The sequence below is a fragment of the Crocodylus siamensis genome, chromosome 1, assembly GCF_052110815.1.
Source record: "Crocodylus siamensis isolate JL-2025a chromosome 1, ASM5211081v1, whole genome shotgun sequence".
NCBI lineage: Eukaryota > Metazoa > Chordata > Crocodylia > Crocodylidae > Crocodylus > Crocodylus siamensis.
In genome coordinates this window covers 6343140-6415228 of record NC_143395.1, presented here as the reverse complement: position 1 = coordinate 6415228, position 72089 = coordinate 6343140, and the positions used below count along the sequence as shown (strand labels likewise).

General features: G+C 43.3%; 2 protein-coding genes across 2 annotated transcripts in view; both read right to left on the bottom strand.

The window, feature by feature from the left end:
• Window positions 1–22421: 22421 nt before the first annotated feature.
• LOC149872523 (cysteine-rich venom protein-like) lies at window positions 22422–41298 on the bottom strand. Its single transcript, XM_090030748.1, has 8 exons — window positions 41238–41298; window positions 35147–35208; window positions 29667–29789; window positions 28801–28888; window positions 27902–28047; window positions 26817–26911; window positions 25657–25745; window positions 22422–24536 (listed from the first exon to the last, which is right to left on the bottom strand). The coding sequence occupies exons 1-8, from the start codon at window positions 41242–41244 to the stop codon at window positions 24406–24408; spliced, it is 741 nt and encodes a 246-aa protein (XP_089886874.1). The 5' UTR covers window positions 41245–41298; the 3' UTR covers window positions 22422–24405.
• A 16596-nt stretch (window positions 41299–57894) lies between these two features.
• Window positions 57895–72089, bottom strand: part of LOC149872522 (serotriflin-like) — a 20994-nt gene continuing 6799 nt past the window's right edge. Inside the window, exons 3-8 of the mRNA XM_090030734.1 lie at window positions 67468–67590; window positions 66833–66920; window positions 65859–66004; window positions 63327–63421; window positions 62174–62262; window positions 57895–59760 (exon numbers count right to left, since the gene is read on the bottom strand). Of these exons, the coding sequence (XP_089886860.1) occupies window positions 59633–59760; window positions 62174–62262; window positions 63327–63421; window positions 65859–66004; window positions 66833–66920; window positions 67468–67590 (669 nt within the window). The 3' untranslated portion in view covers window positions 57895–59632. The remainder of the gene's footprint in view (window positions 59761–62173; window positions 62263–63326; window positions 63422–65858; window positions 66005–66832; window positions 66921–67467; window positions 67591–72089) is intronic.

Below are 72089 nucleotides of genomic sequence, written 5' to 3'. Positions count from 1 at the left end.
CCCATTCCCCCCCCTGCATTCAGGCCTGGGCCCACTCCTCCCCTTCCCTTCCTTGGGCCTGGGACCACTCCTTCCCAGCCCCCTCTCCCCCACGTCATCCCCAACCCCACTCCTCCCATCCTCCTGCTGCCATCAGGTTGGCCTGGGTCATTGCTCCTCCCCGCCATGGAGGCCTGGCTTCTCCCCACCCCTGGGTCCAGTCCTCCACTGCATTGGCTCAGACCCCCTCCTCCCTTCCCCCCACCACTGTAGTGGAGAGAGGGGGAATGGGCCCAGACCCCAAGCAGCAGGAGGGAAGGGGGCACTGGGCCAAGATGGGGAGGGGCCACGGTGCTCCACCCCTGCCTGCTCCCCCTTCATTCTTGACCAGCAGTTGGCTAGTATATGACTGTTGAATTAGCAGAGGTGCCTGAATGTACCTCTTACATACCCTGTGGAAAAATAACCAGAGAATGAGGGTCTGATTCTGTCTCACGCCACAGGTAAGGAAGTTATGATGTTGTGCACATGGAAAGAAGGGTGGTGCACAAGAGACTTTTTTTATGCAGATTAGGAGATAAGGCTCATAGAGCGATTTGCTAGGGGTGATTGTGTTATCATGAAATGCCATCTCCCAATATGCTTCTTGTGCAGAACCTGGTTAATGCTGATGCAGTTTATTTCATTGGCCCATATCTTTTATCATCACAGATAATTTCACACAGTGTAACTGGCAGTATATGGCATTTGCCAAAGATCTGTGGTGCTCATTAGGTTCAGGTATTTATTTACAAGGTCCATCAGGGATTTAAATCTAATTAATATTGTGTTTGCAGCCAGTGCTAGTACACATGAGCAGTGCTGGTTCAAGGAGCACAGAAGACATGTTTTTATCACCAATGGAATGGCTTAACTGCTGTTTACCATTTTTTCTAACGCAGTGACTTGAAAAATTGTTGTATTTCAGCATCCAAGATATATTCCCCAGGTAGGTAAACTTTAGTAATAATGAGTCCCAGTCTGTTTGGCTAACCAGTATGTCATTATAATTTGCTTTTTATTTCATTAGGTATTATCCCAACAATAGCACTTGGCTTATATTTATAATAGTAATAGTCATTTAGTAAATTCTCCACATTCTTGTGCCTTGTGAAGTTATCTGCATCCAATCAAAGTAGGTTCAGCTGCTACTAGGTTGAAAAAAGGTAGAGAATACAGTGAAGTCAAGTAGATTCAGTTATTCAGATTGTATTGTATGAAAAGAAAGATCTCTAATTCAGCTAATAGTTAAACTAGGTTCTTGAAGCTGATATAGAAGTAACACTTAATGAATATTTTGCAAGACCAACATATAATGCAGAGTTTTAAGCAGAGAACAAAATTTGTTCCAGCTTAACCTAAAATCACATATATGAAACATGTATAGAGCTCACAAAGCCTATTTCTCAGTCCTTCCTTATGCAAGCTTTCTTATTCATTATTTGTGTTGTGGTAGCTCATGGTGCTATGTCTATACAAACACTTAAGAAACTGCCCCTGGCTTGAAGAATTTACAAGCTAAGTAGAGAACGTGAAGGTGGGATAGAAACATAAAATTATTTTTAGTACAGTATCATATGGATGGCCCAACTGAGACTGACGCCCCATTGTGCTAGATATTGTACAAACACAAAGGAAATAGAAGAAGGTCAACAGTACATTTAAGGGTACGGGAACAAGTTCTGTAGATATACCCAAACTAGGTAGGAAGTAACTTTACATTGAGGATTGCTTTGAACTTGCCTGTTGAAGCACTGATAACAGCATAGCTATGGGAGCATGGTATTCACCTTAGGCTGCAAAACCTGCCTGAACCCCTCAGTAAATACCATCTCCAGTTGCATTCATGCTGCCACAGCTATGGTATGCTACTAGCAGTATCCAAGCTAAGTAGTTAAAAGCTAGCTCAGGTTTATCTACATGATCTGCAGTCATTTCAGTGACTACAGTGCAGGGGCCACTGAAAGTGCTTTCCTTTGACAAAGAGAATTTACAGAATACCTTTCACAGACAAACCTATGAACTTCACTTCATCAATCTGCTGGATAGAAAAAACCATGGACTAAATATAGACATTGGATTTATGACACATTATAACCTGCCTAACATCTGACTCCCCAGGTAAACCCTCCGATTTTTACTAGCTGGTCTCATTCCCTCCCCCACCCTTCCCTCACCCCTCTGTCTCCCATCCTTTGACTACAGCTACATTCATTCCCCTTCCCCACTTCACCTCAATTTCAATTTTAACTGATTGGCTTTCCTGCGTATGTACTGGCCTCTGGGTGCTTTACTACTCCATCCAGGAAGATCACAGACCATCTGCAGACACTTTCTCAGCCTGATGAAGGGTGTTTGGGCCTGAAAGCTTACTAAGAAGAATTTTTCCAACTATGTGAGTTGGTCTAATAAAAGATATTGGATTTACCCAAAGAACCTTGCCTTCCTTTGACAATGTATAACACTCTAAATAGGCAAAACAGACAAAAAAATTAGGGGGAGAGTATAGAGCACAGAGAGGTAAAGTGACTCAGCCCAAGATGTGGACACACAACCTGTTTAACTTGAAGTAATTTACTGGGAAATTTTCACCAGAGTGGATTTATTCTAGACTACAGAGAAGGCACGTGGCCAGCTCTCCTCAACTAGCAGCTCAAAGTAGGCACTATTATAATGTTTGACCACTACATGGCAGGGGAGCTGGTTAGCATTGAGCAAAGGGCTATTAAGGAGTGAAATTGGTAGTGATGGTAGATACACCATAGGTACACTGGGGATGTGTCTACACAAGACGTTTACTGCAGAGTGCCTCTACATGTGTGGCCCTATTAGGCCTCAGTAAATTAATTAACTCCACAGCACCATGTGTGTAGATGCTGATGGGGTGGCTGGGACACTGGGATGCTTCAGTGCTAGCCCTGCACGGGATCACCCTCATGCCCCAGCCAGCCTTTCTGCAGCACATTGAGCTGGGTTGGAGTAGCCCTGGGTTGGTAGGCCAACTTCCTGGGCTCCCTGGCAGCTGGGGCTGCTCTGACCCAGTGCCCAGGAGAAACTCTGGGGTTTACTGCTTTGCATTAATTGCATGTGTAGGTGCGCCCTGGATTAGCTTTTTACTTCTTCAGATGTAACCTTACAATGGAGTAAATGCTGTGTGTTGTGGGTCCTCTGTGCTTTTCCTGCAAACCAACTAAAGACTACCCCTGAGTTAACAGGTTGTGTGTGTGCACCCATAGGCATATAGCAGATTCTTGGGAACGAGAGGGTGCAGCTGCTTGCCCACTACTCTATTCACACCCTTTACATAGGTGGATGAGTTGTTTAATTAAGAGTTGCAAAATGGGGAATGAATTATAAATACTTCACGTACCAGGTATAAGCACTATTCCAGGCATTGTAAATTAAAGAAGTCTGCAGCAGGTTTTATTTCCGTAGGGAATCTGCAGGAAGCATAGCAATGCTGCCTGACAATGTTGTGATAACATGAAAGCCTCCTTTTAAAATCAGGACAGTTTGAAGAGGTGTCTGTGTACTTGCTGGAATTGGCTGAAATATAATGAAGCATCAGGTTAGAGATAGAAAGTGTGCTGTGGTGGGTCCACTTGCTTTAAGACCCATCTAGATAGTGTAGTTTGATATGAGATTTACACGTGACCTGTTCTGTATTAGTCTTTTCTATTCGGATTCTTAAATATTGTTTTCTAATATGATGAAAAAACGACTTAAAATGACTTTAATTGTAATTTGTTCTACAAGGGGGATGGAGGGAGCTTATGCCAGTGAAAGTCAGATCATAATTTTATTTTAAACATTCTTATCAAAACGGCATTTCCCTCTATTTTCTTCCATTTCTAATTTGCCAAGCATCTTTGAATTTAAGATGCACTGAGGTCTCCTGGCTCTCCATTTAAAAACAAAACAAAACATAAAATAAAGACGTATTTCCATGAATATAACTTTTGTGGTCCATATAAGAGCTTTTTATTTTTATTTTTTTTAAACGTATTTAAGACTCAGCTTAAATGGAAGAAATACTTGCACTTGAAAAATGCATTCGAAATATGTGTTTGACCCCAAAGTCACACTCACAAAAAGTAGCTTACATAATCGGTGTGCTTAATAGCTGCCCTGTGTGCATCATTGCACATTTCCCTTCTACTGTTACAAAGAGGTCTGTGAAATAAAGTTATCCTATGTGTACATAAAATGCATTTATATAACTGCAATGAGAAGACAGGTATGCAGGTGAGGTGGCAGAGTAGCTAAGGTATCTTATTTTGTTTCTCAAGCATGAGTTCAAGCCTTGTTATAGTCAGACGCCAAATGCCGTCCAGAACTGATTCAACCGTAAATGGGAAAGTAGACATTTGAACTGGGGAATCAAAGACAGAGGGATATGTTACTAGTCACATTACTCCTCTGTGTGTTGCTGGTTACAGAAACTGGTGACCATGCTAATCTAACTGGCTGTTAGTCTGGAAGAGCTCTGGGCATGAGAGGTATGTAAATGTTAGAGTTTCTTCTGGTATTTTAAACACAAACCGCGAGATCTTGTATTTAATGACTTATTTTTCCTTTCATGCATTAGCTGATGAAGTCATGTGATCAAGCAAGAATGACACTTTTTATTCAATGAAATAAAATAACTTTGGTTGGAAAGGATGGTTTGAAAATGTGAGCCCTTAGGTGTCCAATCTCAGAAGACAAAGAAAAAACCCACAAACATTATTATTGCCTTTTAAAGTCATTTTAGTCAATCTCCTTGGTTTTTAGTTTTAACATTGGTGTAATGTAAACAGGCTGTTGTCCTTATTAGTGTGGTAACCTCACAAGCACATTAGGCAAGAGAGCTCAACCAGAATAAAAATTAGGGCTTGAGCTTCCTTTGCTCTGTGCCCTGTGTGATCATTTATGCAAGTGTAACATGGGTGTAGAACTGTACTGTTCAGGCTTGGGAGCATTACGCACACACTTTCCCACTGGTTTCAAATGACTAGAAAAGTATAGGCAGCAGGAAGGTAGGTCTACAAGTTCCCCAGTGGCAATGCTGTGTTAACTTACTGCCCAGTCCTTTGTCGCAATTTCTAGGACAATCACCACATGGTTGTCCCTTTTTGTAAGGTCTGGTGTTTCAGTATTGGTAATTTTCTCTGAAAAAATTAAAAGACAAAACAGAAAGGAAAGTGAAAATAAACTTTGGTTTGCTATTCTCAAACGTTATTTGATCAAAATGACTACACATGCAAATGAAGATTAATAAAGAAACACTAGTATTGTTAGTAGATGAATTCTCTTTAGAAACAATGGGTGGTGCAGCTTTTCTTCCCTCTCCTATTGAGTCAAAAACTCGCGTAATATGAATACGCAAGAGTGAGGAAGGAAGACAGGGCAAAAGTTAAGTCCCTGGCATTTCCATTTATTAGTAGTATTAGGCCAGTCTTTAAATGGCCTACTCAGGACCCCACTATACTAGGTGTTGCATGCACATCTTGGATTGGCCTCATCATGGACTTACCCATGAATTCCTTGTTTCCTGGAAGACTGTCATCTTCATACTGAGGGCTGCTGACAATGACAGTACATGATCAGAGGCTGAAAACCAGCCCTGTCCCTGAAAGCTTATGCTCTGCAAGAGAATACAATTGAAAAATAAAGCTGACATGAGAATAGTAAAGACAAGGAAGAATAAATTTATCTAGAGTCTGCCACATCTGGAGACGGGCATTACTGCCCTTACAGAAGGCAGTATTGGCAGACATAATAGTACTTGAATTTCTACCTAGGATAAAAAGCAATTGCACATCCAGTTTGACAAGACCTATGCCAGGCTACCTGTTGAGACACAAACATACAAATGTGGGTTTGCTGTGATACGTATTTAAAAGAAAAGTACTCACCATTACTAGAAGCAGAAGACAGGGCAGGGTGCCACATTAGGCTGCCTATACAAGTGCTCACGGGGTGGGGGCGGGGCATTTTAACTAGAGCAGTTCCCAGACAGTTGCTGTAGTTAAAATAGCTCACCTTCATGTATATTAAACCCTGCATGTTGAAAAAGGGCAGCAGGATGCTTTATCTAAAGGTCATTTGATGAGGTTTAGATAAAGCGACCATGTGGCCATTTAAAATGCATGGCGGCTTAATACATGTGACGGTGAGATGTTAGAGCAATAAATGAGAATGCAGTCTGCTCCAACATGCCCTAATTAGAAACTGAACGAGCAGGTGTGGAGCCCAGAATTGGATGCAGTACTCCAGCTGCGGCCTCACCAAGGCCGAGTACAGTGGGAGGATGATATCCTGGGATTTGCTTGAGAAGCATCTATGGATGCAAGCCAGAGTTTTGTTCACTTTGCAAGCTGCAACATCACACTGGTGGCTCCTGTTCATTTTGTGGTCAGTCATGACCCCCATGTCCCTTTTAGCCATCATGCTAGTGAGTGTAGCACTGCCGAGCCTATAAGCATGATGTGGGTCTTTTTTCCCCAAGGTGGAGTACCTTGCATTTTTCCATATTGAATGTCATCAGGATTTTATCCACACATTTTCTAAGCCTGTCAAGGTCAGCCTGGATCACCAGCCTATCTTTGGGTGTGGATCCTCTACCCCTACGTTTAATGTCATCAGCAAACTTGGCCAGTCCACTTTTGATGCCAATGTCCATATTGTTAATAAAGACGTTACAGTGTACAGGTCCAAGGACAGAGCCTTGAGGGACCATGGTGCACCATGATGATTGATTTCTGTTGACTACCACTCTCTGAGTCTGACCTTGAAGCCAATTCCCCAGCCATCGTACTGTGAGGTAGCCAAGACCGCAGTTGGCCAATTTTTCCATGGGGAGATTGTGGGACACCAGATCAAAGGCTTTTTAAAAGTCCAGATATATGACATAAATCTCTTTTCCCTTGTCCAGGTGATATGTCATGACACACCCCACTCTAAGACATAGGCCGTGTGTAGACAAAACGAGAGGCATGTGCTCAAGACACTTTGAAGTGAACTAAATGCTTTTGCACTGCTTTAATGGTGTAGGTGTTAGCATGCTTCAGCAGTGTATGGTGTTTGCATGCCTCGGTGGTGTATTGCACATTAATTCCAGCCGCTGTAGGAAATTCAGTGGCATACTGTGCCTTAAATGACTTGGCATGTTCCCCCCCAAACTCCTTGAAGGAGTTTTCGTTTGCTGCCCCTACAGCTGTGGAGTGAAGCACCGGGCTCCGTGCAGCTCCATGGCTCTACATGAAGCCTGTGTAGGCAGCCTGGCATCAGCCTGGGAAAGCAGCTCTGCCATGAATAGTGGCAAGTCTGATTTTTTTTTTCCTCCTGGAGCCTGCCTGACTGCTTGAGCTGTGTGTGGGCCCAGTGCTTCCCTCGTAACTGCGGTGCTCCCCGGGACAGGTGCCTGTGAGAGGGTGCCACTTTTGGGGGGTGCTGCTGCTGCAGAGGGAAGCACCATCCCCACTGCCACAGCCCAAAGACCAATCTGTCCACCAGCAGCTTGCCCTCCCCTCTCGGCTGAAGCGGCAGGTAATTCAGTGGGATGTGTGTATGACACAAGGGTTTAATCAGCCCTAAATTGAAGCGGTGGTTTTAAAACCCACTGGTTCAATTTAGGGCCCCTGTTTCATCTACACATGCCCATATGCCTTAAGCTGAGGATGGTCATACCCAGGGGAAACAAATTAAGAATTTCTAAAATTTGCCATTTTCAGCCATTTCCTTAGGACTTTATTAAATTAAAAAGAGCAGCTGATCAGGACTTGAATGTATCATCTGGCTTCTGTTCTTTTTGTTGTTTTGTTTTGGTTTTGCCCCAATCCTAGTTTTGAAGCGCTCGACGTTGACTATGGCTGGAAGTGGGAGTTTGGCTTGAGTGTGCTGGTGCTCCTGATGTTTCCAAAAAACCTCTTAGGCCATGTCCACATGTGCAGCCATGTGAGGTTTTTGGAGCCACAAACCACATGTGTTGCATGTTAAACTGTGCACGAAACTGCTAATTTGCAGCACAGAAGCAAAATTTTGCTACCAGGATTTCCCAGTAAGAAGAAAAAAAAAACCCTGAAAAAAGTGGCACAAAGCAAGCCAAAATAGCATGCACCAGGACAAACATGCAGGCAGTGCAGGAGGTGGCCCAGGGATGCTTGCTCCCCCATAGTTGGTAGGGTAGGGTCAGAAGGGACCTGAGCAGATCATCAAGTCTGACTCCCTGCCATGGTCAGGAAAGAGTACTGGGGTCAAACGACCCTGACTAGGTGATTGTCTAGCCTCCTTTTGAAGACCCCCCAGGGTAGGAGTAAGCACTACTTCCCTTGGAAGTTGCTTCCAGATCCTAGCCACCCTGACCGTGAAATAGTGCCTCCTGATATCTAGTCTGAATATACTCTCTGTCAACTTATGGCCATTATTCCTTGTTACTCCCAGTAATGCTCGGAGGAACAGGGACTCTCCTATTGCCTGCTGGTCTCTCTTGGCCAGTTTATAAATGGTCACCAGATCCCCTCTCAGCCTTCTCTTGTGGAGGCTGAACAGGTTCAGGTCCCATCACCTCTCCTCGTAGGGCCTGCCCTGCTGCCCCCTGGCCATGCGAGTGGCCTCCTCTGGACCCTCTCCATGTTGTCCACATCCCTCCTGAAGTGCAGCACCCAGAACTGGACACAGTACTCGAGCTGCGGCCTGACCTGTGCCACATAGCGGGGGAGGATCACCTCCTTGGAGCTGCTCGTGATGCATCTGTGGATGAATGACAAGGTGCAGTTAGCCTTCCTGACTGTGTGCCCACATTGGCGGCCCACGTTTATTTTGGAATCAATAATGACACCAAGATCCTTTTCTGCCTCTGCACTGACGAGAAGGGAGTTCCCCAGCCTGTAGGTATGGTGCTGGTTCTTCCTCCCCAGGTGCAGCACCTTGCACTTGTCGGTGTTGAATCCCATCCTGTTCTCATCTGCCCACCCTTGTAACCTGTCCATATCCAATTGCAGCCTGTCCTTCCCTTCTAGCGTGCCCACTTCTCCCCACATCTTAGTGTCATCTGCAAATTTAAACAAGATGCTTTTTACTCCCTTGTCCAAGTTGCTGATGAAGATGTTGAACAGTGGAGGCCTGAGCCCTGGGGGACCCCACTGCCCATATCTCTCCAGGTCAAAAATGACCTCTCCACCACCACTCTCTCAGTGCGGCCCTCCATCTAATTGGCAACCCATCTGACTGTGTAGGCATCGACACCACAATCTCCTAATTTTTTAACGAGAATGGGGTGAGAGACAGTGTTGAAGGCCTTCCTAAAGTCCAGAAAAACTATGTCCACCACAACACTTGCATCCAAGGATTTTGTGACCTGGTCATAGAAGGCCACCAGGTTGGTCTGACAGGACCTGCCTCTAATGAACCCATGTTGGTTGCTCCTAAGCATACACTCCCCTGCTTGCCCCTCACAGATGTGCACCTAGATAATTTTCTCAAAGAGCTTCCCCAGCTCCAAAGTAAGACTAAAAGTCCTATAATTTCCTGGGTCCTCCTTCCTCCCTTTTTTGAAAATAAGGACCACATTGGCTCTTTTTCAGTCCTCTGGCAACTCACCAGAGCACCACGAGTGCTCATAAAGCTGTGCCAGGGTCCTGCAATGACCTCTGCTAATTCACTCAGCACTCTAGGGTGGAGGTTGTCTGGACCTGCTGATTTGAACATCTTCATGTGCTGCCCCCAGATAACTGGGGAGTAGGGTGCCTCAGTGTGAAGGCTGCCTGCTGGTTAGTCCCACTCTGAAGGATCCTGGCTGCATCTACATGAGATACGGACGGCACAATTGTTACTGATCATTCGTTTAGTACTTGTATAAACTAAGTTTAGTACTTGTATGAATAGAGTAACCAGAGTTACTGTGCAGTAGCATAACTGAATAGCATTTTTGTGATGCTGGCTGTGCAGTATCCCAAGACTACTGTGCAGTACCATCATGTCATGCTTCCTGCCAAGTGACACAACTGTGCAGTAGTCATGGGCTACTGCTCAGTCAGAGCCTCATGTAGACATGGCCCCTGTGGCCCAGCCAGCTCCACATGAAGCCCATCTGGAGCAGCACACTGAGAACCGGGAGGAGCTGGGCATGGACAGTTTGCCCATCGATGGCTAGCATATGCCACAAGAAAGTAAACACGCAGGGGCATGTGCAGCAGCACAAAATAGCAACACAACTTTTTGCTTCTACTATTTGTGTTGATGTAAGTGCATGCTCCTGCTTGTCGGGATGTGGCCTTAGGTGCCTGACTGATGGGTCTTGCTTGGGCACTCAGGTCAACCAATCACTGCAGCTTTGTGGGTCTGCTGCGTGAGACGGGGCGGTTGTCTCCAACTGCAGTTAACTTGAATGTATCACCAGGAGGTCTCTTCCAGGCATCCGTTTCTATGAATTTTCCACCAGAATGATTTGTTGCTGGGCCCACCCCTCTACCAGTTCTGCCCCAGCATCATAGATCCTGGAGTCCGCCTGGGGGGCATGCCCCAGTGCCTTGAGCCCTATTAGCAAAAGGGCTCCAGCCCCAAAACGCTTCTCCTGGCAGGAGTGGCAGGTCCATGGATCTGCTGGAGATCCATCCAGTACGCAGCACCAGAGCTGGGAACCCTGAGATTCCAGGGCTTGTGGTTTCAGGTCAGACACCAATGAAAGAGCTGTGAGGACATCTGCCGGGGAGCTAGAAACCTGAAGGCCCTGAGGATCCCGATTCTAGTCTGAACTTAACTCTTGGTATCAAAGAGGAAAACGGAGGGTTTGTGGACCTTCTTTGGAGGCAGGGCAATCCAAGTTTCTAAGCAACCCAGTTGCAGAGCCGATACTTGGAGCCTGGCAGCCTTGAAATAAATATTCTTGTCTGCAGCACTGATATTCAATGAGAGGTTATTTGATATTCAACACAAAAATAGCTGATATCTGAAGGGTATCTGATATCTGAAGATTGAATGCAGCTTTTAAAACAGGTCTCTGTGCAGTATTGGAAATTGTACCACTAAGTGTTTTCGCTTTTCAGATACTGCAGAAGTCCATGCTCTGTTAGGATGAAGCAGCTGGAACAATGTTTCTTTCAAGCACGATAAAGAAGATTTTTTTGTTGAGTCGGATCCCCAACAATCTGGTAGGAAAGGATTATAGCAGTTACAGCATCGTATCCATGTAATAGTTCTAATACCACTACCGTGCAACAAGTTGGCTAGTTATTCTTCATATTCCTACCTGGGTATAACAGCCAAACACTGTACCTGGCTTTACTGGCCCAAGGCCATATCTGAAATATTTCTCCTTATCATACCATGATTGACTAGCAGCTGGCCATGGTGTGAGTACAGTTGACATAAAAAGTTTTTACCCACAGGCTGTAGCTGTTAAAAAAAATAAAAAAGAAGGAGATAAAAAGGTAACAAGACATATAGGGCCAGATCCTGTCACTCTTACTTATACCTCAATAAGTTTTCATGGATATCAGTCTAAAAATGTACAAGATTGAAACTGAGATCATTTCTATAAGATTTTTGAACCACCCTAAAACATTAGGCAGATATAAAAATTTAAATTGTCATAAAGGCGACTAATGGTAGAAGTCTGAATCTCCCTTTTAAGCTGCACTTGATAAGAGTTTCTGTGAAAGCAAAACTTTCTACAGCGTCAGAGAAAATAAAAGGAAAAAAAAAAAGGAGAAAAAATAGTGAAGCCTACCTGAATTAACCTAGGCCAATTGATTTCAGGCATTTTCTGAATTGTATGAATAATAGTTAAAAGTAAAAGATGGAGTAACTTGATATTGGCCTTTTGATCGACAGAGAAAACTGTGTGATAAGCTAGAATCCAGTGAAAAAAACAATGTGCCTTTTTTAACTAAATAAGTTAAGATGGAAATATATGTTCTGTGTAGTTGATGTAAATGTATATAGGAGGAGAGATCAAAAAAGGGAGTCGGGAATGGTTCTGGAAGGTGTTAAAACCCGTGGCCGCAAGGATCCAGGAATGACTGGTAAGATAACTGGTAAGTTCATTTACTTCATTGACTGTTCTCTGTAATCTCTGCTTTATCCCTTAAATGATTAAATCCATCATTGTATTGTCTAATAAAGGGCTGACTTCATTCGATCCTCTGCAAACTCTCTCCCATTCTCTTTCCCCTCATGTTCCTGACCTTTGGGAGGAGCACTAAAACAAATGTTCAACGGTTTACAGTTGATGTTAAATAACGTAGAACTTTGCTTTAAAGCCCCACAGTCGTGTTCAGATTTTTTAAGCCCTGTGATTTTTAAGGATGATGGGAATCCTATCTTTTTCAGTACATGCTGGATAATTGTGCAATGCATCTGGCATGAAGGTTGTTGCTTGTGAAAGCTTTCTTTTGTGCAATGCATCTGGCATGAAGGTTGTTGCTTGTGAAAGCTCATGACTCCCTAAACCAATTAGTCTGTACGGGTGCCACTCTGCCATGTGCAATGCGCTACAAATTTGACACAGCCGATCTTGCTTCCTTGCCTCTAGTCCTCATTAAAAACAAGGAAGTTGTTTCAACAAATGTATCTTTATTCCAAGGTCATCCATTAGGGACTCAGTGTATATTCAACAGGTGGAAGCTCTCTTTGCTTACTTGTTACTTATAAAACACGGCTTGTGTTAGATTGCACACTTTCTAGGTTTAAGGGCCTTCAGACCACACTCTGAAACTCCCTCTTGCCATGCATATTTACAATAAATGGCCAAGTGCAACAAGGTCCTACACTCAACCGGATGGATGTTCAGGGAAGCATGGGACAAGAGTGGGGGAAGAAGAGGCAGAGGAATTACAGTCTTAGCTATGGGACACAGGCAAAGGGGTGTAAGCAGTCTCTGAAATAGGCAGGGTGAGAAGGTGGTACAGAGGGAGCTTGTGGGAACAGAGGGATCCAAGGAGCATGAGGTGTTTGAAATGAGCTTGGCAACAAGATGTATGTCTTTCCATTTGTAACCTGAAAATGGCACATCCTGTTTTCATATTGCTTCTGATACTGTACTTATTTGTTCGTCTTTTGTCCTCAGGGCTGTGGGATAAAGTTCACTGATTTGCCCAGAACTAGGCCTTCTTTGCTGCCGTGGGACTGCATTCCTTAATTAGAAAAAATAAAAGACACGTGCACCTTGCTGTAAAATATCATCTGGACAGAGGAATGATAGTGGGCTTCTGGCTGCAGAGCCCTAAAGGGGGGTGGTGACTAAGCTGCAGCAGCTCAGAAGTGGTTCCAGGAACAGTCTACTTCTAAGAAAAATCTTTATTACTTTTTTTAATCCCTTTTTTATGTATAGGAGGTTTGGGGAAGTGAGAAAGCAATTGGCACTTGCCGATCTATAGCTCCAGTAAATCTTCACACTCTTTTTTGCTAGGTAAGCTGTGCTTTACAGGTGTTTGGAAAATGAAATGAAGGTGGGTTGTGCTTAGTGATTATTTCCCTTCTTTATGGTTACTCCACCATTTATTTTAAGGACTAGAAATGGGCACCGCAGCATGTTGCTGAAACAAGGCAGGAAAAGATCTGATTCCTACTGGCTTGAGAGAGCCTGACAGAAACTCTGGGACTCTCCAGTGTTGGTTGGGATGGCTTAGTCAGCAGTGATTTTGCCTTAAGCAGGGGATGGCCATGCGAGGTCCGTCCAAGCTGTACATTCCTGTGATCCTTTGAGTATCAACAGTAGGACTGACCGGTAGAAGGACAGCCCTGTTGAAAAGCAGCCGAAGACAGAGAGAGGCTCGTTGGATAATTCTTAACCAGTGTCAGTGGTTGTGTGAGAGTCCTCCACAACTTTCCACTCCAGGTCTTCCCTGTATCTAGCACTTTTATTTATTTGTCAGGGCTGTGTGAAGCTTCGGTCCCTGATTCGATTCAGCGGAGATTTGACCCAATTCAGTGGCTGAATCTCCAAATCTGAATTGAATCAGAGGACCCTTGAATTTCTCCGATGCTGGGGCACATGGAGCATCCCATAGAAGCACGGGGGCGGGAAGGGGGTGTTCCCCAGTAGACTTGGCAACAGACCCAGAAGTGGACCGGAAATACTTCTGGTCCACTTCCCCGTTCACCACTGAGCACATGTGGCCCTCCCTCCACGCTTCTGTGGGACACTCCATCCATCCCAGCATTGCAGCAATCATGAGCTGTGCTGGTACCTTAAGGTATGTAGAGAAAACATTTAAAGCTCTCTATGGCTGAATCACTGATTCTCTGAATCAGCACTGAATCTTCAGATTCGGATTCGGCTGAATCAAATCTGGTACAGTGATCTGAATCAATGAATGGAATCATTGTCCCCGATTCGGGCTGGATCTGAAGTGAATTGGGCTCATTTCACACACCCCTACTATTTGCTGCTCCGGAGTATGAAGTTTTTATGCTCTTACTATCATCACGTAGAAGCCATTGTGGTATCTCCACCTCAGCCAGGAAAAGATTCAGAGGATGCATTTACAGCTGCTTGGTAAACCATGCATGCAGCTCTTCCAACTCCTAGTAACACTACCAACATTTATAAGTGGCTTGCTACATTTTCAAACACAGTTATCTTAGCATCTTCGACATGTTGCCAGCAGTTGGCTTCATCTATGTCGGGGTGGGAGAGGGGAGAACAGGATGGCAGGAGGGGGGGTGGGCTGTGCTTGTCAACAGCATCCTCATGCTGATTTGCCCTGGCAGCTAAACCCACAGCAGGTGCCTGCAACAAAGCCACATCAATATAAAGGGCCTTGTCATGGAGGTGCAGACATGCACATGGTATTTGAGTGCAGTTTTGTAGGTCGCTTTTGGCTACAAGTTTGGGGTTCCCCAGGGAAGGCTAGTAATGTTGATAATGATCGCTACAGTGAAGGTAAAATGAAATTTTCAGAGGGCTAATTAAGGTACAAGGATCTGAAGTTCCACTACCTTCATTTAGGACTGGAGTATCTCAGGGCAAAGTTACATGAAAAAATCCAAAATGAGACTTAGATGGCATTTAAACAACCAGGTACAAAGGAGCACTTCCAAGAAATCCTGCCTCATTCCCATCGTCACTTTAAACTCCCCAGGCAGCTAATATTTCACTGGCAAGCCTATTTAGTTGTCAAAGATTCACCTATTGCCCGTGCCCAGACAGGCTGTCATACTGGCTGAACTGGGTGGGTAGGCACTTAATTTCTCCCATTAGCTGTTTAGGTTTCAAAAACTAGGGCTGGACACTTTTTCACTTTACTTGGTTAAATGGCACAAAAGTAGCTGCAGCTTCTGAGCAGTTGAGCCCAGTTTTAGGTTCTACTTCTCCCTGCAGTGAAATAAAATTGCCCTGTAGCTCTCAGAAATAAAAGAGAGGAGAGAAGCCCTCTTGTCCCTCCTTTTAACTCAGTCACAAGAACCAGGTTCTAGGCTCCTGTGATCCAGAAAGAATTTGAACTTGGCTTTTCTGCTTCCCAGGCCATGAGCAAGGTGTTGACACAGACCCTGTCCAGACCTCCTCTTGATCTTATCCCACTGCACCCTGCATTTAATAGTCATTGGATAAACAGCACTAGGAAAGCTTCTTCTCCAATTCATGTCCTTCTCTGGGCTGTCCAGTGGCCTTCCCAATAAGTGGTAAGATAATTTACTTCACTGACTGTTCTGTGTAATCTAATGCTTTATTGCTTAAATGATTAAATCCATCATTGTGCTGCCTAATAAATGGTTGAGTTCATTTGGTCCTCTGAACTCTCTCTCCCCTTCTCTTTCACCTCAGCTCCTGACCTTTGGGAGGAGCGAGATGGAGCTGTAACACTAAACCAAATGTTACCAAAAGTTTACGGTTGACATTAAATAACATAGACCTGGATGGACAATGTAGGTTATGGCCTATGAAGACTCATGACTCTAAACCACGCCGCTCCATCTTCTGCTATGTGCAATGCACTACTAATTTGACGTAGCTAATCTTGCTGCCTCTCCTTTAATCCTCAAAAAAACCCAGGGAAGTTGTTTCAGCAAGTTTATCTTTATTCAAAAGGTCACACCAGCACTAGGGACTCTCTGTATGTATGTCAGATGAAAGTTTGGGTTGAACATAGATACTTCAGCCAGTCAAAATACAGGAGATTTTGGAGCAAGATGTCAGCCTTGGCTTATACCCACAAGGTGTACCTGGGATCATAAGATGAACTGAGTCTGATTTAAGTTAGAGCACATCCATAAGCTTCTAGTCAAACTCTTGCATCTATACTCCATTTAGTCATTCTGGTGAACTAAACTGTATTACTAAATACGTTATAGCATGAGTTTTTCTGTAGCAAATCTTGGTGTCTCTGAATACAGTCACTTGAATGAGGGATTGTGGGGCGGGGGGCAGGGGAAATCAGGATTTCACTACTAGATTGCATACTTTTTAGGTTTAGGCTCCTGGTCTTCAGACCTGTCTGTGAAACTCCAGCTTGCCATGCATATTCAGCATAACTAGGCAAGTACAAGGAGAGCCTACACACAACTGGATGGACATTCAGGGAAGCAGGGGACAAGAGGGGAGGAAGAAGAGGAATGACACTCTTAGGTATGGGGAATAGGGTGAAGGGGTGTAAGCAGTCTCTGAAATAGGCAGAGGAAGCTTGTGGGAATGGAGGGACCCAAGGAGACCCTGGTCTTTGCAATGAGCTTTCCATTTGTTACCTGAAAAATCTGCATAAAGTTTTCATATTGCTTGTGATACTGTACTTACTTGTTCCTTTTTTGTCTTTGGGGCTGCAGGATAAAGTGCCATGGGACCCTATTCCTTAATGAAATAAGAAATGACACGCGTGCACCTGGCAGTAAGCTATCATCTGGACACAGGACTGGGCACTGGGCTTCACGCTGCATAGCCCTGAAGGGGGTGGTGACTCTCTGACATTCGTTGAGATAGTTTTGTCGGGGACAATTTTGCCTTGAGCAGGGGACTGAACTGGATGACCTTGTGAGGTCCCTTCAAGCTGTACATTCCTATGAACTTTTGACTATCAACAGTAGGACTGACAAGCGGAAGGACAGGCTGCCTGTTGAAAAGCAGCCTAAGACAGAAATAGGCTAGCCAGTGTCAGGGGTGGCAGCCCTCCACAACCTTCCACTCTAGCTCTTCGCTTCACCTAGCACTTTTATTATCTATTTGCCAGGGCTGTGTGAAGCTGCTCCTGATTCTGAAGTCTTTCTGGCCCTACTATCCCATAGAAGCCATTGTGGTAACTCCACCACAGCCAGGAAAAGATTCAGATGATGCATTTACAGGTACTTGGTAAACCACAGCAAACATGCAGCCCCTCCGACTCCTAGGAACAATGACAGCATTTATAAGTGGCTTGCTACATTTTCAAACACAATTATCTCAACGTCTTCGGGGTGTTGCCAGCAGTTGGCTTCACCTAAGTTGGGGGGGTGGGGTGGGGAGTAGGGGAACGGGATGGGAGGTGGGAGTGGTGGGCTGTGCTTGTCAACAGTATCCTCTTGCTGATTTGCCCTGGGCGTTAACAAAGCAGGAAAACCCACAGCAGGTGCGTGCAACAGAGCACCATCAGTATAAAGGGCCGTATCAGGGAGGTGCAGACACGCACATGGTATTTCAGTGCAGTTTTGCAGGTCGCTTTTGGCTACAAATTTGGGGTTCCACAAGGAAGGCTATTAAAGTTGATAATGATCTCCACAGAGAATGTGAAATACAATTTTCAAAGGACTAATTGAAGTGGGGGGATCCCAACTCCCATTACCCTTCAATTAGGACTGGAGTATATTTGGGCAGGTTTCAGAAAGGAGTCCAAAATGAGACTTAGATGCAATTTAGACACCCAAGTACAAAGGAGCACTTCCAAGAACTCACGCGTCATTCCCATAGTCACTGAAAACTCCCCAGGCAGCTAATATTTCACCAGCAAGCCTATTTAGTTGCCAAAGATTCACCTATTGCCCACACCCAGATAAACTATCATACTGGCTGAACTGGATGCCCAGGCATGTAACTCTTCCCACTCGGTATTTGGGATTCCAAAGCTAGGGCTGGACACTTTTTCACTTTACTTGCTTAAATGGCACAAAAGTAGTTGAAGCTTTTGGGCAGTTGAGCACAGTTTTAGGTTCTCCTTCTCCTTCTCATGAAATAAAATTGCCCTGTACCTGTCAGAAGTAAAAGAGAGGAGAGAAGCCCTCTTGTCCCTCCTTTTAACTCAATCACGAGAACCAGGTTCTAGGCTCCTCTGATCCAGAAGGAATTTGAACTTGACTCTTCTGCTTCCCGGGCCATGAGCAAGGTGTTGACACAGACCCTGTCCAGACCTCCTCTTGATCTTATCTCACTGCACTCTGCATTTAATAGCCATTGGATAAACAGCACTCGGAAAATTTACTCTCCCTTACATGTCCTTCTCTTGGTTGTCCAGTGGCACAGTTTCAAGACATGGGCATTTGGGCATGTGGTTAGAGCATTTTTTTCTGGGAAACAGAGGTTCAAACTTGCTGTACATGAGGTGTGTTTTAGGGGTGGGGGAGGGAAGAATCTAGCTTTCCTGTTCCATGGACAAGTGCCCAAACCATTGAGCTAAAAGGCTGGATGGGTTAGTGCCTCCTTCTTTAGTTGTAACACCTAGAGTACAAAAATAAAGAGTGTAAAAATAAAGAGATTACTGACCGTGTGGTACTCAGATATGTGGGAATGGGATAGATAGATAGATAGATAGATAGATAGATAGATAGATAAATAATGTTCTTTATTGGTGGTGATGGGCTGAAGTCAATACTTGCATAGCATATGCTACACAGGAAAAGCTGCATTGTGTGGCAGCCTGTTTAGAGAATACAAGCCACTGCTCATTCTATTAAAAGAAGTAACAAAGCAGGGGATTTACTAGTCAGTGGGAAACGCTCACTCCAGGTCAAGATTATCTCTTCATCTGCATAACCCAGCTCCTGTTCCATTAAAGTGTGACCATTTCCCAGAGATGTGCAACTCAATTTGGCAAGCTAGCACTAAGCCTATCAATATTTTAGCAGCTCACAGTGTAGTATCTAACAAGGCCCATACAGGTGGGCTGACTGCTGCATGTTGGCAGATATCAAACCCTAAACATCCTTGCCTCTCACATAAAGTTCTAGGCCATCATGGCTACAGCATCACTCTAATGCTAAATATCTTTACTTGAGCCTTAGTAATGAGCAGATTTCTTTTTTTAATGTTGACAGTCAATACACTATGCTACTCCTGCATTTTGAAAGAAAGTCTGGGGATACAGATAAAACCCTGATACATGCTCAGATAAGTGAATCATGAAAGCAATGCAACCAGGGGAATCTTGTCATCTGTTTTCTACAAAAAACAGAATAACTCCAATCTCAAAATTTGACTTGAAAGGCCAGATATGTCAGCTTGAAACTCCTCAAACAGCACAACAGGAATAGCGTTAAGATAACTACTGATATGTAAACCATACAAATCCTGCCTAAACTAAAAAAAAATGTCTTTTTAAAATGCACTTGCAAATACATTTTAGCATCCTAGTATACAAACAATTCAGTTCACCTGAAGCAGTTAACCATCATCAAAGTTACATCTGGCCCTATTTACACTGCAAACTTACATCTGAATAGCTATCATATATATTTTTTTAAATACTTTTTTATTTTAAATATATTTGGAGTGTCAGAAAAAAATGTGTTGATTTTCCTTCCTGCCTTTCATAGGTGCCTGTCCATAGCTGGGGCAAAAACAACTAAGTATAATATTAAACATATTTTGCACCTGTATAAATACTTTACAAACATATGTGCCGTCAAAGAATCATTTCTGAGAAATGGAAAAAAAGAAAACTGTAGTCCCGTTGGCTGTGCTACTTATTTATGGGTGATCTGTTTGCCTACACACATGTGCACATGCACAAAAAGCATATGGTATGTAACACAATTGGTATCAACTTACATTGATTTGTATTCTCTAATCTAGATAATGACCTTTGGAATGAGTTGTGTATGTTTCAATTAAAAAAAAAAGAAGAAAATCAAAGATTTCATAGATTTCATAGACATTAGGGCTGGAAGGGACCTCAGGAGATCATCGAGTCCAGCCCCCTGCCCAAAGGGCAGGAAGTCAGCTGGGGTCACAGGAACCCAGCAAGATAAGCATCCAATTTACTCTTGAAGGTGTTCAGTGTAGGTACTTGAACCACCTCCGCTGGCAGACTGTTCCAGATCTTGGGGGCTCGGACAGTAAAGAAATTCTTCCTTATGTCCAGCCTGAAACAGTCTTGCAGGAGTTTGTGACTGTTCGACCTCGTCATCCCTTGGGGCACTCTGGTGAACAAACGTTCCCCCAGATCCTGGTGGTCACCCCTGATAAACTTATAGGTGGCCATCAGATCACCCCTGAGCCTGCGCTTTTCCAGGCTAAAGAGCCCCATGGCTCTCAGCCTGTCATCGTAAGATCTGTTTTCCTGACCTCTGATCATGCGCGTGGCTCTCCTCTGGACTCTCTCAAGCTTCTCCACATCCTTTTTGAATTGTGGAGCCCAAAACTGGACGCAGTACTCCAGCTGCAGCCTCACCAAGGCCGAGTACAAGGGGAGAATGACGTCCCGGGATTTGCTCGAGAAGCATCTATGGATGCACGCCAGCATTTTGGTCGCTTTACTAGCCGCAGCATCGCATTGCAGGCTCATGTTCATCTTGTGGTCAATGATGACCCCCAAGTCTCTTTCTTCTGTAGTGCTAACCAACGTAAGACCTACCAAGACATTGACTAATCATTATATACATTAGGCAGTATGGTGTATAAGCTTAAAAACCACTACCATGTTATTGAAAAGTGATGATTGGTGAGGAATCTGAACACTTGGTATCCACAGGAAGTTTGACCTATCCTGTCCCAGAATCCAGTACCTACAGCCTCTCTTCAAATTTCCAATCCCTAACGCAAGTGAATGGGTCACATGGGACTAGAAAAAGAACATCTGCTGACTTGACAGATTCTTGCCATGATAAAGAACTCAACACTTCTTAAGTATTAAACACTGAGATGTCAGAGGCAAACTAGACTAGGAAAAGGAAAGGCAACTTCCACGTCATCGCTGGAAAGCGGGCCACTGGGCAGCCAAGGCTTCAAGTCAGTAGGCCACAAGGACAGCATGCAAGGGGGAGCAAAACTCTGCAAGGCAGTGCTTAGAACATTTGTGGAGCTAAAGTTGGGTTCTGGTCCCTGATCTCTGAAGTTTTTCTCTTCTATATAATGTTTGTTTAAATAAAACTCATAAAAAGTCCTGGGAAACAAGGACCAGGTCTTCTTTCTCCTACCTGAGCGCTCTAAGTTCTAGACCACAGACTTAGGCTTCTCCTTGCTTGAACTTCTCCTGGCTTCATGGCCTATCCAGTGTTGATTACTCAGGGGTTACTCAATTGGAAAGGTGGCTGAAGAGGGCATAATAATAAAGCTTCCCACTTCCTAGAAGGCTGTTATGCCAAAGGTAGGCTGCACAGCCTTCTTTGTCTCCAACTGTGTCTTTAAACGAAAGTTACTGTATTTAATTAAGATGTCTATGGCACTGCTGCTCAGCACGTAGATACTAAACGAATTTAGGTGTTTATAGGTTTATGGCCACTGAGGAGAGGTTTTCCAGATCCTTGAAAACATAAATAAATTAAGAATCTAACTTTTACTTGAGTCCCATTTTTGGTATCTAGGGGAACTCTCTGAATGTGGCCTAAATCATGTGCTTTATCTGTTATCATTTGCATAAATCCTAAGAGAGCTAATAAGATACAGGCATATATTTAAAGTTAAGTGTATATGTAAATGCTCTGATAAGTTATCCTTGCTGAAGTGCCCTGATAGGGTATTTGTGGGTGAACTGAAGTAATCATAAAAGTGAAAGAATGCTATAGGAACTATGGATTTATATTTATCCACTCCCTTTACTGAACACAGAATACAACATCTTTTCCCCACAGGTCAGAGAAGTAGATATTGCATATTATTTCTAAAAAATCTCATTATCTGTGCAAGGGAGTTGAAAGGAAACCAAGTATGTGCCTGACTGAATTTGAGAATGAGGAAAGAAGACCACTTTCATTCCTTCTGAATTTTTTAAATCACTTTCAGTAGTATGGGCTACCAGAGTGTTTCATTATTTGGCTTTTTCTATCAGAAAAAAATTTCACCTTTTCAAAATAGAACTATATGGCATAGGCTTTTTGCAGTGTCTTCAGGGATATCAATTAAGCGCTTGCCTGCAGCACGAAAGCTACTAGGACAAAGAAGTCTGATAAGGGCTTATGTGTTGTGGAAGCTGGAGAGGAAATACATTAGGCATATCACAATGAATAAAAGACAAAGCAAACTGTTTAGCATTGAACGTATAGTTTAATCAGTAATGCAGATATGGGAAGTATTTGAAAAGTAATTCAGATAATAGCTCACCATTTCTCATTTAAAAAAAAAAAATCCTGATTTTGGCTCTGTCCCATGATTCGTACATTCTTTAGTATTAGTTACCAACATGAGCAGATTCATCAAGCCCTCTTCTCTAACAGTTTTTTTTTTCTTTTACCAAGAGCCAGATTTTGTCGCACTTTCTCATGTTCAGGAAGATCTTATTGATCCATGAATAAACCCATTGATTTCAGTGGACTACAATGGACTGCCTTATGTCACTGAGGACAGTGGTGATATATGTAGAATAAGGTATCCACTGGATGTAAGCAAAAGGGAGGTGGAATTTATTCCTGCATAGTGCTAGTAGCAACAGCTCTGCTACTTTTTTCCCCACTGGGCACATCTACATGTTCAAGTAATGTGACTGAATAAGCTGTGGAGTAAATTGCTCTGCAGTAAATTACTTCCAGGCACAGTGTCTACACATGTGCTCAGGACAGCAAGAAGCCAAGTAGAGTGGAGCAGTTTATACCCAGACTGCTCCTCTCCTGCTCTGCCCTACCTGCAGCAGCTCCAGGCTTTGACCACAGTTGCCCACGAGCCATCCCCAGGCTGCCAGGGGCTAGGGGGTCAGCCACAGGTTCCAGCTGGTAGTGTGGCCCAGAGTTCAGGGGGCAACCTCAGGCTGGCAGAGAGGCACAGGGGGTGAGGCCTGGGCAGCAGGCGGCTGTGTTGGGCAGCGGAGGAACGGGCTGGACCACAATGCTCCTGCAGCAGACAAGCCATGTGGCTAGGCAACAGGCAGGAGTGTGGCCTCCTGCTGGCTGGGCTGACTGGGAACATTTACATGTACATTGCTGCACAGTAAATAACTCTGTAGTGGGATTGGGTTTAGGTTGTAGCTGTGTTGGTCAAAGGTTGCAGGCAGGCAAGGTTCTTTGAGTAGATGTGATATCTTTTATTAGACCATCTGAGTAGCTGGAAAAAAAGTTCTTAGTAGGCTTTTGCTGCAAACACCCTTCTGCAGGCATAGGAAATCTCTGCTGTTCTGAGACTCCAAGGAAGTGGAACTCTGTAGTGGGATAGTACTTGTAAATACTTGCACTTGTACTTACTAGTATTTACAAGTACAATCCCCTGCAAAATTAATTAGTTTGCTGTGGTCTAATAGCACTGCACATGTATGTGTGAGATGTTTACTGTGGAGATAATTACAGAACTGTAAGAAACAGCTCATGTAGACGCACCCACTAAGTAGACCTTTACACCTTGGATTAGTCCAATGACATCTATTTGGGACTATTTGAGGAGAAAGTTGATTTTCAATGTGAATGGAGATGGTGGTATCTCAACTACTAAAATCAATGGGATTATTAGGAGGGACAAGACCTAGACAAGTATATCTTTGCAGGACAGTCCTTTATATGGCATTTAAAAAGGTATTTGGTAGAAGATAATCTTGATATTTATAGAAAAGAAAGATCTGAGTCACCAAATGTTATACAAGTGTAGTGCATAACATGCCAATTTTCAGTCAAGGAACAAATATATGCTACAATTTTTCAAGAAAGAAATTTAATCAAGCTAGAACATGTAAGTGAAGGCCCCTATCCTGTAGGACTGTAGGTTGTAGCCATGTTGGTCTAAGAATGCAGGCAGACAAGGTTCTTAGGATAGATGTGATGTCTTTTATTAGACCAACTGAATAGTTGAAAAAAATGTTCTTTGCAAGCTGTTAGACACAAATGCCCTTCCCTACCCCTGAAGAAGCTTACAAAGAATGCCTGAAAGCTTGCAAAGATTGATTTTTTTAATTATTTAGTTGGTCTAATAAAAGATAACACATCTACCCAAATAACTTTGTCAGCCTCTATCCTCAGCGTTTACTCATATGAGTTACCCCGTGAAAATCAGAAAGGCTGCATTTATAAAGCCTGGCAGATGAACTTCAGATTTGTAAAAAAACACTGTTGTCTACAGATGAATTTTCTTAAATGGATGAATCAAACTGGTTATTTGATTTCAGTGGTGCATCGGCAGGAAGCAAGACAATTTTTCTTGATCAGATCAGAATTAGTACATCCGTGCTTTTTTACCAGTTCTGGACAGTTTGAGTACTTATCTGCATGCTTGCAAGGATTGGCTGAAAATAACATAGAGAATAAATTAAACATTACTAAGAGGAAAAAACCCCCAAACAGACCAACCCTGGACTATTTTCTTCTTTGCAAGCTTCCCTGAATGATTTCATTTCTCCCCTAGAGTGTTTACAAAGTCTAATTGCATACAGAAGTATTATTCAGTAAGTTCACAAGCTGTTGTCACTTTAAGTGAAAGACCTCCCTCCTATTAAATAAAAGCCATTGCAACATGGGGAAGTAAGGTTTTGAGGTAGAGCTTATTGGAAGGACCCGAGACCGGAGTGTTGTCCTTTCGTTTCCCATTAGACTCTTCATCCCAAGAATAAACCAGCCAGATTTACCAATTTAATTCATTCTGTTACAAGATCATTATATTAGACGCTTGGCTAGAATGGTTTAGTTAGGGATGATCTTGCCTTGAGCAGGGGGTTGGACTACATGACCTTGTGATGTCTTTTCTAACCTTACTTTCCTATGATCCTATGAGATACCTGGCCATTCTAAATTGTGAAAGGGAAGAAGGTGGCATGAGGGATTTTTGTACTTCCTTTACATCTTTGTCCATCCTTGCACCCTCTCATGTAGAGCAGGGGACAAAACTCACCCCTGCATCTTAGGCCCCCCTGGAAAAAATAAAAATGGGCACCTATTGCACTGGGTTTGTACACACTCACTGCACTTGCCTGTCTAAGAGTTCAGTGGCTCACTGTGAATCTAGAGAAGTGCTCTAAACTTGTTTAGAGTCAGGAAACCCCTTGGAAAATGCCAGCTCTTAGCTTCCTTGACTATGGAAAAATAATACAGCAATTCTTTCATTGCAATGAACTAAGAAAGACCGCAACAGGTTAGACTGCTTTTGACACTACGGATCTCTATTTGAAATCTCTGGGTTTATCTTGTGAATTATGTGTAGGTGTTTGCACACCTAACAGTGCAGCATGCCACAGCACCCTTAGAAGGATCTCACAGCACCCTAGGGTGCAGCAGCAATGCAGAGGAGCTTAAGGGAGAACAGGGCAATAGCTACAGCATATCTCTCTTAACCACCGTTTATGGGAAGTAAACACTTTGCTAGTAAGCAATAATTTTGTCACTTTAAGACACTGAACTTTCAAAACTTACTGCATAGTCCATTATCACAGGCGTTAGGGCAGTCTCCACATGGTGGTCCTGATTTGTAAGGTGTGTTACTTAAGCCTACAATGTTCCCCCTGAAACGGTAAAATTAAACAGAACAAAATATAAAATCACTATTTTTTTACACCCACTCTCTTTCATTTGCATGCACTCTGGCTATACACATCAAGCGTCTCCTTTGAAATATCATAATGTGAGTATCTGAGTTAACAAAAGGCATGTGTCCACACCTGTGGTTTGTTTTGAATCGACTGTTGCTTTTATTGCTGACTATAGATGACTGACCTATCTCGTGCACGTACTTAGGTGGTTTCCTGTAAGAAGGCCTCAGATATTGGCTTGGAACAACTGCTTCAGAGGAAGGGCCAGGAAAAACTGTCCTCTGAGAAACCTTACTCCAAACCTTCATTTGTAAGATGTGAGCTTACTCCAGGGAGCAACTACTCTGCCCTTTATCAAGTAAGCAGAATGAGTATTTGGATTGATAAGTAAAGCAAACCTGATGTGAACTTACTGACATGATAATGGTTTTCTTAGGTTTAAATGTACAGGTTAGATAAGCACGAGTCGGTGGTTCAGTCAGGGACAGTTCTGCCTGGAGTCGGGTGTTGGACTAGGTATGTGGTTCTCAACAATTTTAGGCTAAAAAATGACCCCTTCGTAGACTCAAAGCATCCCATGTTAGATTTGAGGCACCCCTCAGAAAATGCCAGCTCTTCATTTTCACTTGTTTTTTGATGATGAAAGATTAATAGAAAGCCCACAGCAGGGCAGACTCTTTTTGATGCTATGGATTCTGATTTGAAATCTCTGGGTTTATCGCATGAATGATGTTCGCACAACTATCAGTGCTAATATTGCCTGGCACCCCGCAGCCCCCTGCGCTAGTAAGGATGTCAAGGCTGTGCTACACTGGTTGAGAATCAGTGAGCTAGATGATTTCTCAGGGTCCCTTACAATCCTATTTTTTTATTACTCATTGGTTCTATGTGTATTTTCACATATTATTTCATAATTGCTCCTTTAACTATAATCGCACTTAGATGTTATGATGCAAGGTATTATTGAACTATTCCTGGGTCATACTGATAAATGAAAACCATAAGGCATGCCAACCACCAATTCAATCCATAGATAATACGTACGCAGGGCAGTAGTGGCAAACGTAATAGTACTTGTATTTTTTCTGAGGACAGAAAGCCACTGCACATCCAATCTGGTAAGATTTATACCAAACCATCTGGAGATATAAAAACAGGTTGATGATATAAATAATATGATAGCGGCTTATAGTGATAATAAATATATATATATGTTTTAAAGTGTTAATAGGAAACCAAGTTATGGACATGCTTTTTTTATTATGCAATATAGGAAAATAGGTCACATCAAGCAGGAAAGGAACCAGAAAAATGATATGCTCTTATACACCCCATTTTGCAGAAGGGCTTACAGGAGGTAATGGAAATGAAACTCAAATGAAACTCAAACAGCAAAACAGATTTATTATTATGTGGATACTTTAAATCAAGCCTGGATGTTTTTCTAAAAAATTGCTCAAGTTGTTGAACAAGATACAGGAACCACAAAGTAAAATGTTATCTCCTGTGAAGATGGTCAGAATAAATGTCCACAGGTGTGAACACCTGCCCAGCCCCACAAAGGTGTTAACATTTAAAACTTGATGGTCTGTTCTATAATGCCTTCTGCTAAGAGCTGATTTTACAAGGTTTAATTTTTTGCACGATCAATCAGCTATTTTAGAAGTGCTCTGCAGCTGTGCATGTGTTTTATGTCCCAGCTGTAGAGTGCTCTTAGGGAACCAACTGAACAAAAAAATTAACTCATACAAGCACCCTAACTTGTATAAATGACCCTGTCAATTGTGATCACCCACCTGAAGCAAGGTGCTTAACTTTTAGAAGTTGTAGCACCTAAGTGGAAGAATCAATTCCAATGATGAGCTCAAGCCCTTAGTGCAGGGGCGGGCAATTGTTTTGGGCAGAGGGCCGCTTACTGAATTTTGACAAGCCATAGAGGGCCACATGACAGGTAGCCAGGGGCAGATAAATATTAGTTTTCTAAGTTTTTTAGTGTCCCCATAGGCCAGATAGAATGGCCTGGCAGGTCACATCTGGCCCGCGGGCTGTATTTTGCCCACCCCTGCCTTAGTGCTATTGTACAGCTGTATCAGTAAAGATCAGGTTGTAATAAGCTATATGTCTCCTACCTGAGTATAATGGCCAATCATTGCTCCTGGTCTTGTTGGCCCACTGCCATACTTAAAGTCTTTATTTTCATTATACCAGGCCTGAATGACATCTGACCATGCAGTTGGGGCAGTTGACATGTAGAGATTTTCACCACAGACTGTAGCTGAAAGTAAAAGGAAAACCATTCAAAAACCCTAGAGAAAATGGCATGAGAAAGTGCAGGAAACATGTATTTGAAAAGAACCTTTGTTCAGAGAAACCAGACCCTTAACATAGATATGCTTTATGACATTGTATCCTGGATCATTGTCCATTCTGTTTATACTCACCCAGGAAATCAGGTTCTTCCATAAAATGAACCCAGATTTCAGGTATGTGTTCATTCATCCTGGTCTTCCTTATTAACAATGAGAAATATAGGCCTTCTTACAGAGATTGTTAAAACAGGACTAATTCCTCTGACAGTGAAAAGGACCTAACCTTCCCCTCTAGTTTTTTTTTATATTATTATGCTTGTTTGGTTGGCGGGGGGTGGGAGGCATGGGAGGAGGAGGGCAAAGGGGCATGGTGGAGAAATGCAGGTAGGCATAAAGACTACATTTGTAATTTTTTTTTTCCTTTTTCTGAAAAATTGAAAATTTTTGACCAGCTTCATTATGGACAAAAGCTGTGCAAAAAAACATTCCATGATCATTTCTTTGTCATTGCTTGTGATTGTTTAATGCTGAAATCCTATCTCACTAAAAGAAGCCTAACTAAGTATTGTAAAGTTTTACCACAAAATGTATGGGTCCATTATATTCCAGCAAAGTAGATGCTCTTCATTCAGTATAATAAATGATTCCCCACTAACTATGAAAGGGGTTATATTGTTTTAAAAATGTTCATGTAAGTTGATATTGATACTTTTACTTACTAGTTGTTCTTTTACTTCCAGGACTGTGAGATAAAGTACATGCATCTGCCCATTTTTTCGCAGTTGCTTGTGCTGCAGGACACCATTCCTTAATGAAAAGAAAAATATTATCCATTCAGTTACTTACTGCTACAAATCCATACTGAAGAATGTACACTTGGAAATCACAGTTTCAATGTTTAAAAAAGGCCTTTTCACAGCTGCTTTTCTTTTATTTAGGCTAAGTACGAACACTCAAAAAGCCTGAGGCTGAGTTGATGCAATCTTTGCAGATTAGTCTAAGCTGCAAAGATTGAACCGCTCAGCAAGTGAACAGACGTTCACTTTTGGTTCCAGAAATGCAGCCACATGTCTGCAGTGGCCCAGACCACAAGCCAGGGGGTGCTAGAGAACAGCGCCTTGTTCTGGTGGAGCAGACAGCTTGGGTCAAGGCCAGGCTACCTACCCTGCAAGGAGGAGCTTGCAGGGGAGGTGAAAAGCATCCTGGGATGCCAGAGGACTGTGAGTTAAATTGAATCTGGAGGGGATCTGGGACAGAATTTTAATAAACCGATTTAACTTAAATCAGTTAATTCTGATTCTATATCCAGGTCTATCTTAAATCAGGTTTGGCCATTTTGAAAGAGGTTTATGTGCAATGAATGGTTTATGTCCAATGAACTTCTGTGTTACAGATTTGAACCAGTTTCTGATCACTTCAACCATTTATATGTAATTTCTGTCCTGACCCTTACAGGGTTCCTTTCATTTGAAAGAACTCCTTTTGAGTATTTTTGCACAGTGATATACTGTGACATTGCAGGTCTTCTGATGTCACTGACAGGTTCTGTATTTTTTTACAAATTGCATTGCAAAATGTATCTTACCATCCTCAGCATGTTCCTAGCAGTGGGTTTTACTTGTCTCCTGAGGGCGTTGTGTTTGTTCACAATCAACGTTTGCTGTTGTACATTTTTCGTTGCCAGAGCATCGTAACTTGGCACAGGTGCCTAAATGGAAAGAAAATACAATTATTATTATTATCATTGCTTTTGTATTTGATGGTAGGATTCTAAAATATTTTATAAGGAAACTTAGGAAATGATCCACATGTGTGGCTTTATAAACATACTAAATTTATGAAATGTTAGACTTATTTTCATTAGAATTTTCTGTCTGTTGGCATGCATTTCTCTATATTATTAATGTTGCTGTTGTTATTGTTGCTTAGAGCCATCGTGGACTTATGCCACCAGATCTTGGAAAGAATACTACACTGAATTTACATTCAGATTGATCATTACTGTTGTTTTTGTCAATATACTTTAGAATACCATTCACAGACAAGAATCCCACTCACAGACAAGTCTCTCCTACCTTGGGGGTCTTCAAGAGGAGGCTGGACAGATATTTGGCTGGGATGATATGACCCCGGCACCCATTCCTTCCCCAGGTAGCAGGTCAGACCTGATGATCTGCTTAGGTCCCTTCCAACCCTAAGTACTACAATACTATGATACCTCTTTGCACCAGGAAAGTTGGAAACACACAAAAAACATAGTGCTATGTGTAGCGATGTCACTTTTAAGCCTCTGTTTAAAGCTATGTAAAAATCTTTATTGTATCTTTCACTTTTTTGTAAATTCTTGCTCTAATGAATTATGACGACTCCTTTCACTTCTCTGAAAATACAGGCAAAACACAAAGTTTATTTGAGAATTTTTTTGGCATATTGAAGGTAAGGTCAAAAAATGTTTTCATTATAATCCTTTGTTTATACAAATTCTGACCATCTAGGCCAGCTGTTATCACACGTTTGGAACTCAAAGTGACGCCTCAATAATGTTTGTGAATTGAATGGCACTCCATTTCAAAAGATAACTTATACGTTGCTGCATTGTGCAGTTGTTATTCCAACACAGTAACTGGTATTACTGCACAGCACCATATCTGCATGGGTTTTTTTCAGATGCTACAGTGCAGCTGCAACGAGCTACTGCCAGTAGCAATGAGCTGCTTCACAGTAGCTCATTACTAATGCACAGTAGCATCACAATATGGTTAGTGCCCACCAATGCTACTAGTGTCTCATGTAGACATGCCCAGTGCTTACTTCCTTATAGATAGCCTGGGAAGTGGGGGTGGAGGATCAGCCACAAAGGAACAAGTCTGAGCCTGTGGTCATCTGCTTATCTCTTCACAACTCATGGCACCCTTCGAAGGATCTCATGGCACCCCAGGGTGCCATAGCCTCCAAACTGGGAATCACTGATCAAAGCTCACAGATATAAGCCAACATGTTTAACGATTTCTTTGCCTCCGTCTTCCTAAGTAGAGACCAGGACAGCCACCACCCTTCTGTGCCCCCCTCGGGCCCCGGGGGAGGCACACCTAGGCCAAGGGTTAGTGAGGATTTAGTTAGGGAGCTTCTGGAGGGGCTGGATGTTTTCAAGTCAGCCAGTCTGGATGATCTCCACCCTAGAGTTCTAAAGGAACTGGCCAAGGTCATTGCAAGTCCCCTAGCATGGCTTTATGAGCACTCGTGGTGATCTGGAGAGGTACCGGAGGACTGGAAGAGAGTCAACGTGGTTCCCATCTTCAAAAAAGGGAGAAGGAATGACCCGGGAAACTATAGGGCAGTTAGTCTTACCTCGATCTTAGGCAAGCTTTTTGAGAAAACTATACTGGCACACATCCATGAGGGGCCAGCAGGGGACTGCATGCTTAGGGGCAACCAACATGGGTTCATCAGTGGCAGGTCCTGTCAGACCAACCTGGTGGGCTTTTATGATCAGATCACCAGATCATTAGATGCAGGGGTAGCAGTGGACATAGTCTTCTTGGACTTCTGGAAGGCTTTATGACACTGTCTCTCACCCCGTTCTCATTAAGAAACTGGAGGGCTGTGGCGTAGACACCCACACAGTCAAATGGGTCGCCAACTGGCTGGAGGGCCGCACCCAGAGGGTGGTAGTGGATGGGTCCTTCTCAACCTGGAGGGACGTGGGCAGTGGGGTCCCGCAGGTCTCGGTGCTCGGGCCCGTGCTGTTCAACATCTTCATCAGTGATTTGGACGAGGGGGTAAAAAGCACCCTGTTCAAATTTGCTGATGACACTAAGATGTGGGGGGACGTGGGCACACTAGAAGGAAGCAACAGGCTACAGTCAGACCTAGACAGGTTACAAGGGTGGGCGGACGAGAATAGGATGGTTTTCAACACTGACAAGTGCAAGGTGATGCACCTCAGGAGGAACAACCGGCACCACACCTACAGGTTAGGGAATTCCCCTCTTGTCAGCACGAAGGCGGAAAAGGAACTCGGAGTCATCATTGACTCCAAGATGAACATGGGCCGGCAGTGTGGGGAGGCAGTTAGGAAGGCCAACCGTACCTTGTCATGCATCCACAGATGCATTTCAAGCAGGTCAAAAGAGGTGATCCTCCCCCTCTATGTGGCACTGTTCAGGCCGCAGTTGGAGTACTGCGTCCAGTTCTGGGCACTGCACTTCAAGAGGGATGTGGACAGCATTGAGAAGGTCCAGAGGAGGCCACTCGCATGAGCAGGGGGCAGCAGGGCAGGCCCTATGAGGAGAGGCGACGGGACCTGAACCTGTTCACCCTCCAAAAGAGAAGGCTGAGGGGGGATCTTGTGGCCTGCTACAAACTAGTCAGGGGGGACCAGCAGGCACTGGGGGAGTCACTGTTTCCCCAAGCACTGCCAGGCATGACCAGGAATAACGGTCACAAGCTGGCAGAGGATAGGTTTAGGTTAGACAACAGGAGGCGCTATTTCACAGTCAGGGCAGCTAGGGCCTGGAACCAACTTCCAAGGGATGTGGTGCAGGCCCCTACCCTGGGGGTGTTTAAGAGGAGGTTAGATGAACATCTTGCTTGGGTCGTTTGACCCCCAATACTCTTTCCTGCCATGGCAGGGGGTCGGACTAGATGATCTGTTCAGGTCCCTTCCGACCCTAGAAACTATGACACTATATGTTTTCCCCCCACCTATATCTTTAACTTGTCTTTCTTGAAAGGCACATTATATATATATTTGTTATTTCTCTCATCATTTATATTATTACTAAAATTTAGGATCATAGGAAAGTAGAGCTGGAAGGGACCTCACCAGGTCATCTAATCTAGCCCCCTATCTAAGATCGGATACCAGAACAGCTCAATGGCTTCTCTAGGTAGTCTGTTCCAATGCTTGACTGCCCTCATAGTCAGGAAGTTCCTCCTAATCTCCAGCCTAAATTTCCCCTTGTGCAGCTTGAGTTCTGCCTCCTATTGCCACTGAGAAAAGTCCATCTCCATTCTCTCTACAATTGCTCTTCTGGTATTTGAAGACTGTTATCAAATCACCCCCTCAGTCTTCCCTTTCCAAATTAAATAACCCTGTTTTTTTCAGGATTTCCTCCAATGAACTGAATGGGGTCATCCAAGCAGTAGACATGAAGGAATGTGGCCAAAAAAAGCTACCTTGCAGAATGCAATTTACCATTGGCAAGGAGACCAATGAGAGGGAGAGCAAAAAGTCTGGTGTGCAGCAAGTGTGGAAGGGAACACATCCCAAAGAACTGGACTGCATTTGGAAATCTCTGTTTTAACTATAGGGACCTACTGAACCTACTGAACTCAAGGAGGTTGCCAGCCAATTTTTGGGGGGGAATGTGGGCCCTGAAGCCATTTTCACTTGGGGAACATGTTATCCTGCCCCCATGCCTTTAATTGGCTGAGGGCCTATGGTGTTCCCACCCCTTGTTGCTGATTGGCTGCAAACACTGTTCATCATATTGCCCTGCCCTTCACTGCTGATTGACTGAGAGGTCTGTCCATCATGTGGCCCTGCTCCTCACTGGTAATTGGTGGAGTGGGGTGGGGCTGTATGATGAACAGCCCTTGCAGCTAGTCAGCCATGAGCTACTGGGGCAGCAGTCATCTTGGGCTGCCTGTCTTGCGAGCATCCTCCAAACCCTACTTCCCCCGACAGGCTGCACAGCTAGGCCTCAATATGGTGAGGGCTGCTAGTTCCCTCTGGGGATTCAAGATTTTATTTTTAGGAATTTTTTTTCCCCCACAGATTTCATGGATTTCATGGACAATGTTGAATTTAGCAAAATCCACAAAACTGTAATTTCAATAGATCCCTCCGTATAACAAGATGAACTATGTAACAGGTGCTGCAGATCTGAATCACAAAAACCTGAAGGGAATGTAGTTGTGACCATGCCAAAAAAATGTTATATAGACATGGTAGAATTAAGGAAAATCAACAAGAGGAATTGGATATCGCAAGTGCAAGGAACAATGGTTTCATTTGAACTGAATGCTAGAGCTCAGGTTAATATTTTATGAGAGCATGAATATAGACAATGAAAATTGAGCTTAAAAAGTGAGTCCAATAAACATCAACGTAACTGCCTATTCAGTGATCCTCTAGAGATTCCATAAAGATTCTATAACTGGCTATTAACCATCGATCCCATGAAGTGGAATCCACTATATTAACAGTTGAGCAATGGGATAGGCTTTGGAAATCACTTTGGAAAACATCTAATTTATTGCATTTAAGATTTTTTTCAGGACAAGATATTAACAGGCTTTATTGGACCCCGGAAAGATTATTTAAAAAAAGGCTAGATGACTACGGCTGGAGATCTGGAAGCCAGGTTGGGTCTCTTAGTCAAATTTTATTCTTTTGCCCTAAAATTATTAGTTTTTGTCTTAGCATCTGTGTTGCACTTTTGAAAATACTTAAATATAGCTTGGTATCATCACCAGATTTATGCATATTGAGGATTATGGATTCATTACCATTGTGTGTGCCTGGAAAAAAATGGCTAGCTATAATACTTTTGGTGGCTAAAAGGGAATTTTAAGGAAATGGAAATCTTTCAGACTACCTTAATTCTCATAATGGTTAAAAGAACTTATGTATGTTGTGTTAATGGAAGAATTACACGTGCAAATAGACGTAACTAGGCTCATATGAAGAAATATGAGGCGATATGAATAGTCTGTTAAGTTTATAAATGTATTTGTTTGTGGTTTGGTGTCCTTTAAATGTTTATGGATATTTGTTCATTGGTTGCATATGTCAGGCTCTCCCCTTCCCCTAGTCTTTATTAAATTTATAGAATATATGTTTAATGATATATTTTGTAATACTTTGATTTTACTGTCTTACTGTATTTTACTTATTAGTTTATATGTTATTGTTTTTGTTGGCTTTATCTCATTGTTATAATAGGAAGTTTAATAAATGTAATTGCAAAAGCCTAAATATTAGCCTTAAAAATTACTCAAATTATGTTTTGGGTTAAACATTCTTTGTGTAAATCTACGTATACAGTCTGAGGGCCCTACCACTCCAGAAGATTCCTGCAGCACAGCTGAAAGGCACAGGAACGTAGTGAGCAGAATCATTCCTGAAAAGTGAAGAACAGTGTTTTTAATTATGTATTCTATTGGTAGCTTTGATTTACTTAAACATGTATTATAACAAAGATATATTGCCATTCTTTTTTCAAGCAGGTAGGTAGAAAGAATCCCTAGTTTTTAATGTAACAGGAAAAAAGCCTCATTTTTAAAAAATATTTCTGCTCCTACAAACAATGTCCAACGGTTCTTCTCTGGATATGGCTTTACATTATCGTATTTTTTCTGTAGTGGGGTGGGGAGGATTTACTCTAGATACCAATTTCTCTTTACACGGGAAGTCCTCTGGAGGGAAAACAGGTATCATTAGGGGTCTACCCAAATGGAGGAGGAAGCTGGCTGATTACACATGAAAATCATGGGGCTGGCCACAGATTTTCTGGGCTGATCACAGCAGGGCTCCCCCCCCCCCCATGACTCTGATTGGCTGAAGGGACCCACCCCTTGCCGCTAATTGGTTATGAGGGCTGTTCATCAGATGGCTCCCAACCCTCTTGGAATCAGCATTTTATTTTAAGTAAGCTTTTTTTTTCCTTGTAGATTTTGCAGGCATTGCTAGATTTCATGTTTTCTACAAAACCTGCAAAAATCACAATTCGAGTAGGTCTATAGTGATCTTACTACTGCCACCATGTCTTGCAGCTTTCATTATGAGGTGACAATTGTCATTTTTGTTTATCCTGAAGAACTTTCCGATGAAGAAAACTAATGAAGGCATGAACTGAACTAGCACAGCCAGTGTTTACCTTTGCCACCCCAGCTTTCAGGCCACTTATTGGCCTGTACTACCCCATTACATCAATCTTCGCATGGAGAGAAAGCTGAAGTCATGTTGCTCTGTCACAGCTGCCTTCCCAGCAGACTTTCGCTGCTGGTGCTGGGCTTCTGTGTTTGCAGCCAGTGCAAAACTAGTTAATAACTAATAACTGAAAGAAGAGAGGTAGAAATTTGTATGTAGGGGAAACTACGCTTTGCCAGAGATTGTGCAGTCATGAGGAAGAAGTTGTGCATAACCTCCCAGGAGCATACTTAGGAAGGAACATTCTCACTTTCTGTTCCTCCGCTCTGAAGAATATTAAATGTGTTGGTGGCTGATTATAGTGATGCTAAATCTTTTGGGCCTGTGGGCTAGATGAGTTGTTTAGGGGCAGTTCATTGACTGGATCAGGCCCCTTGCCCCAGAATCAGGCCCTGTGATTGCCCTCCATACTGGGATCAGGCTCTACACAGCCTCTGCCCACCTTCAGAGGCCTGGATAGGTTGGGTCCCACAATAACCCTTCTTGGCCCTGCACATCTGGATTGGACCAGTACTGCCTTTGCCTAGCCCTTTGCGCCTGGTTTGGGCCTGCATCATGGCTGGCTGGCTATGTGCACGCTACTCTGACCCTACAAATTTTGGTCTGGCCCTGCAAAGTTTTGGTCTGGCATTGAAACCCAATGCCTTTATGGCCTCTATTTTTCTCTTGAAAGACAAACATAGAGGACATAAAGGCACCTGGTTTTGTATCAATAGAGGCCATAGGACAACTGGACTGTCCTCTGTGATGGCCACCCTATTTTGTAGCTGTGTTGGTCCAGCCTCAACTTCCCCTATACAAAATTAAGTTTATTTTCTACGTAAGAAGACTTTTACAAACATTAATTTATCCTCAGCCTGAAGAAAGGTGTGCGCCCCAAAAAGCTTGCAAAAAAATGCTCCTTTTTCATTGGTCTAATAAAAGATATCACCTCCGAACCGAGAGTTTTGTGTTAATGCAAGTTAAGTGCACTTGGAACATATCAAAGGCTGCTTGTACATGCCATGGGTGTTTTGTTCAGGTTAATTCTCCCTAAATGAAAATGGGGGGGTTTTAAAACCCTTCCATTTCCACCATTTCAATTTAGGGAAAATTAAACTGAACTAAACCCCCTTGGCTTGCACACAAGGGTGGGGTCCAATTCTTACCAGCCTATCTGGCTGGGTGTGGGGGAGAGGAGCGGTCCCTGCTGGTGGGCTAAGTGGTCCCTGAGCTGCACAGGGGCTTGGTGCTTTCCTCTGTGGCTGCAGGGAGAGGGGTCATGGTGCTTCACTCTGCAGCTGCGCCCGCTCACTGGCACCTGGCAAGTAAAAAGGCCCTAAGGCTGCTTGTTCACACCATGGGGTTTTAATTAAGTTTAGTTCTCCCTAAATTGAAACAGCATTTTAAAAAATGCACTGCTTCAATTTAGGGAAAATTAAACTGCGCTAAACACCCATGGCATGTACACAAGGGTGGGGGCCTGATCTTTACCTGCCTCTTCAGTGGCTGGGGAGGGGGGGGTGAGCTGGCGACAGGCCAAGCTGTCCTAGAACCGCATGGGGGCCTCCCAAGTGGCACCCGCCCACTGGTACCCAGCTCAGGTGGTCCAAGGGGGTGATGCAGCTATGAAGGGAAGCACTGGTTCCCCTGCAGCCACAGAGGGAAGCAACAGGTCCCCAGACAGCTCAGGCAGACAGACAGGAAGCTCCAGGGAGAAAAAAAAAGGATCAAGCTCACCGCTTTCTTTTTCTTTTTTTTCTTCAGTGGAGCCTGCCTGCATGGGCTGCCACTGGGTCCCACAGCTCCTGAGCTGCATGGGGCCCACCAAGTCATAAGCACATCGGCTTCCAGCACCCTGTGAACTGTTGCACTTTGTTAGGTAGAAAACTAAAATACTTCGGAGGTGTTTTATCTTGCTATGTACCAATAATTTAAAGCGAAATGTGCTGCCAAGTGTGGAAACAGCAACGCCATTAAAGCAGAATACGCCACTGAATGTGCAAACAGCAGTGCCATTAAAGTAGCGCAAAAAGCTGCTTTAAAGGCCAATTTCGTGGCATGTACAAAGGCCCTCAAAGACCAGGTCTCTCTGTGGATTTGGGTTCCCTACTAAAACCAACCTCAATCTTAACACAACCAAGCTGGGTCTTCAATATCTAACAAATCAACCCAGACTGGTTTTGAGCGGAAAATGAAGGTATCTAGGCAAATTTGCCATTGCAAATGAAGGCACCAAAGAACTTAGGTTTGTAGTCCATGGCTTAAACTGCCTAAAATGAGCCTCATTTTAGGTATTATGCAGTCTAAATTTTGGGTGTCTGGTTCTGGAGACCACTCCAGTATGACTCAGATAACTAGGGTCCCTGTACAATTAATGCAAGAGTTTTGGAGGTGCCTAATAGTCATTCTGGTTTAGAGATCCAAATGACCCAGAGCTCCCACTGTTGGCCCTGAAGATTGCTGCTCTTATTGATATAATTATTCTTATGCCTGTAGTTAGAACTGGTTTGAGGCATAAAGAAGTTTGTCTTATACTTGTGCACTGTACTACTGTATGGTGGGTAATGCTTCCGGTTTTGAACTGAATTGGATGCTGATGGCCTGAGTTTGGGGTGGCTTTATTTCCACATGTCGTTTCAGGGCCTTAGGTGCTTAGATTTCTGTTCAGTTCTTGCAGCAATGCAAGCAACTAAAAGCATACATACATACATACATACGTACATATATATATACACACATACATATGTATAAATATACACACACACATACATACATATATACACGCACACACACACACACACACACACACACACATATATATACATATATATATTTAAATCTGTGGAAGATCCAGGACCTGGTTATATCAGGGGATCCTTTCATCTTGTCATGGTGTTTGACATCAGTTTATAGATTTTGGCTGTCAGTATCTGTGGTTTAACTGCCTTCAGCACATTTTTGGACTGGAATTCAGTTTTGTTGGCAATCTGCCCAAGCCCTGGTCTAAGAGAGCATAAGGGTATGATGCCAAATAGTGCTATTATTAGCTTAGGTTTATGTTTGATTTTGAAGGGCGGGGGAGGGTGCTGATTTTAGTTTAATTCATTCCTGGGTAAATGGTAGTAGAGTTTGCTGACATTTGCTTATTATGCATTAGTGACTCTGTATAGCTACCCACTGAAAAGGCATTCACATAAGTCATCTTCAAAGAGATCAGGTTGATTGGCAAGGAAGGTGAAGAAGAAACTACGCTTTTGTTGCTGGTGAAACGTTAGCCATGCTCCTTACAACATTGTGCATATGTCACTGAACACAGCTGGTAATTTCCAACACCCAGCTGGTACTACGTGCATTAGAATTGGCTAAAGATTAGGTCTATTCTGTGTCCTTTCCTCATAATTCCTGACTGTTCGACTCTTAAGGTAAATAAAATTCTTCCTGCCAGTTAATGTACAAGGTAGATCTGAGAACTCTTAAGAAACCTGACAACTCAATGAGTGACTGGTTTAGCCTTTTCTTCTTCTTCTTCTTCTTCTTCTTTTGCAAAGAAAGACTCAAGAGTCTTTTGCAGAGAAAAAAATTCAGACACAGATAAGCTCATGCAGTGTGGCTAGCAGTTGTGTCTTTTGCCAATGCATGGCATCCTTACAGTGAACTACGTATGCAGCTGGTTTGAACTGGTGAAGCTCCACTGAAGTCAATGCAACTATACTTACTTAAGTATTTGGCCCAAAGTTCTTATACATATAACTATTCCCTTGCCCAATGCGGACCTCTAGATACATTTTCTTTTCTTGTAATGAACACTAATAAGTGTGCATTACTTTTATCATAAGCTTACTACTCACTTAAATTTTTACTAAGGGATGTGTTATACAATAATCTTGGGCAGCTCCTGGAGCTTTTAACCTCTGGATTGTCCACACAATAACACCTTAAAGTGCTTTTAAGCACTCATTATGCAGCTCAAAGTTACACCACTCCAGGGCAGGATTATCTCTGATCTGCACTACCCAGCCCCTGTTCCATGAAGTTGTAGCCACTTCCAACAGATGTGCCACCCTGCTGAAGCTCTCCACTATCTCAGGATGTCTCACATCCTGGCCCCGGAGCAGAGATAGTAGCTTGCCCTGGCTCATCAGCCCTCTAGTGCAAACTTGCAGCTCCAGCTCCTAGCCCTGCCCCTGCTCACCATCAGCATTTGTGCAGCTCACAGCCTAACGTGTAACAAGGCCCTAAAGTTTCATTTCTCTTTCCAAATGGAATGACTCTCTTTATATTATAGATTGAAGAGAGGTACTTAGCGACTTTAAAAATGATTTTTCCCATTCAATTTGACCTGGGAAACTAATTGATTTTTTGGTAAGTTTTAAGCTGCCTGCAGATATATCAAGCAGTCATACATTTGTATTTTTTTGCATATAACATTTATATTGTCAGGTACAGAGCAGTATGTGCAGCTAGCCTAGCAGCAGCAGTAACGTGTTTTCACATGCTCCTGACTTTTGCATCCAAAACAAATGGTTTGGCAAGCATAATGTGAAAATAACCTGAAATGGCTGAACTTGAAAATAGCCCGATTGTACAAATAAGGCTGAAAATGCTCCTTCAAAGTGGTGGCAATATTCATTCTAAAATATTCTAAGAAAAATATATCATTGTGCATTTTGTCTATGGTTTATGAAACCTGCAAAGTCACCACTGGCATCCCAGTTCTGGGTGACAAGATGCATGATCCTAAGACACTTAGGCATGTCTACAGCTCCTGAGGAAGGCCACAGTGAAGAAAGTCCTGCCTTCTCCTTGCATAGCATCCCCTCATATGGATGTAGTAAAACTCTATCTTTCTCTGCAAAATGGCAGTCAAATTTATTTCTTATTCTCCTTAAAGTTAATCTATATCATTGCACAGGCTTTATTTTACTTGCAGATACTCTGTACTAGGTAATATCCAACTTGTGAACAAACTTTTAAAGATATGGTAAGGAGACAGACTCTCTTCCTTAAACAGAATACTGCCCAAACCAAGAGGATGCAAATGGGAATTTAAATTGCAATATGTATCTTATTTCATCCCTTATCTATGTGCTGTTTTACTATGTTAACTCCATTCCAAAAACACCATCAGGGCAGTATATTTTAGTAATTATCCTGGCAGTTCAAAAATAGCAGACTCTATTTTAAAACCACCAGATAATCACCATATTTAAATAAGCAGAAAATAGATATAAGCATTACCTTTCATTTCCACGAATATAGGAGATACCTTCTGCACGGTTCAGATGCTTGTGGAAGTGAGTACGTTTCTTTACTGGAACACAATATATAGCTCACCTGCTTCCTGGTTTGACCAGGTGATTCAGTGTCACAACCAGGTATTATAACATTTTGATTGTGACTGGCTAGAGTGCTTAGTCTGTCATGCATGCTTCCAAAATCAGGTTGGTTGTGTTGAATTTGTATTTCCTGTCATTGCATATTTTGGAAGGGCTAAGATGTCTTTTTCTTTAGAGTTAATCTGTACTGTTGTGTTTTGTTGGGTTGTTGAAATGTATTGTTCATTATAAGTTAATACCACACTCAATAAGAACTGTATGAACTCAAGTCACAAAGTGTTCTTACAGAAAACTGAAACATGATATTACCCTGAAAGTTTAATTTCTCTTATCTTGATCTGCAACAGGACAAATCAATTTAGCTGGCCAACAGAGGTGGGGGTGTAGAGGGTTGGCCAAAACCATGGTAGCATAACTAATATTCCCTAAGAATCACCCTGTCTTTTTCTTGGAAAGTTTCTATATATGAATTTTTGGGACATTATATGGTCTCTTCATAGGATGACCATACATCCCATTTTTGCCGGGAAAGTCCCACTTAAACCCCCAGCCAGGTTTCCCATTGAAATATCCATCCTATTTTCAGTGGAATATCTAAGACACCTGTTTAAACCAGGACTGCCCCGAAACTGGGACTGCACCAAAACCCTCCCTGAGTTCTGCTGTGTGGTATGCTTAGCTGATACTGGATCTCAGGTCCAGCTCAGCATGCTGAGTGGGGAAGAGGGAAAGCACAATCTCCTGTTTGAGATCAGGGAAATATCGTCACCTTTCAATATGGCTGTGCAAAGCTTTGGTCCCTGATTGAATTCGGTGGAGATTCGGCATGATTCGGTGGCTGAATTTCTGAATCTGAATCAAATCAGACGTTGATATGTCTTTAAATGTTTTTTTCCATGTACCTCTAGGTAGCAGGGGCTCTGAATGCTGTGATGCTGGGGCAGATGCAGTATCCCACAGGAGTGCAAGGGGCTCCCCAGTGCACTTGACATCAAACCCAGAAATGGACCAGAAGCACTTCTGGTGCACTCCCAGCTCTGTGACTGGTGCCTTCCGGATCTGGGGGGGCACCTGGGGTCTCCCTGTGGCTGATCACTGAGCCAGGGTGGCACAGGGGGCCCCCCAATGCACTCCCTGGGAGACCCAGAAGTGGACCAGAAGTACTGCTGATCCACTTCTGGGTTTGCTGCCGAGTACACTGGAGAGCCCCCCATGCTCCTGTGGGACACTCCATGCACCCCAGCACCACACCAATCACAAGCCGTGCTGCTACCTCAAGGTATGTAGAAAAAACTTTTAAAGCTATGCCTGTGCCTGAATCACTGATTCACTGAATCATGAGATTCAGATTCAGCTGAATTGAATCAGAGACAGTAATCCAAATCAACAGATTGAATCACCAAAAATCACCAAATCTGACTCAAATTGCCCTACTTATCAACCTGTCTAGGCTGACTGGAAACAGATATGCTCCCAGGCAGTATCTCTGAGAGTGATACTGTGCAGTAATTATTGCACGATAAATTAATGCCTGTATTTACAGGTACTAGCTAAATGCACAGTAGTCTAATTTGTGTTACAGTAAATGCCCCACATGTGTAGACTGTGACGCTTGAGTGCACAGATTAATTTAGTGCATAATGAAGAGTCTCCTGTGGACACACCTACTAGGAGGGTACTAAAACACTGGAACAGGTTACTCAAAGAGGTTTTTGACTCTCCATCCTTGGAGGTTTTTAAGACCTGGCTAGACAAAGCCTTGGCTGGGATTATCTAGTTGGGGCTGGACCAGATGTCCACCTGAGGTCCCTTCCAACCCCAGTTTTCTGTTTTTCTATGATCACTTCAAATCATTTGCCTTAGTATAAATCCCCAAAGCAGAGTAAAGGGGCCTTAATATAAATGAAACTCTGGTGCAATCTGAGGGGCAAAAAGAAGGTAGGGTGGAATTTAGGTTGGTAAAATAGATACCTAAATTGGACTCAAGAGTTTTTTAGGCACACATTTTAAATGGTGCTCAGTCACAGTTCTGCTGTGGACTGTCGTACCTACCATTTTTACATGTGATCCCATAAATGGAATGAAAAGTAACGAAGTCCTAGTTATCCATGCATTGCATGGAGATACTTAAGAGTCTTTCGATCAGTGTTCAGAGGAGCTAGTCAGCACATTATATTGGAAGACACGATAGCTGGCCAGCAAGTAGTGTAGAAGCAGATAAAACAGAAGGGAAGGTGAAAGTAAACTTTTATTTGCTATTCACAAATTATTTTGATCAAAATGCCTACACATGCAAATGAAGATTAATGAAGAAGCATTAATCTTTCCCATAAAGGAATTATTTTTAGAAATAACAGGTGATGAAACTTTTCTTCCCTCCCCTACACAGTTTTTACCCTGTTGAATCAAAAACTCTCACCATATAAATATGCAAGAAGGAAGAAGCAAGACAGGTGTAGCAGGAGTCCTACTCTCGGAGCCCCTCTGGACATGTGGCTCTGCCCTCCTGCAATGGGCCAACCGCCTGCTTACTCATCTGCCACACCTTTATCTTGCTTGTGATTAATAGATGATTGGAATCAGCAGGAGGCTGCCCATTTTTATGCGCCCCGATGACAGGGGGCGCTGTCTGCGACTCCTTTTCCTCCCCTACCCCGCAGCCCAAGCCTCGCAGATGGTGCTGGTATGACCTAACTTGGGCCTTGTTACTATGTCTCGGCCCTTTGTTTGCTCTCGGGGCTCCTCGCCACCCCTCTCTCCTCACTCTCAGGCTCCTCACTACCCCCTAACTTGGGGCTCCTCGCTGCCCCCTAGCTCGGGGCTGGGCCAATGCACCCCCAAACAAAGCTGCACCCTCTCCGGCGCCAGGAGACCCCACGCTATCATGGAGCTCCTATGAGGTCTTCTCCAACCCCTTATAGCCTCACCCAGTCCTCCAGTGAAACAGAAAACAGAAAACGCAAAGCCTCCGGGCTACAACAATAAAAGATAGACCATTCTGGTCAAAATATGAATCTCTCCCTACCAGAGAGAGAGAGAGAGAGAGAGAGAGAGAGAGTGCATCAACCCCCAGCAAGAACCAGGGGATGTTCCGACCGTCAGAGTTCCCCCCTTTGTTCTGGCTGAGTTCCTCTTCCCCCGGCCGCCAGAGGGGAACTGCCCTCCTGGCCTTTTGCCTTGGCTTAAGAAGGGCTAAGCTCCGCCCCTTCCTGGCTCTAGGTTTCGCTGGTTGCTAGGGCAACCAGCACCTGGCAGTCCTGGTGACTGGCAGCTGCACTTCCCCCTTCCTGCCACTAGGGGTCTCCCCCAACCCGTTTCTGCTCTCAGTTGCAGGGCACCAGAGAGCTCTGCGACAACAGGGCAGAACTAATGTCTCTGCAAAAATTACTGGAAATTCCACTTAACATCAGACCAGTCTTTAAATGGCCTACTCAGGGCCAGTGATAGCAGACATAATAGTACTTAAATTTATGCCTAGGACAAAAAATAATTGCACGTCCAATTTGATTAGACTTATACCAGAATACCTTGCAAGACACATATAAACACATGTGGGTGTGATGTGATATGGTATTTCAAATAAAAATACTCATTATTATAAGCAGAAGGCAGGGCAGAGTGGTGCCTTGGAGACTAACAGATGCAGAGCAGCATAAGGTTTAATAGGCGAATAAAAATATATGGCCCTTTTAACAAGGCAATGGTTCTTCACCACTTTAAACTCAAGGCACTCCTTATCAAATTCAAGACACACCTCCATATTTTTTGTGAATTGCTCAGCACTCCATTTCAAAAACTGCCAGTAATTTATTCATCATAGTGCTTATCTTCTTGCAGGGGAGCCAAGCAGGGGGGACAGGAGGCCAATCTGAGTCTGGGTATATCTCCTTTTTTTCATCACACATAGGTTACCTCTGCACAGCAGAGACCCTGGCTCTGAATCACTGCTGTAAGGTGCCACCCTGCCCTGCCTTCTGCCTAACCTCAGGTTAACACAGCTAAACACCGCTGGCTAATCACTATTATAAAATATAATTGTAAACAGAGGGTGCATCTACATATGTGCTTTACTTGGGAGGGGGCTAATTAGCTCTGCAGTAAAGTGTCCCTGTCTACACATATGTTCTCATTAGGACATGGTAAATTAACTTCAACATTGGATTGTACTGTCAGAAACAGTACTAGGTGGAGTAATTACATGCGCTGAAATGCAAATGTAGAAAGTGACAGGGGCTGGCTGGGCAAGAGGGTGCTATAGTGTGGGGGCTGCCTGCTGCCTAGCCCTGCACTTTAGCACCCTTGTGCCTCAGCCAGCCCCTCGGCTGCCCAATGCCACCCAGCGCTGGGGCTGCCCCCCCCTCAAGACCTCCAACCAACTACGGTGTCCTTCATAGAGGACAGTCCTCTGTTGATACAAAACCTGACGTTCTTACGTCCACTATTTTTCTCTTGAGCAAAATAGAGGAAATAAAGGCATCGAGTTTTGTATCAATAGAGGACAGAAGACAGGGTAGCAGAAAACTGGAATGTCCACCTATGTGGCAGCTAAACATTTTTAGCTGCCATACAGGTGACTAATGGTAGAAGTGTCAGGCCCACTTTGGGGCTTCAGCTGAGAAGAGTTTCTGCGAAAGCAAAACTTTCTACAACTTCAGAGGAAAAGAAAATTAGAAAAAAGGGAAAAGAAATAGTGAAGCCTACCAGAATTAACCTAGGCCAAGTGCTTTCCAGTCTGTTTATTTGAAAGTATTAATAATAGTTAAAAATCAAAGATGCAGTAACTTGATGTTCGCCTTTTGATAAGCAGAAAATAATGCTTTGTGATCAGGTAGATTCCAGTGAAATAACAATGTGTCTTTGTTATCGGAATAATGCATGTTATGTGTAGTTGATATAAACATGTATAAGAGGAGAGATCAAAAGGGAAGCTGAGAATGGTTTTGGAAGGTGTTGATACCAATGGCTGAGAGGAGCCATGGATGACTGAGCACTACCTTCACTAGCCTTCCAAGTAAGTGGTAAGATAATTTACTTCACTGACTGTTCTGTGTAATCTAATGCTTTATTGCTTAAATGATTAAATCCATCATTGTGCTGCCTAATAAATGGTTGAGTTCATTTGGTCCTCTGAACTCTCTCTCCCCTTCTCTTTCACCTCAGCTCCTGACCTTTGGGAGGAGCGAGATGGAGCTGTAACACTAAACCAAATGTTACCAAAAGTTTACGGTTGACATTAAATAACATAGACCTGGATGGACAATGTAGGTTATGGCCTATGAAGACTCATGACTCTAAACCACGCTGCCTCACCTTCTGCCATGTGCAATTCACTACTAATTTGACTTAGCTAATCTTGCTGCCTCTCCCTTAATTCTCAAAAAACCCCAGGGAAGTTGTTTCAGCAAGTTTATCTTTATTCAAAGGTCACACCAGCACTAGGGACTCTCTGTATGTATGTCAGATGAAAGTTTGGGTTGAACATAGATACTTCAGCCAGTCAAAATACAGGAGATTATACCCACAAGGTGTACCTGGGATCATAAGATGAACTGAGTCTGATTTAAGTTAGAGCACATCCATAAGCTTCTAGTCAAACTCCTGCATCTATATTCCATGAAGTCATTCTGGTGAACTAAACTGTATTACTAAATACGTTATAGCATGAGTTTTTCTGTAGCAAATCTTGGTGTCTCTGAATACAGTCACTTGAATGAGGGATTGTGGGGCGGGGGGGGGGGGGGGGCAGGGGAAATCAGGATTTCACCACTAGATTGCATACTTTTTAGGTTTAGGCTCCTGGTCTTCAGACCTGTCTGTGAAACTCCAGCTTGCCATGCATATTCAGCATAACTAGGCAAGTACAAGGAGAGCCTACACACAACTGGATGGACATTCAGGGAAGCAGGGGACAAGAGGGGAGGAAGAAGAGGAATGACACTCTTAGGTATGGGGAATAGGGTAAAGGGGTGTAAGCAGTCTCTGAAATAGGCAGAGGAAGCTTGTGGGAATGGAGGGACCCAAGGAGACCCTGGTCTTTGCAATGAGCTTTCCATTTGTTACCTGAAAAATCTGCATAAAGTTTTCATATTGCTTGTGATACTGTACTTACTTGTTCCTTTTTTGTCTTTGGGGCTGCAGGATAAAGTGCCATGGGACCCTATTCCTTAATGAAATAAGAAATGACACGCGTGCACCTGGCAGTAAGCTATCATCTGGACACAGGACTGGGCACTGGGCTTCACGCTGCATAGCCCTGAAGGGGGTGGTGACTCTCTGACATTCGTTGAGATAGTTTTGTCGGGGACAATTTTGCCTTGAGCAGGGGACTGAACTGGATGACCTTGTGAGGTCCCTTCAAGCTGTACATTCCTATGAACTTTTGACTATCAACAGTAGGACTGACAAGCGGAAGGACAGGCTGCCTGTTGAAAAGCAGCCTAAGACAGAAATAGGCTAGCCAGTGTCAGGGATGGCAGCCCTCCACAACCTTCCACTCTAGCTCTTCGCTTCACCTAGCACTTTTATTATCTATTTGCCAGGGCTGTGTGAAGCTGCTCCTGATTCTGAAGTCTTTCTGGCCCTACTATCCCATAGAAGCCATTGTGGTAACTCCACCACAGCCAGGAAAAGATTCAGATGATGCATTTACAGGTACTTGGTAAACCACAGCAAACATGCAGCCCCTCCGACTCCTAGGAACAATGACAGCATTTATAAGTGGCTTGCTACATTTTCAAACACAATTATCTCAACGTCTTCGGGGTGTTGCCAGCAGTTGGCTTCACCTAAGTTGGGGGGGTGGGGTGGGGAGTAGGGGAACGGGATGGGAGGTGGGAGTGGTGGGCTGTGCTTGTCAACAGTATCCTCTTGCTGATTTGCCCTGGGCGTTAACAAAGCAGGAAAACCCACAACAGGTGCCTGCAACAGAGCACCATCAGTATAAAGGGCCGTATCAGGGAGGTGCAGACACACACATGGTATTTCAGTGCAGTTTTGTAGGTCGCTTTTGGCTACAAATTTGGGGTTCCACAAGGAAGGCTATTAAAGTTGATAATGATCTCCATAGTGAATGTGAAATATAATTTTCAAAGGACTAATTGAAGTGGGGGGATCCCAACTCCCATTACCCTTCAATTAGGACTGGAGTATATTTGGGCAGGTTTCAGAAAGGAGTCCAAAATGAGACTTAGATGCAATTTAGAAACCCAAGTACAAAGGAGCACTTCCAAGAACTCACGCGTCATTCCCATAGTTACTGAAAACTCCCCAGGCAGCTAATATTTCACTGGCAAGCCTATTTAGTTGTCAAAGATTCACCTATTGCCCACGCCCAGACAGGCTGTCATACTGGCTGAACTGGGTGGGTAGGCATTTAACTTCTCCCATTAGCTGTTTAGGTTTCAAAAACTAGGGCTGGACACTTTTTCACTTTACTTGCTTAAATGGCACAAAAGTAGCTGCAGCTTTTGAGCAGTTGAGCCCAGTTTTAGGTTCTACTTCTCCCTGCAGTGAAATAAAATTGCCCTGTAGCTGTCAGAAATAAAAGAGAGGAGAGAAGCCCTCTTGTCCCTCCTTTTAACTCAGTCGCAAGAACCAGGTTCTAGGGTGCTGTGATCCAGAAGGAATTTGAACTTGGCTCTTCTGCTTCCCGGGCCATGAGCAAGGTGTTGACACAGACCCTGTCCAGACCTCCTCTTGATCTTATCTCACTGCACTCTGCATTTAATAGCCATTGGATAAACAGCACTAGGAAAGCTTCTTCTCCAATTCATGTCCTTCTCTGGGCTGTCCAGTAGGACAGTGTCAGGACATGAGCTCAATATAGGCACGGCCTTGTGGTTAGAGCATTGTTCTGGGAAATAGAGATTTGATTCAAACCTACTTTAAGTGGCAGAGGGGGCGAGGGAGAACCTAGCTTTCCTGTTTTATGGACAAGTGCTCAAACCACTGAGCTAAAAAGCTGGAGGGGTTGGTGCCTCCTTCTCCATCATCTAGTACTCACCTTGCCTTGGTTTTTGCCTGACTAAAACATTGAGACATCAACATCTGTACCAAATTATGTCTTCTTGTAAAGACTGTATTATTTCACAATTGACTTCATTGTTTGAACAGGGTGTGATGATCATCAAATAAGTCTTGCAAAAGTTGTTTAATATCCTGTGCTTTCTACACACAGTGACTTGACTGGGGGCCCAGATTATACATTTCATTCATTCATTTGATTTATATGCTGCCTTCCTCCCAAAAGAGGCTCAGAGTGGATTACAAGAAAAAAATTTTTTTAAAAAATTATGAGGAACTGCATCAGATGAGGGCAGTGTAAATAACTGATTTTTCACTTTGCCAGCAAATACTCTTGAGTTGGTCAAAATTGCACCTTTTTGGTGAAAATCAGTCAATCATCCAAAATATATTCAGCCCAAGTTGACTTGGGGGTAGGATGGAAGCTGGCTGGGGAGACCCACCCAATACTTCTCAACATAGAAATAGGACCCAATGGAAATTTTATCTCTTTTTCTGCCATGACCTTTAGATCTCATACCTCTGCCACAGACCGATGCAGGACAGCTGCTAGGCACACCAATACAGACAGCTAATCCATCTGAAAGCAGCACTGAGAATGAATCTTACAATGATATCCATTGTCTTAGTTCAGTGGCTCTCGTCCAGGGTCCAGAGAAACCCTAATAGGAGTGCCACAGTGTGACTGGGAGTGTCTTCCTTTGACTGCATTACAGTTCTCTGATAAATCTGAATCAGGCAGGGGTCCTGTGTCCTGCCACAGCCCTTCCCAATCAAATCCTGCATGCAGTACCATGGCAAGGAAGTTTGGCACTTGGGACAAAGCCTGCAGGGCAGCCTGCCCTTGCCCCATGCACACATCTGGGGGGGCACATGCTCCCCCATGCTTGACCAGGACTGCATGCAGCAGCGGGAGCTACCCCCTCCCCCATTCCCATGTCCCACCAGATGAGTCTTTGCAGCTCTGTCCCATGCCCCGCCCTTGCTGGGCCGTGCCTGTTGGTGTCTCTTCACTTTGGTGCCCAGGGGAGTAGCCCTGCTCCCCCCACTTCCTTTCCCCACCTTGCTACAGTACTGCCTGCATGGAAAATCCCAGAAAAAAACAACCAGAAGTGGTACATCTGAACTGTCCCATGAGTCTCTGTTTCCTGGAGGAATGTGTTGGGGGTCACAGACTGGTAAGGTTGTGCCCAGCAAAGACCATGCATTCCTGTTCTGGCCATGAAGTGGCCAGAATGGGACAGAGCAGACAGCATGGTTCCCCACAGCTCTCTGCCTCTGTCTCCTCAAATGCAACTGCTTTGATGGGAGAAGCAGGATTCACTTGTTTCCTGGAACTGTGGCTTGGACTCTCCCCTGTGGCTGGTGCCTGGGGCTGATTGTCTCTCAAAGTGTGCAGGATGTGCAGGAAGGACAGCAGCAGCACCTGGAGGAGGAGAGGTATGTCCTTTCAGGGGAGGCTGTTGATGATCTGGGTAGGCTGCTTCCCAATGGCCTGGACTGTGGGAGCTGTAATGGGGGCACACTGTAAGCTTGAAGCATTAAGGCAAAGGCAGGGGTTCTTCTTTTCCCAGGAAAAAAATAATGGCTCCCTGTATTGTTGCAAGGGCAATACAGCAGTGTGCAGGAATCCAGGAAGTTTCTGGAGAGTGTTGGGGACAACTACCTGGCACAAGTGCTGGAGTGGCTAATAAGGGGCCTTGCTCTTCTTGACCTGCTGCTCACAAGCAGGGAAGAATTGGTTGAGAATGTAGTAGTGGATGGCAACTTGGGCAGCAGTGACCACAAGATGATTGAGTTCAAGATCCTGAGGAAAGGAAGGATGGAGAGCAGCAGGGTAAGGACCCTGGAATTTAAAAAGCAGAGTTTGACTCGCTCAGGGAACTCCTGGGCAGGATCCCCTGGGAATCCAGTCTGAGGGAGAAAAGAGACCAGGAGACCTGGCTATACTTTAAAGAAGCCTGACTGAGAGTGCAGAAACAAAGCAGCCCTATGTGCAGGAAGACCAGTAAGTGTGGCAGAAGACCAGCTTAACTTAGAGGGGAACTCTTCAGTAAATTAAGGCACAAAAAGGAAGCTTATTAGAAGTAGATACTTGGACAAATAAGTAGGGAGGAGTATAAGAGCATTGCTTAGGCATTCAGGGTTGAAATCAGAAAGGCCAAAGTGCAATTGGATTTGCAGCTAGCAAGGGACATGAAGGGTACCAAGACAGGTTTCCACAAGTATGTTGGTAGCAAGAAGAGGATCAGGGAAAGTCTGGGTCCCTCACTGAATGGGGGAGGCAATCGTGTGACAGAGGATGAAGAAAAGGCTGAAGTGCTCAGTGCCTTTTTGTCTCAGTCTTCATAGGCAAGGTCAGCATCTAGACTACTGCACTCGACAGCAGTTTGGGGAGGAGGAGGTGGACAGCGATGAAAGAACAGGTTACGAACTATTTAGAAAAGGTGGACATATACAAGTCCATGTGGCCATGCAGGATGCACCCAAGTGTACTGAAGGAATTGGTTGATTGCAGAGCTATTGGCCATCAGCTTTGAAAACTCAGCAAAACACCATCCTAGCCTGGGCGGTGCAGACCATAGACAACAACCATCAGGTGGTGGACGCCATCCTGGTGGTCTCATTCATGCCCACTGCTTCCCAGCCCCCAGCCCTAGCCCTGCAAATCAGAATGTTTTTGGCAATATTGGGCACGTGTACACATGACGGGGGTTTAGTCCTTCAGGGTTGCATTCTATGGCCCCTAAATTGAAATGGTGAGTTTTTAGTGGAAACGGTGGGTTTTATTTTTCTGTCACTGTATACATGCCATTGTCCTGGTGACTGCAGGTGTCTGATGAAGGCAGAAGCAGAGAGGGGTCCAATCTTTTTTTTTTTTCAGTGGAGACTGCCCATCTCTCCCCTGCTGGGGAAGTGAGCTGCCAGTGGGCCAAGTGGCCCTTGAATTGTAGGGCGCCCCAGTTCTTTCCTCTGTGACAGCACCCTCCCCTTCTCCACTCGGGCTGCCTAGGCAGGTTGCTAGTGGGTTGGGTGCTGCCCCAGTCTAGAGGTGCCTGATCCAACTCTTCCCTGAGCTCACCCAGACTTCCAGTGCCCTGTGCATTGTCCCCACCACCTTCTCTGGCGGTCAGTACACCAAGCCACCTTCCAGCCACCTCTCTGTCTTGCCCCAGGGCAAGCCAGCCCATTCCCAGGCAGCACCAAGCATTCTGGCAGCCACAGGTATGTACTGAAGTCAGAAGAATTAAGGGGCCCAATCCTTTTTTTCTGTGGAGCCTACCCACCTCTCCCACAACCAGCGGGCAAGCTGACAGGTTAATGACTGCAACATTCCCAGTTGCAACGTTGCAAACCAAACTACATCAGGATGTGGTTTAGTTTATGACAATGCAAACTCATTTGAAACCCCCAAAACTCACGGATGTGTACAGCGTGACTCCATTAAGCCACACTAACAGAAATTTTCATCACGTGTATATGGTAACATTGTTACGTGTACTAGCACCCATTGAAACCTATTTGAAATCTCTGGGTCTATCTTGTAAATTATGTATAGGTATTTGCATACCTCAGAGTGCTAGAATAGCATGGTACCCTTAAAAGAGTCTCACAGCCCCCCCAGGATGCCAAAGAATCCTGGTTAGGAATCACAGGCCGAGTGGTTAAAATACTTTCCCAGAAAGCAAGCAATATAGATTGAAATCTATTTCGGGTGGGGAGGGTCTAGAATAGAGATGGGCAAGAGGTGGCCCATGGGCCAGAGGTGGCCCACCAGGCCATTCTATCCAGCCTGCGGAGCCCCTTAAAAAATTAGAAAATTAATTTTTCTCTTCTGCTGGCTTTCTGTCACGTGGCCCTTGATGGCTGGCCAAAACTCAGTAAGCAACGCTCCACCTGAAATAATTGCCCACCCCTGTCCTAGAACTAGGTTTACCATACTCTAAGCAAGTGCCCTAACCAACAGAATATTAGACTGAGGGGCAGCTGGGCCCTTCTCCTTCATTTTGTTTCAGACATTTAGGCACATCCTTGGGCAATCCTATTCTGCAGGTGGCAATAGAATTTAAAATCATAGAATCAGAGGTCATTTAGTTTCAACCCTTGCCTGAGGCAGGATCAATCCTATCCAAACCATCCTATACAATTCATAACCTAAACTCTCAAGCCTGCTCTCCATAGATTCATAGATTCATAGATGCTAGGGTCAGAAGGGACCTCAATAGATCATCGAGTCCGACCCCCTGCATAAGCAGGAAAGAGTGCTGGGCCTACATTACCCCAGCTAGATACACATCCAACCTTCTCTTGAATACCCCCAGGGTAGGGGAGAGCACCACCTCCCTTGGGAGCCCGTTCCAGACCTTGGCCACTCGAACCGTGAAGAAGTTCCTCCTAATATCAAATCTAAATCTGCTCTCTTCTAGCTTGTGGCCATTATTTCTTGTAACCCCCGGGGGCGCCTTGGTGAATAAATACTCACCAATTCCCTTCTGTGCCCCCCTGACGAACTTATAGGCAGCCACCAGGTCGCCTCTCAACCTTCTCTTGCGGAGGCTGAAAAGGTCCAGTTTCTCTAATCTCTCCTCGTAGGGCTTGGCTTGCAGGCCCTTAACCATACGAGTGGCCCTTCTCTGGACCCTCTCCAGGTTATCCGCATCCTTCGTGAAGTGCAGCGCCCAGAATTGCATGCAGTACTCCAGCTGCGGTCTGACCAGCGCCCGATAGAGGGGAAGTATCACCTCCTTGGACCTATTTGTCATGCATCTGCTGATGCACGATAAAGTGCCATTGGCTTTTCTGATGGTCTGAAGACTACTCTCAACCCTGACACAACAAGGGCATAACACCCTAACTTGCCACAGGTAAAGCAGGGGAACTGCAGCAGCCAGTCTCCTGCTTATATAAACAGTTGCCAGTATATACTCAAGACATCCCCAGTGGATGGCCAGGCCCTGGCTACAGAGGAAGGCAAAACCCCTCCCAAAATCCATACCAAACTGATTAGTGGGTAAAATTCCTCCCTGACCCCAAATATGGTGATTGTCTGACCCTTAGCAGACAGGCAAGACGATCCAGCCAGGAAATTCTGGCTTTGGTCTCAGCAAGAGCATTGTACACCCCAGTTAAATCCCTAGCCTTGGTTGTAGCCAATACCCAATGCCTCTGAGGAAGGCTTAAAAACTTACTGACATGAAAGGAGGGTGCAGGGAAAGAAAATGAGCAAAGCCCAATTAAGCATACTCATAGTAAAACATAGGTATAGCTATGCCTAGATCTGTATCAAGTGGTAAAAATTGCACTGATGTGGCTACATCAGTGCCTCCTACGCACACGAAGGTGAAGGAGGATTCAGCCCTAAGTGATGTGACAAATTCAGTTCATGAAATCTGGGGCAAAACTGGAATTTGTACCCACATTTTCTAACTCCGACTTCAAAATTTGACCCTGACCCTTCAGAACCTGCAAACAGTATTCATAACAGCAGTACCGTGACCAATGTAGTCATGCATCCTTATCCATGAGAGTATTGGCAACATTTCTAAGGTGCATATTTCTGCATTATCAGAATGCTAATAGTTCATTTTTGGCATGAATAAAGAAAAAAGCTATTGACTCACTAGAAAATATGGACATTAAATTAAATATGCATTATCATGTCTGTTGTAACTGTATCCTTACTATTAAAATAAATATCATAGACCATACTTTAATGATAATTGATTGTTAGAGAGATAATAAAAAAATCCCTTCTTTATGTCCCAGGAAAAGGTGGAAGTTGAAGGATGCCTTTATTGTTAGGGTATATATAGGGAGTATATATAGGGTATATATAGGAAGTCTGTTTTGACATTTCACAGCCTTTTATGTCATCCTTGTTTGGGGTTTAACTACAATTCTGTTCTCTCCCAAGAAATATTTAACTACTTTGCTATGCAAGGGGGTTTTGTTCCTGCACTTTACATGCTGAAATTCCCACACAGCTCCACTATCATATATACTTCATGCCAGATGCTCAAAAGTATATATTAGCATCCATGGGCTTACATGGATGGATGTGAGCTGGTGAAGCATTTAAGCCGTCCTAAAAAAAGCCTTGATCCTACTTTACTATCATGAGCAACCCTTTGATTCTGTGTGTGCTAGCAGTACTGGGGCCTGTGTGCTCAACGCCCTATTCTCTTCCTCTTCAGAAACTTCCTTTGTTTTCATGTACAGTGTCTTCTTCCTTCTCCTCTTCTGCCCTAGACTGAGGTAGGGTAAGCCTCCCCTACTGGAAAGCATTAGAGATGTAATTCCTACAGTTAGTAGATCTCTTATGATGGCAGAAAATCCATGGGGGCCCTTTTGTTCCTATGCCATACATCTTTTCATTGGCATTTCTCCTATCCAGCCACTCCAACTCCCTGTCAGTGGGAGTGATAGTGTGCCAGGGACCTTCTACCTGGCTGTATCCACCATAATCGCTGCCCCCAAGAAGGGAGGATGACTGATTTCTGGCCAACACAGATGAATATTAGGGCTGAGCGGAATGGCACCGTTTCATTTTGCCTTAAGTTTAGAGGTTTCAACGAAACAGTGTTTTGTATCGAATTTCATTTAGATTCAAAAGAGCTGTTCTGTTGTGCTTCATCAAAACAGTGAGGCTGTTTCAACTCTGTTTTGACAGTTCGCTAGATCTGCCCAGCTGGACTGACTTCCCATCACCAGAGCTAGATCAGGAGGGGGGTGGGGAGTCAGCCTGATCTAGCGCTGGGGTTCTAGCATGGGGGACCCCCCTCCCCCAGCCAGATCTAGTCCGGGAGACGGGAAGTCAGACCAGCTGGACTGACTTCCACCCCCAGCGCTACGGTTGAAATGTTTCAACTTTCGAAACAATTCGACTAGCCACATTTTGTTTCGAAGCTATTTGTTTCATTTCAATTTAGCTATTTCAACCTCGAAATGAGTTGAAACAGTGTCAAAATGAAACAGCCGGCAAAATTTCGCACAGCCCTAATGAATGTGCGTAATTTAAATTCTGGAGAGCAGACAGCTCCTTGTTGTTGTCAGCTGTGAAGCCCAACCCCCAACTCTGCCAGAAATTGCCATGTAAGGGACTTTGAATGGCAAAACCAAGATGTAATTTCAAAGAGCAACTAATCTAATTCCCTGAGCACTTGCAGGGTGTGCTATTCCTAAACCATCCTACACAGATGCCTATTCAGCCTCTTCCTAAAAATCTCCAGTGAAGGAGATGCTACAACTTCCATGGCAAGTTTGTCCCTTTGTCCTAATAGTAGTTCTTAGGAAGTCACTGAGGTACACTGTGGGAAAGGAGGAAGAGACAATGTCACTGTAACCCTGATGGATCTCTTTTGGCAGTGACTACTGTGGCTACAGTGGTGCAAGCAACCAGAGGCCAGGCAATGCAACGAGTGGTGGGACAAGTTGTGGTGGGTTGGGCACAGCCCTTGTTTGTGGCCTGCTACCAATGGCAAAGTGCGCTGAGGCCCAATGTTGGGTGGATTAGACCTCTTGGGTGATTTGAGAGAAGGTTGGAATGTGGAGACCTTGTATGAGGATCCTAAACAGGCTTAGGGAAGAGGTGCTGAGTTGCTCAGATCCAGCAAAATGGTCGCAATTCATGGCATGCCCAGAAACAGAAGTGTGGGCACCTAGAGAACTTTACAGGTTGAAATGCTTGCATCCTAGATGTACATAGCTGTCCAAGGGGCTAGATAGCCTTCTGAGGGTCACATCCTTGGCTTGAAGTCCCTATATCCTATCTATGTCCCATTTGAGGCACTTCAGGGTTTTGAGGATCTGGAATCTCTGTGCTTCTATTCCTCAACAGTAAATTGTGGATAGTAGCGGTTCCCTACCTGAGAGGGTACAAAAATAAATAGATTACTAACTCTGTGGTACTCAAATGCTATGGGAAAAGGAGATGCATACATATGGGAGACAGACAGACAGATAGTTATGCTCTTTATTGTTGCAGATGGGATACAGTCAAACACTTGCACAGCATGTGCTACACATGGAAAGCTGTGTTGTATGCTGATGCCAGCCTGATTGCAGAGTTCAAGCCACTGCTCATTCTATTAAAAGAAGTATCAAGGCAGGGGACTCATCAGTCAGAGAGAAACCCACACCCCAGGGAAGGATTATCTCTTCATCTGCATAATTCAGCTCCATTAAAGTGTGACCACTCCCCACAGATGTGCTGCTCTGGTTGGAGGGAATTGGAAGGATACAAAGTGTGTGCCTGACTTAATTTGAAAATAAGGAAAGAAGGCTACATTCATTTCTCATGAAATTTTTGTCACTTTAAATAATATGGGGTATCTTTTTCTATCAGAGACATGTCCCCTTTTCAAAATATATCTAAATTGCATGGCCTTTCTGCATTGTTTTCCAGGATATCGGTCAAGTGCTTGCTTGCAGCACTGAAGCTAGCAAGACAAAGAACTCTTATAAGGACTTACACACTGTGGAAGCTGGAGAGGAGATATGTTAAGTATATCACTATGAAAGAAAGCCAATGCAAACTGTTTAGCATTGAAAATATAGTTTAATCAGTAAAACAGACATGGGAAATATTTGAAAAGTAATTCAGACAATAGCTCACCATTTCTTATTAAAACAATTATCCTCATTTAGGCCCTGTTCCATGATTCTTATGTTCTTTAGTACTAGTTAGCAACATAAATAGGTTCACTGAGCCCTCTTCTCCAACATTATTTTTTCCTTTTACCGAGAGCCAGATTTTTTCATTCTTTCTCACGATCAGGAGGTTCCTCACCCATGAATAAATCCATTGATTTCAATGGGTCACATTCTGTTGCCTTAGCTCACTGTGAAGACACTGATGCTATTTGCAGAATAAGGTAACACTGGATGTGAGAAAAAAAGGGGCAGGCTTTATTTCTAAGTAGTGCTGGTGGGAACAGCTCTGCTACTTTTATTCCCACTGGGCGCATCTACATGTGCAGTTAATGGGATTGAATAAAATGTGGGGCAAATAGCTCCACAGTAAGCTACTCCTGGGTGCAGCATGGCCTGAGGTCTGGGGGGCAGCCACAGGCTGGCAGGGAAGCACAAGGGTCAGGCCTGAGTGGTCGGTGGCTGCATCGGGGCAGAGCAGCTGACTGGGCCACGAAGCTCCTGCAATTGCCAAGCCATATGGCTAAGGAATAGAAATGAGTGTGGCCCCCTGCTAGCTGGGCTGATAGTAATTTACTCCCAGGTCAGTGCCTACACATGTGTTGCTGCATAGTAGATAACTCCTCAGTATTTACAAGTACTACCCTGCTATGGAATTTATTAGGTTCCTGTGGCCTAATCGCACTGCACATGTACATGCAAGATGTTTACGGCAGAGCTAATTAGGCAACTGCAAAAAATGTCAAATGTAGATGCACCCACTAAGTTGACCCTTATGGCTTGGATTTGTCTTATGGCATCTCTTTGGGACTATTTGGACATATCTACATTTATGCTAGCTTAAATATACTGTGTACTGAATTATTGTGCAGTGCGCAGGAATAGGCTGGCATCTACACGGGCAGGCGTTCAAGTGCATTAACGCTGTGTGTGGACTGACTTGGGACTAAAGTTAGTTGTCAGACTAACTAAGCAAGCCCACACAGTGTTACTGCACAGTAAGACCTCGCAGTAACTAACAGGGCATAAATTTGATACCTGCATGACACAGGTATCAAATGTATGCCCAAGTCAGCATAAGTCACAATATTTACTGCCCAGTATTAGCATGCATGTGTAGATGGGTGCCTGCACCGTGCAGTTAATTTGGGTACTTCACAGTAAATGTGAATGTGTAGAAGAAGCTTTTGGGCAGAAATATGATTTTCAATGTGAATGAAGATGGTGGTACCTCAGCTACTGAAATCAATGGGATTACTAGGATGAACAAGACCTAGCCAAATATATCTTTGCAGGACAGTCCTTTATATAGCATTTTAAATGGTATTTTGCCGAAGATGATGTTGAAATTGATAGAAAATCCCAGTCACCAAATGTTATAAAAGCCTAGCGTGTACCATGCCCAATTTCAGCCAAGGAACAACTATATGCTACATTTTTTCAAGAAAGAAATGTAATCAAGGCAGAATATGTAAGTGAAAGCCTCTATCCTTGGCCTTTACTCATATGAGTTACCCCCTAAAAACCAGAAAGGCTGCATTCATAAAAGCTGGTAGATGGACTTCAGCTTTGTAAAAATCACTGTTGTCAGCAGATTAATTATCTTAAATGCATGAATCAAACTGGTTATTTGATTTCAGTGGTGCATTGGCAGGAAGCATAACAGTTGTTCTTCACTATATCCTCGTCGCATCCATATGACTCTGCCAGCTTGGGACAATTTACGTACATATCGTCATACTTGCAAGGATTGGCTAAAAATGACATAAAATTTAAGTTAGACATTATTAAGAGAAAAAAAATCTCAAACTATTTTCTTTTATGCAAGTTTCCCTGAATGATTTTATTCTTCCCTATAGTGTTCAAAAAGTCTAATTGCACTCAGAAGTATTATTCAGTCAGTCCACAAGCTGTTGCCACTAGAAGTGAAAGACCCTCCTTCCCCTATTAAATGAAGGCAATTGCAACATGGGAAAGTCAGATTCTGAGGCAAGGATTATTGGAATGACTCAAGACTGCAGTGTTGTCCTTTTATTTCCTATTACACTCTTCAGTGCAAGGATAAACCAGCCATATTTACCAATCTAATTTATTCTGTTGACAGGATCATTATATTAGATTAGATAGACACTTGGCTAGGATGGTTTAGTCAGGGATGATCCTGCCTTGAACAAGGGGTTGGACTACATGACCTTGTGATGTCCTTTTTAGCCTTACTTCCCTATAATCCTATAACCTACCTGGTGATTCTAAACCATGAAAGGGAGGAAGGTGGCATGGGGGAGTTGGTGTGCTTCTTTTACATTTTTGCCCACCCTTGCACCCTCTCATGTAGAGCAAGGGGCAAAACTCACCCCTGTGGGCAGGGTCACACTGTACATGGCTTGTGGCACATGAAATCCATCACTGATCTTAGGCGACTTTACTGGGGACTGGGTTTGTACTGCCCCTCTACACTTAACTGAAATTTATAGTCTCGGAGTTCAGTGGCTTGTTGTGAATGTAGACCAGTGTTCCCACCTTTTTAGACTCAGGATATCCCTTGGAAAATGTCGTTTCTTAGCTTTCTTGATTATGGAAAAAATAATAGAGTAATTATTTTTTCCTCTACCAAGAGCTAAGACAGATCACAATAGGTCAGAATGTTTTTAACACTACAGATCCCTATTTGAAATCTCTGGGTTTATTGTGTGAATCATAGATTCATAGATGCTAGGGTTGGAAGGGACCTCAACAGATTTCATAGACATAGACATTTCATGGACATTAGGGCTGGAAGGGACCTTGGAAGATCATTGAGTCCAGCCCCCTCCTTGTTACCCCAAGAGGTGCCCTGGTGAACAGAGCATCTCCGATTCCTTGCTGCGTCCCCTGATGAATTCGTAGACAGCCACAAGGTCATCTCTTCTCCTTCTCTTGCAGAGGCTGAAGAGGTCCCAGTCCCTTGGTCTCTCCACATAGGGCTTATCCTGTCAGCCCCTGACCATATGAGTGGCTTCCTGTGGACCCTCTCGAGTCCATCAACATCTTTCTTGAAGCACAGCGTCCAAAACTGGACTCAGTACTCCAACTGTGGTCTGACTAATGCCGCACAGAGGGGAAGTATCACCTCTTTGGATCTATTTGTCATGTCATGTAGATGCTTGCACACCTAACAGTGCAGCATGCTGCAGCACCCTTAACAGGATCTCACAGCACCCTTGGATGCAGCAGCAGTGTGGAGGGGCTTAAGGGAGAACTGGGCAATGGCTGCACTTGATTTCCCTGTTTCTCTCTCTTTCTGCATGTTGAAAGGATGTTATAAAACCTTCACTGCTCCTCAGATACAATTCCTATGGGAGCTCCTAACTTCCTTAGTAGATCTAAACCCACAGTCTTCCCCTTTATGCTTTTGGAAAATACTTTAAGACAATACATTATAAGCACATGTTTTTAAATACACTATATAACCATTAGTTGAGGAGTATAAGCAGCTTTGGTTGCTATTGGAAGTCTGCAAAAATCTACCATGTAGGACAATGGAAAAGAAGTTCATGATGGTTTCTAAGGAAGACAGAAAGCATCGTGAACTTCTTGGATACAATCCTAGGGAAGGGATGCAAACATGCCATTAGTTTCACTGATGCCAGTGAATCTACTTGCAGGAGAGTTTGCCATCATAAGTGCATTTTCCATAGATTGAGAACCAGCCTTTCTATGAACTGAAGGGCTCGTATCCATAACGAAGAGATACATAAAGTGTCCATGGAACATGTGAGCTGAATTAATAACTTCATTGCACACTTGTGAGAGGAGATGAAGTGGAAGATGCCTTGCATGCTCATCCCATAGATTTTGCCTTTGTAGTTCACTTTAACATTTTCACAAACTCATACCTCCTTTCTTTGCCCATCGAATGCTCCATTGATTTAAATGGGACTATTCCTGCTATTTGTCTACGACTTAGCACACTGGTCCATCATGTAACTTCTAACATCATGCAAATAAGAAATCACAACGATAAGGATATGAGATCCTACATGTCATGTGCAATGAGCTCACAGCCTGGCCTTTTGCATCTGCTTTTGGAGTTGACAATTTCAAAACACCCTCCATTCATGGGAATTAAACACTGTGCTAGTAAGCAGTGACTTTTCCACTTTGAGATGTTGAACTTTCAAAACTTACTGCATAGTCCATTATCACAGGCGTTAGGACAGTCTCCACATGGTGGTCCTGATTTGTAAGGTGTGTTAATAAATGGTTTAACGTTCCCTCTGAAACGGTAAAATTAAACAGAACAAAATATAAAATCACTATTTATTTACACCCGCTCTCTTTCGTTTGCATGCACTCTAGCTATACACATCAAGCGTCTCCTCTGAAATATCATAATGTGAGTATCTGAGGTAAGAAAAGGCATGTGTCCACACCTGAGGTTTGCTTTGAATGAACCATTGCCTTTATTGCTGACTGTAGATGACAAACTCTATCTCATGCGTGTACTTTGGTGGTTTCCTGTAAAGAAACCTCAAATACTGGCTTGGAACAACTGCTTCAGAGGAAGGTCCGGGGAAAACTGTCCTCTGAGAAAACTTACTCCAAACCTTCATTTATAAGAAGTGAGCTTACTCCTCAGAGCAACTACCCTGTCCGTTATCAAATAAGCAGAATGAGTGTGTGGATTTATACGTAAAGCAAACCTGATGTGAATTTACTGACATGTTAATGGTTTTCTTAGATTTAAAGGTACTGGTTAGAAAAAACATGAGCTGCATGGTTCAGTCAGAGAGAGTTCTGCCTTGAGCAGGGCGTTGGACTAAATCCATACTTCTCAACCATTTTAGAGCCAAATTACCTCTTTATGCACTCAAGGCATCCCTAGTGAGCTTTGGAGGCACCCCTCAGAAAATGCCAGCTCTTAGGTTTTCACTTGCTTTTTTTTTTTTTTACTATGAAACTATAATAGAAAGCCCACAGCAGGGCAGAATGTTTTTGATGCTACGGAGTTTGATTTGAAATCTCTGAGTTTATCCTGTGAATTATGTTTGCACATCTATCAGTGCTAACATTGCCTGGCACCCCATAGCACCTTTGAAAGGTGTCAAGGCTGTGGCACCCTAGTCATGAATCAATGGGCTAGATGATTTATCACAGTCCTATGCAATCCTATTTTTTTATTATTCTATGATTCTACATGTATTTCCACATAATATTGCATAATTGCCCCTCTAACTATAATTTCTCTTAGAAGTCATTATTTAAAAAATCTTGGGTCAAACTGTTACATGAAAGCACTAAGGCAAGCCAGCCATCAATTAAATCCATAGATAATACATACACAGGGCAGTAGTGACAAACGTAAAAATACTTGAATTCACTCTGAGGACAGAAAGCTACTGCACATCCAATCTGGTAAGACTTATACCAAACCACCTGGATATAAAGAAACAAGTGGATGATTAAATGCAATAGGGGCTTATAATTATAAAAAACCACATATTTTTAAAAGGTTTAATAGGAAGCCAAGTAATGGCCATGGATTTTTTATTATTATGAAACATAGGAAAATGTGTTACAACAAGCAGGAAAGCAGCCAGAAAAATGATATGCTATTATACATCCCATTTTGCAGAGGTAACAGAAATGAATCTCAAAAAGCAAAACAGATTCTATATCGGGGCAGGCAATTATTTCCGGCAGAGGGTCGCTTACTGAGTTTTGACAAGCCATCAAGGGCCACGTGACAGGCAGCCGGGGCAGATAAATATTTACTTTCTAAATTTTTTAAGGCCAGATAAAATGACCTGGAGAGCCGCATCCAGGCCATGGGCTGCATTTTGCTCTTCCCTGTTCTATATCATGTGGATATTTTAAATCAACCCTGGATGTTTTCTTCCAAAAATGTGCTCCAGTTTGAACGCAAGCTGTTGAAAAAGATACAAGAATCACAAATTAAAATGTTATCTCCTGTGAAGATGGTCAGAATAAATGTTCAAAATGGTCCATGTGTCCCATGAAATACTAATTCGGAAGCCAGCTTATAGAACTTCCTCTCTCCCAGTGTTTGTAAGACTCCCATTTGCATAATACTTGACCTCTGAAGCACTAAAAAGGGAAATAACAACGTTTCTTTCTCACTTTGTTCCTTCCTATGCTATATAACTGTTAACTCTGAGATACTGGAAGTTATGTTGAGCAAGTGTGGCATGATATTTGACCTTTCTTAGATATTTTAATGCCGCTATTTTGAATGTTTTCATCTTTAGATCTCTGTTCTGGAATGCTGCTCCTCTCTCCTCAGTGTTTGTTCCTTTTAAAGAAAAAGTGGTCGGTATTTCCCTTAAATCTAATAGTTATTTAAAGACAGGTACAAGTTGTTCTTATAGGTACCTAAATGAGACATGCACAGAATCTGAGCATTTAAGTAACAGAAAACAAAACTGTAGGTACCTTCATTTGGGCCTGAACATTTCCCTAAGTGCTTAGACTTCTGAGCATGCTCAGGAGTGGTCCAGGCCCAACTTCTGTATAAGCTCTGCTGTGATCCAAAGAGGTGACTGAAGTCTGGCAACTTCCCTAATCTTTTAGGTGTCCAGAGACCAGGTCTAATGCACAAGTAGCTCTACCTGCACAGAACTCACGAGGACTCCCTTGCTCTAATGGGAATGCTCTAACTACTAGGCATAAGAATCATAGGATCCTATGGTACAATGAAAGCACACCTGGAAGGGACCTCACATGGTCATCTAGCCCTGCCCTTCCTCAAGGCAGGATCCATCCTAGCCAATTATCTGTCCAACCTAATCTTGAAAACTTCCAAGGATAGAGAGTGCCTCATAGTCTGAAAGCTCTTCATAATCTCCAACCAAAATTTTCCTTGTTGAACCTTGAGGCCGTTGCTCCTAGTCCTGTATCCTATTTCCATAGAGAAAAGTTCATCTCTATCCTCTCTGTAATTGCCTTTTGCAGGCTATTATCAAATTCCACTTCAGTCGTCTTCTTTTCTCTAGACTAAGTAACTCTAATTTTTTCAGCTTCTCCTCATAAATCTTGTCTCCCAGGTCTCTAATTATTTTTGGTTCTCTACACTGGACTCTTTCCAAACTGCCTATGTCCTTATTGAAGTGTGAGGCCCAAAACTAGACACAGTACACCAGCTAAAGGTTCACCAGTGCTGAATAGAGAGGAAGAATCATTTCCCTTGATTTGCAAATCTTTCTGGTTCTTCTCTATGGCTTTATGATGCTTGTATTCTTATATGCCCTGTTGCTCAATTTCCAACTCCTGTACAGCTTAGTGGTTAGGGAAGTATCTGAAGATGTGGGAAAGACGGGTAAGGATTCTCTCAGGTTAAACAAGGTTTAGTACCCAGATTTCCTATCTCCTTGACCAGTGCTTTAACTCTTAGGTTATTGTGAAAAAATGTGGGCACAATTATCATGCTTGTTTGAGAAAGAACATCTGTGGACGTTATGTACTGAACTTGTTCCTGCTGCCGGGGTATGTCAGATACCTCCCCTCTGAGTGATCTGGACTTTGAGGTGACAGGAGTGACTAATATACAGCGTGGAGTCAAGCACCTAAGCTCCAGGGATTGACAAGAATTCAGATATGTCTCTATGCCTAAGTTTTCTAAGCCTAAGTTTTCTAAGGTGCTTAATTTTTAGATGTTGTAGCACCTAAGTAGAAGAATCAATGACAATGATGAGCTCAAGCCCTTAGTGACATTTTTAGTGGCCCCGTAGGCCAGACAGAATGGCCTGGCAGGTCACATCTGGCCCGCGGGTCATATTTTGCCCACCGCTGCCTTAGTGACTTTGTACAGCTGTATCAGTAAAGATCAGGGTGTAATAAGTTGTATGTCTCTTACCTGAGTATAATGGCCAATCACTGCTCCTGGTCTTGTTGGCCCACTGCCATACTTAAAGTCTTTATTTTCATCATACCAGGCCTGAATGACATCTGACCATGCATTTGGGGCAGTTGACATGTAGAGATTTTCGCCACAGACTGTAACTGAAAATGAAGGGGAAACCATTCAAAAACCCTGGAGAAAATGGCTTGTGAAAATGCAAGGAACATAGTTTTGACAAGAACCTTTGTTCAGAGAGACCAGCCCCACAACATAGATATGCTCCATGACATTGTATCCTGGATCACTGTCCATTCTGTTTGGAAGAGTTTTATAGTCACCCCAGGAAATCTGGTTCTTCCATAAACTGAACCCAGATTTCAGGTATGTGTTCATTCACCCTGGTCTTCCTTATGAAAAATATGAGAAATATAGGTCTTCTTGCAGAGATTCTTTGATCGGGACTAATTTCTATGAAAGTGAAAAAGGCCTAACTTTCCCTTCTAGTATTTTTTAATATTACATTATACATTTTACATTCACATTATACATTTTAATATTACAATATTAATATTAATATTAATATTTTTTAATACGCCGGTTGGGGAGGAGGGCAAAGAAGGGGGTGGGGGAGAAATGGAAGTAGGAGTAAAGACTTTTAAAACATTTCTTTCCCCATTTTTTTCCCCAAAAGTTGAAAAATTTGGACCAGCTTTATTATAGAAAAAAATTTAACAATATTCCATGAACATGTCTTTGTAGTTGTTTGTGATTGTTTAATGCTGAAGTTCTATTTGATTAAAAGAAGCCTAACTAAATATTGTGAAGTCTTACAACACACTATATGAGTCCATTATACTCCAGCAGTCTAGTCTGTTTTTTCAGTAAGATACTATTACCCACTAAATATGGAAGGGGTTATGCTGTTTGAAAATTGTTCATGTCAGTACCTGAACAATTCATTATTTATTTATATAAATACTTGTACTTACCAGTTGTTCTATTACTTTGAGGACTATGAGCTAAAGTACACAGATCTGCCCAATGCTTAGCATTTGCTCGCGCTGCATCACTCCATTCCTTAATGAAATGAAAAATATTAGCCATTCAGTTGCTTACTACTAGAAATATATAGTGAAGAATATACAGCACAATCTACACTTGGAAACCACGCATCCAGACTTTAAAAAAGCCTCTTGAAAGCTCTTGCATTTAAAGTAAGTACAGTCAGTCAAAAAGCCTGAGGCTGAGTCAATTCAATCTTCACAGGTAAGTCTAAATTGCATAGATTGAACTGACAAGCAGAGGGTCTGGGACAGAAGTTCAATAAACATATTTAACCTAAATTAGTTATATCTGATACTACATCTTCAACCAGTTTGGGCTATTCTGAAAGTGATTTATGTATAGTGAACTTCTGTTGTGTTACAGATTTGAGCTGATTTCTGATCACTTATATCTTTTTATGTGTAACTTCTGTCCCTGGCCTTAGAGGGTTCCTTTCATTTGAAATGATTCTCACTGAGAATTCTCTACGACAGGGAAATAGTAGGACATTGCAGGTCTGCTAATATCACTGACAGGGTCTGTATTTTTTTTACAAATTGCACTGCAAAATGTATCTTACCATCCTCAGCATGTTGGCAGCAGTGGGGGTCACTTGTGTCCGGAGGGTGTTGTGTTTGACCACAATTACATTTTGCTGATCTATCTTGTCAGTTGCCAGATCATTATAACCTTTCGCAGGTTCCTAAATTGAAAGAAATCATTCCTCTTATTATTCTTATTGTTATTCTTATTGTTGTTATTGTTGTTATTATTACTGTTGTTGTTGTTATTGTTTATGTTATTGTTTGATGGTAGGATTCTGAAATATTTTATATGGGAACTTAGGAAATGATCCTTATATGTGTGGCTTTATAAACGTAATTTATGAAAGGTCAGACTTATTTTTATGAGATTCTGTCTGCATATGTTTCTGTATATTATTAGTGTCACTGTTGCTATTGTTGCTTATAGCCATTAGGGACTTATTCCACCAGATCTTGGAAAGACTACTACACTGAATTTACTTTCCTTGCAATCTTTACTGCTATTGTTATCAACGTACTTTAGCATCCCAGTCACGGACAAGCATCTCTTTGCACCAGGATATTCACAAACACAAAACAAAAGCTAGTGCTGTGTGCTGAATGCCACTTTTAAGCCTCTGTTTAGAAAACTTTATTGAATTTTTTACCCTTTTTGGAAATTCTTGCTCTGAATTATGAATAACTTCTTTCAGTTCTCTGAAAATAAAGGCAAAAAAAAAAGGGGAGGGGTCGGCATGTTGGAGGTAAAGTCAAAACATTTTTCAATATAATTCCTTGTTTGCACACATTCTGCTCATCTAAGACAGTTGTTATCACACTTTTTGCACTTGAGGTACTCCTCACTGGATTCGAATCACACCTCCATAACATTTCTGAATTGAGTGCCACCCCATTTCAAAAGTGAATTTATACACCACAGTGCTTACTTCCTGTGTAGATGAAATGACAGGCATATGTGCGTGACACTTTAAAGCTGGATAAATGATTTTGCACCGCTTTAATGATCTTTTCATGTGGTTGCACATGTTGGTGGCATATTGTGCAGTAATTCCGACTGCTGTAGCAAATTTGGCGGCCTATTGTGCCTTAAATGAGATGTCAGGAAATACTAATTTGCATGGGTTTATTATTTAATTTCCCTGCTTTGCTTAAAAACTCAGAAGAGTTTTCGTTTGCTGACCTACAGCCAGCGAAGCACCGGGCTCCATGCAGCTCAGGGGCTTTGCAGGAAGCCTATGCAGACTGCCTGGCAGCAGCCCAGGAAGGCAGGTTCTGCCCAAGAAAAAAAAGTTGCGATTTTTTCCCCCCCCCCCCCGAAGCCTGCCTACCTGCCTGACCTGTGTGGGGGCCCAGTACTTCTTCCCTTGGCTGCGGTGCCCCACAGACCACCTGAGCTGGGTGCCTGTGGGTGGGTGCCACCTGGGTGGGAGGCTACCACTGCCACGGAGGGAAGCACCAGCCCCACCCCCCGAATAGCCCAGGGACCGCTCAGCCTGCCAGCAGCTCGCCTTCCTCTCCCCACCACCAGAGAAGCAGGTAAGCACACGGGTATGAGGACAACATAGTTCACTTGGCCCTAAATTAAAGTGGTGTTTTTAAAAGCCCACCGCTTCAATATAGGGCCCCCGTTTCATCTACACATGCCCTTGGTCACCTCTCTGTAGATAGGTACTAATGGAATTTTGTGTTCATTGGTTTTGGTGTTTATTGTCAAGAGGGAAGATGTTGTAATAGAAGTTATACTTCAGAGATAGTCCCTTACCTAGGAGACTACAGGAATTGGGAATTAGGAAACCTTAGTTAGTTGGAGAGAGACAAAGGGTCTGCAGTGGTTGACTACTGATTCTCAAAAAAAGGGTTATTGTATACTCCTTCTCATTCGTTGTATGCCTACATTTATTGAACCTGGTGATCACTACACCTCCTACATCACCTGTATAAATTCCTTGCAGTTTTAAGGAAGTCAATAGGGAGGAAATGCAGCGACATCCTACGTAATGTAAGTACAGTCTAGTTTCTCTGTTTAAAATAAATGAGTTATTTATATTGATTTTATTGGTCTTGTGTGTAGTGATGATCAGGTTCATTATTCACAGACATACAGGAATAATTTTTTTTTATTGTGGAGCAGTAAGTGAGCCTCTGCAGTCTCCTTTTTCTCATTTATTTCCTGTAAGTAATTCATCATCTCCCATCTCTTGTCAGCTAGGAATTACCTCTAAATTGTAGCTTTTATGACTACATTAGGAAGCTCTAGTGAGAAAGCATGATAATATAGGAAGTGTCTTAATAGACCAGACTCAAGGTCTACCTAGTCCAGGATCCACTTTCTACCAGTGACTGGCAACAGCTGCTTCACAAGACTTATCCTGACACACTGATATTTAATCTCCCTGCAAAATTTGTGGTTGTTGAATCCAACAATATTGAAAATTCTTGATAAATCAAGAAAAAGCTGGTTTACTACCTAGTTCTTGCTGTGCTTAAGATTCATACTTTCAAAATAGTTCCTTAGCAAACAGCTTTAAATAAATCCAATATATTTTTGCAATAACCATTTAATTATAGGAGCCATATTTTTAAGCCCGCTGCAGCCATCCCTCCCTCCTTCTTTCTTCCTGAAAATAAAACCTTGGCTATGTAAGTAAATTTTATTAAATAGTATTATATTATTGGCATAATTAAATGACATGTCAGGAAATACTAATTTGCATGGGTTTATTATTTAATTTCCCTGCTTTTCTTAAAAATAGATATATATTCTGGATGTACCAGTATTTACATTCCAGGTGGGAGTGGTAGTCAAGTTGATTTTTTTTTAAAAGTAGGGTTTTGTTCCAGTTGGACTGAAAAAAATGTACGTAGTTGTGTGTTTTAGCTGATTAAGTCTTTTGAAAGATATAATTTGGGTATTTAAAGACATGCTTTGTTTTTATTTTGAACTTTTTAAGGCTTGTTAGAAAAAAAATTATATTAGAGAAAATTTGAAAATTAGAAGTCTTTTTGAAAGGAAAAATTGAAATATTTCATTTTTATTTTTTAGCTTGCAGTGTTTTATCATGATTATTATTATGTGTAAACAATTTTAGAATTGACATGAATTATGAAAAAGTTTCACTTTCACTAAATCTGTATTTTTATCCGCCTCCCAAAATATTGATGTGAACAATTGCATCCAGCTGTAGTCAGAAACTTTATTTTTCATAGTTTCATAGTTTCATAGTTTCTAGGGTCGGAAGGGACCTGAGTAGATCATCTAGTCCGACCCCCTGCCATGGCAGGAAAGAGTACTGGGGTCAAATGACCCCAGCAAGGTGTACATCTAGCCTTCTCTTAAAACCCCCCAGGGTAGGGGCCAGCACCACTTCTCTTGGAAGTTGATTCCAGACCCTAGCTGCCCTCACCGTGAAGTCGCGCCTCCTGATATCTAACCTAAACCTGCCCTCTGCCAGCTTGTGACCGTTATCCCTGGTCACTCCTGGGAGTGCTCGGGGGAACAGTGACTTCCCCAATGCCTGCTGGTCCCCCCTGACTAGTTTATAACAAACAGGCCACAAGATCCCCCCTCAGCCTTCTCTTGTGGAGGCTGAACAGGTTCAGGTCCCGTAGCCTGTCGTCATAGGGCCTGCCCTGCTGCCCTCTGATCATGCGAGTGGCCTCCTCTGGACCCTCTCCATGCTGTCCACATCCCTCTTGAAGTGTGGTGCCCAGAACTGGACGCAGTACTCCAGCTGCGGTCTGACCAGTGCCACATAGAGGGGGAGGATCACCTCCTTGGACCTGCTTGAGATGCATCTGTGGGTGCATGACAAGGTGCGGTTGGCTTTCCTGACTGCCTCCCCACACTGCCAGCCCACGTTCATCTTGGAGTCAATGATGACTCCAAGATCCTTTTCTGCCTCCGTGCTGACAAGAGGGGAGTTCCCCAACCTGTAGGTATGGTGCCAGTTGTTCCTCCCGAGGTGCATCACCTTGCACTTGTCTGTGTTGAATCCCATCCTATTCACATCTGCCCACCCTTGTAATCTGTCTAGGTCCAATTGTAGCCTGTTGCTTCCTTCAAGTGTGCCCACATACCCCCACATCTTAGTGTCATCAGGAAATTTGAACAGGGTGCTTTTTACCCCCATGTCCAAGTCGCTGATGAAGATGTTGAACAGTGCGGGCCCGAGGACCAAGCTCTGTGGGACCTCACTGTCCACGTCCTTCCAGGTTGAGAAGGACCCATCCACTACCACCCTCTGGGTGCGGCCCACCAGCCAGTTGGCGACCCATCTGACTGTGTGGGTGTCGACACCACAGTCCCCCAGTTTCTAATGAGAAGGGGGTGAGAGACAGTGTCAAAAGCTTTCTAGAAGTCCAGGAAGACTATGTCCACTGCTACCCCTGCATCTAATGATCTGGTGATTTGATCGTAAAAGGCCACCAGGTTGGTCTTCCTTTTACGTTTGCTACTGTGCCTTGTGAAGTTTCATAACATAGTTATTTTGTATATTAATACAAACACAATGTCTATATTCAGACTTCACTGCGTCCTTAACTTCTCCAAAAAGTCAGTTTTACCTGTGCATTGAACAGAACACTTGGCCCCTAGTTTTCTATTTCTTTATCCTGATCTTTGCTTTTTACATGATGAAAACTGAGTGGAACATGTGAA

Coding starts and splice junctions, on each gene's coding strand:
- LOC149872523 (XM_090030748.1), bottom strand. Junction 29,790..35,146: donor TGCAGGAATCTTCTGGAGTG/GTAGGGCCCTCA, acceptor CTTTCCATTTAG/GCACCTGTGCCAAGTTACGA. Junction 28,889..29,666: donor CTAGGAACATGCTGAGGATG/GTAAGATACATT, acceptor CTTTTCATTAAG/GAATGGTGTCCTGCAGCACA.